Here is a 72,089-nt window from a genome sequence, read left to right on the forward strand (position 1 = left end):
CCAGAGTCTTCCACGGCTCTGCCAGGTTCTGCTCCGCCCCCAGAGTCTTCCACGGCTCTGCCGGGTTCTGCTCCGCCCTCAGAGTCTTCCACGGCTCTGCCAGCCCCTGCTCGCCCCTCAGAGCCCTCGCGGCCTCCGCCTCTCGAGTCTCCCAAGGCTCCTCCTCCCAAGCCTCCAGGGCTCCTCTCAAGCCTCCCAGGGCTCTTCCTCTCGAGCCTCCTAAGGCTCCTCCTCTCGAGCCTCCCAGAGCTCTACCTCCCAAGCCCCCCAGGGTTCTGCCTTTCAAGTCTCTCGAGCCTCCCAGAGCGCCGCCTCTCAGGGCTTCTCCTCCCGAGTCTTTCAAGGCTCCTCCTCCCAAGCCTCCCAGGGCTCCTCTTCTCGAGCCTTCCAAGGCTCCTCCTCCCAAGCCTCCCAGGGCTCCTCCTCTTGAGCCTCTCAGGGCTTCTCCTCTCGAGTCTTTCAGGGCTCCCCCTCCCAAGCCTCTCAGGGCTTCTCCTCTCGAGTCTTTCAGGGTTCCCCCTCCCAAGCCTCTCAGGGCTTCTCCTCTCAAGTCTCTCAGGGCTCCTCCCCCCCTCAAGCCTCTCAGGGCTTCCCCTCTCGAGTCTTTCAGGGCTCCTCCTCCCCTCGAGCCTCTCAGGGCTCCATCCCTCGAGTCTTTCATGGCTCCACCACTCAAGCCTCTCAGGGCTCCGTCCCTCGAGTCTTTCATGGCTCCACCCCTTAAGCCTCTCACGGCTTCGCCTCTCGAGTCTCTCAGGGCTCCTCCTCCCCTCGAGCCTCTCAGGGCTCCTTCCCTCGAGTCTTTCATGGCTCCACCCCTCAAGCCTCTCACGGCTTCGCCTCTCGAGTCTCTCAGGGCTCCTCCCCCTCTCAAGCCTCTCAGTGCTTCCCCTCTCGAGTCTCTCAGGGCTCCTCCTCCCCTCAAGCCTCTCAGGGCTTCTCCTCTCGAGTCTTTCAGGGCTCCACCCTCTTCCAAGCCTCTCAGGGCTTCGTCTCTCGAGTCTTCCAGGGCCCCACCTCTAGAGCCTCTCGAGTCTTCCACGACCTTTTTCCCCGAGCCTCTCACGGCTCTACTCCCAGAGACTCCAGAGCTTCCTAGGGCTCCGCCTCTCGAGCCTCCTACGGCTCCGCCTCCCGAGCCTCCTATGGCTCCGCCTCCCGAGCCTCCCACGGCTCCACCTCCCGAGCCCCTCACGGCTCTGCTCCCAAAGACTCCAAAGCTTTCTATGGCTCCGCCTCTCGGGCCTCCTACGGCTCTACCCCCCGAGACTACAGAGCCTGCCAGGTCGTCGCCTCGGGGACCTCCCACGGCGCCACCTCCATTGGCTCCACCTCCTGAGCCTTCCAGGCCTTCCCCCCTAAAGCCTCCGTCGGCTCCACCTCCAGAGCCTTTCAGGCCTTCGCCCCTAAAGCCTCCTTCGGCTCCACCTCCAGAGCCTTCCAGAACCCCACCTCCAGAGCCGCCTACAGTGCCGCCTCTGACGGCACCGCCTTTCACGGCTCAGCCCGGACTTCCTGACCCTCTCCCTGTCCTGTGGCCTCTTCCCTGGCCTCCGGACCCTATTCCTGTCCGGTGGTCACCTTCCAGACCCCGGACCCAGTCCCTGTCGTCCAGTCGCCTTCCAGACCCCTGACCCTGTCTCTGCCCTACGGCTGCCCCCTAGATATCCCGACCACCCGCCTGTCCGCTATGTTCCCCAGACCTTGCCTTGATACTGCCCATTGACCCCATGGACTGTCTCATTTCCCTCTGTGCCCCTTGGACTGCCCTCAATTTTGTTTGTGTGTTTTGTGGGTTGTCTGTTCAGGGTTTTTTGTTTGTTGGGTTCATCCAGCACCACTTCCTCGCAACCGAGCGCGGCCGTCAGGAGCCGTCCGCTTTAGAGGGGGAGTACTGTCACGAACCCGCTCCTCGCTCCGCCCCCTCGAGCTCCCACGCTCGTTCCGCCCCCTCGAGCTCGCACGCACTTTTTGCTCGCTCGAGCCCTCACGCCCACTTTGCTCCTACTCGCTCACATGCTCGTAGGCAATCTCCCTTCCTCGAGTTTCTCACGCGTTTCCAATCCCCCAGAACATTATGACCACCTGCACTCGCGTCATCTGCACTCCTGCACATTAGTTTCACCTGCACTCGTCTCATCACCTGTCATTGTTTACACCTGCACCTTCCCCTATAAATACCACAGCACATCCGTTTCACGGGTGTTGGTTATTGTATTTAGTTTCCCATGTCTTTGCCCCCACCCCCCCGCTAGTCTCGTCTAGTTTAGACCTCCTCTCGTTCACCTCTTAGCTTGCCAGCTCCCCTTGTTCCCCTGTCTTTTGCTCCCACTAGTCTCGTCATTTTCCTCTTGATTCCCCGGCTTTCGACCTCACGCTCCCTTTGACAACTCTCTCCCGGATTTGCCCCCTTGTTTATATCTTGATTCCCCGGCTTTCGACCTCACGCTCCCTTTGACTACTCTTCACTGGATTTGCCCTTTTTCTGTACTTTTGCCTGCCTGCACTAAAACGCAGTTTTTGACTTACATTGTGACTGTCTCTTCTTGTGCGGGTTACATAAATATAACACAAATAATGTACATCTGAAAAAAGTATTTATCGACAATGATGAAAATGATTATATACGCTTTTATCCAAAGCGACTTACAAAAGAGGAAAACATAAGCGAATCATCTTAAGGAGACATTTGTACGAAAAGTACCAAACTACAAAGTTTTACTTGCATCAGAATAGCATTTAAAACAGATTTCAGTGCAACAAGAAATTATTATTATTATTTTTTATTTTTTTTGTGACTGGTTAAGTGCTCTTGGAAAAGATGTGTTTTTAGCCGTTTTTGAAGACAGAGAGTGAGTTTGCTTCACGGATGGAGTTGGGAAGGTCATTCCACCAACATGGTATGATGAAGCTGAAAGTCCGGGAAAGTGTTTTGGTGCCTCTTTGTTTTGGTACGACAAGGTGAGAAATTTGAATTTAATTTTAAATTTGGGTTATTACTGCTACTGTCACACAAAATGGAAGAAACACAACACACCAACATCCTCTTTGGAAAAAAAAAATAGACTTTAATTAAACCAATTTACTTAAATGAACTGCATGAGGCACATTTTTAGGTTATTTAACAAATACATTTTTCAGTATACTGAGATGTGAAATAATCAAAACTTGAATAAATAGTATTTGAAGCAACTCGTCACAAACTGAAAATATTCTGTCATTAATATAGGAATATGTCATTTATACAAATACAAAAGATGTTTCATCATATGATCATTGTACTATAGTGCTGGTTTTACATGTTACATGTTTCTGTTCATGGAATAACACTGCAAAGCTCTTATTAACAGACATTGCAATGAGGATGTTGCAGTCTTCAAAAGAAAGGTGGAAATGGCTTTCAATGCAGAGTTTTCAAGTACATGCATTCAGTCTGTGCTGTATGGGCATGCCATGAAACGAGATATACCTGGATTGTTTTACCCCAAAATGATCCAAACAGGTGCCTCCGATGAGCTCACCAAATGAATGTGCATAACACAAATGACAGAGGAAACACAAAAGCCCAATGCTCACTTTCTTTCACCGAAAATGTGTGGCTCTCCCAAAAAGTGTCCAGTTTCACTCTCTCCTCGGGCATTTACGATTAATTCAATTCGCTTATCCACAGGTACATTTTCCTTTGATTCAGCCCAAAAAAAAAATACAAAATTATATTGTGCGGGACTTGCCTTACTGTGCAAGTTTTTTTTAATGTGTTTTCAAAAGCCACTGGTGTTAAAATGATCTCTTATTACCTAAAAAGCACTGTTAGTCATATTGGTAAGGGGGGGGTTATTGGGGATCACTGAATATGCAACCTCAGGGCTTGAAAGACAAATATCAAAGTCATACGATACGATGTGGCATTCGCTAATTTCTGCATCTGAAAACCGGATATTTGAGATAGTCCTTTTATGCACCTGTAATGACTGTGACATGGTCATAGATGGAGATAGGAGAGGGATGAATCTCAGGGAAAACAGAGAGGTTACGGCACTGAGTTATGGGTAAATTGACATGCGACATGACAAGTGTGTGCTAAATAGACCCTCGTTTGGCCTACAGGGTGTGATAGTCCCCTGGGATGAGGGGATGTGGAGACAGGGAACAAAGCGCTCAAGAACAGACAGAAGCCTCTATTGAATTCTGAGCGAGTGCCTTAGGATTTGTGCAACAGGACCAAGTGTGGGAAAGTCCACAGAGGAGATCCCTGGTTTCACAAAACTGATGGTACCATGCCACACAGTCTGCTATTTAAATGGGAGATTCTCCAAATATTTCTGAACAAATGTTGAAATACAAGCCTACTGATTATGGTGATGATGTTACTATGATGATCCATACTCCTTTAAAATGTTTAAACTTTTTCCCTTCATACATTGTATGTCACCTATTTGAACATTTGACTGTAATAGTGCCACCAAAGTTTCACCTAAAAGAGGCTTATGCGAGCATCGAATTGCAATGCTGTTATAGTAGAATAAAGCATGCTTGATTTGATACACATTCAAGAAGTAAACAGTACACACTCTCAGTCTGCTGACAGAGTATACAGTAGGTCAGACCTGACCCTAAAAAGATGGACGCTGCCCTCTAGTGGCAATACTGAATCTCTATATTCAGGATTCCCACCATTTTTGACCAATTAATTTCATGATGTTTCCATGATTTTCCAGATGTTTCTGATTTCTGGAAACCAATTTTTTTATTATCACTATGCAGAATGATTCGCTAATGAATCATTCAGACCGATTTGTGAAACATTTCGACCAATGAACTAAAAAAAACAACCTTCTCAAAAGAAAGCTCACAAATCAGACATCACTTTGGCTTGCGAGCAGGTTCTACACTGCACAAGGTGTAAACAAGCGCAATATTTAGACGATTATTTCAAAGCAGAGTTCTTGCTTGCTGTCAGCAATACCTGTCCTGTAGTCTGTTTGGCACTCACACAGCTGAGAATGAGTTGATAGTGTGACACTGTTGTACCCTCAACAATGGCCCACAAAACAACAGAGCACCAATCACATCACAAGCATGCTAAGCCTGAACTGGATGCTCATGGACAATTACTTATCAGCATATCTTTAAGGGCTTCAGTCCTGCCCAGCACAAGGAGCCTTTTCAGAGGTATCATGGTGATCATCAGCAGAATGGCGTGGAAGTGCACACCCTGAAAAGCCCAGACAGAGAGCCAGCATAGAGCTGGCGGTCTCTTCTGCATCACTGGCATCAGCTGGGAGGAAACACAAAAGCACCAATAATTGTCACATAAAGGAGATCAGAGTAAAACTGTCATAATGTCAAACAAGGTTGATGAACATCTAACAATCTAGTTCCCTAATCAAAATTAAAGGAATAGTTCATGCAAAAATGAAAATGTTCTCATCATTTACTCACCCTCATGCCATCACATATGTGTATGACTTTCTTTCTTCTGTAGAACTGTAGAAAAAACAAAGATTTTTAGAAGAATATTTCAGCTCTGAAGGTCCTCACGATGCAAGTTAGTGGTTACAAAAAAAGTTTAAGCTCCAAACACCACATAAAGGCAGCATAAAAGTAGTCCATAAGACTCCAGTGTTTTAATCCATATCTTTAGAAACTATCCATTCAGTTTTAGGTGAGAACAGATAAATATATAACTCCTTATTCACTATCAGCAGTCTCTAGGCACGATCATGTTTTCAGACTCGATTACACTTCCAAGCGCCATCTAGCGCGCAACCGTCGTGCACTAGGTAGTGTAAACGAGTTTGAAATCATGATAATGCCTAGAGACTGCAAATATACCAAAGTAATTAAAAGTAATCAATTTATTTGAAATTCAGTAACTGTAATCTGATTACAAGAATTTGAGTATGTAATGCACTATACTACTTTAACTTTTTTAGCACTAAAAAGTTTTTAGATTACAGTAATTCATTACTTTGCAATTAGATTACACCCATGACCAAAAGCACCTGTGAGAATATCTAACTCCTTTAGAAATCTGCTAACCAATGATGTCTTGAACTTTACCATTGCTAGAGAGTTCTCTGAGTGTTGGTGGTCTGTTGTGTCAAGCTTCTCTATGTTGCATTGTCTCTTATGGGTGAACCAGTGGAGCCTCTGACACACTTGCCCACAGTAGACCACCTGCAAACAAATAATAATGAGAATTTATGAAATTGAGATTGGCTGAGCCAATATTGCTTTATCAGACTGGTCGGGATGCTCATACAAACAGCAATGATTTCAAAGCAGTTAAGGTAATTAATCACTGAACATATATAAAAAAATTCATAGCAAACAATGATTCAGAACTGTGAAGAAATAATCAATGCATTGAGAGTACAACATAGAGTTTCTCAACTAAGTCACAGGTCTGTTCTGACTGGGTTGCACTATATACGCACTAAATATGCTTCGCATCTGAAAACGAGATGCAATTTATGCCTCGTTTTACCGTGAGTGTGTGGTGTGAGCATCACTGAACCACTTGTGCCATTTAAATTGATTGCTCCAACCTATTGTATCTCTGGAGTATGAGCCTCAATCAGGCTTTCCTTGATAATCCTCCCATGCAACGAATATTGTGTGACTGTGGCAACATTACTGCAAATAAAATGATGTGATTCATTACACATCTCAGGGCAGTTCCAAAGTGAAATGTTAACTGTGTGGCACTAAAAGCGAGTGAATGTTCTCCCGAACACATACATTTTTAAAGGTTAATGTTTTATCGAGATTTAAATCAACAAAACCGACCTCCCTACCCTAAACCTTAAACTAACTGATAGTGTCATAAAAAGCAAATGTGACATGAAAAACATAATTTCTGAAGCAACCACATAATGATGTGGTGCTTCTATTACACTTTTGGCTTTTCATCTTGCATGCTCTTCAGGACTCATACCCCAGTCCTTTGTATTGCAAATGCAACACTGTATCAGTTGAGCTACCGAGTACACACGAATAAGCTTGTAAATCTAGTTGGTCATGTGATGCAAATGTTAAAACTAGTCATACTATAGTAAAAGTGTTTATATGTAATAAGACATTATTTGTGGAACATGGCGATAAGTAAGTGTTTATGAACTGATAATCTGCTGTTTTACTTGTGATTTGAGTGAAAAGGGATCAAATTAATTGTTGTTTTAGCACCTCAAGTGTTCTTTCCTTCACCAGGAAACTTCTGTGTTATGTACAACAGGCCACATTAAAATAATTTAGCAGATTAGAGACAGTAAAAAGGTGACTTAAACCAATCGAATTTAACAACATCTTCTAACTTGATTTCATTCTAGCAAGGAAAAAAGTTACTTTTAATGTTTTTAATACTTAAGTACAATTTAATGTAAATACCTTTTTACTTTCACTCAAGAATGTTTTTTGCAAGATACTAGAACTTTTAATTTAGTCAAATTTTCACTCAGTATCCATATTTTCACTTAAGTATAATTCCTGAGTACTTTTTACACCCTTGGTCAAACCTCTCAAACAGTTGACAGCCCAACAGGACTGAGGAGGATCTATGAGGTGGACTCTATTGGACCTAATTTTTTTATTACAGCTGAGCATTTGTTTACATTTTTAAATGTGTTTATTTTTATAACCAAAAACAACTTACTGTATATAGTTGTATATATATATATATATATATATATATATATATATATATATATATATATATATATATATATAGAAATTAGAAAGACTAACTAAATTGACCTACCCACAGTAATGAGGAGCCATCCATGGTCTTACCTGTGCTTATATGACATTGTACTGTAAATATTAGGGCAAGTACATGGTCATGGCAAGTCTGGACCTCCAAGACTTATGGACAAATTATAGACAAAGTTTTACTCCTGTGTAATATATGTTCTGTGTGAATGATGTTTAATCAGTTTAATATAAACTGACAAATAAATATAATAAGCTCATATAAATACATTGGCTCATCGACTTTTAAAAGGGGGTAAAGAAATCTTTCTGTATCTTTTGACGATGACATCAAGAAAAGAAATAAGGACATGTGTGCCCTTAAACTTAAAAACCTTTAACAAACCTGTTTCTAAACCTATTCTCTTTTACGCAAGATAAAAGAAAATGCAACACCGGCTACATTAAATACAGGTTACGTTTTTACTTTGTTGGTCGCCACTTTATTTCCAATGTAAAATCTGGGTCCATAAGCAAAACCAGTTGGGAAGCACTGTTATAGTACATGATATCTCATGATAACATGGAAACACATGGTACCATTTTGCAGAAGGAGCACTTCTTGTCGGCACCCTTCTCCCCACATGTAGCACAGTACTCTGTGCCCATAAGCACCTTCTGGCCCGTCACTGCCTGGGTCAGAACTGAGAAGGCTGTTAGGTCGTTCCTCTGGAAATATGATAGAAACTGTGAGACATAATGTTGCATTGAACCATTTTGATTTTCCCTTTTTGATCATGTTATGTGCATCTAAACAAAGATTTCCCCAAGAGCAACTCACAAATACAACATTTTTACAATTATAAAATAAAAAAAATCTATATTATAAATTGTATTTATTTTATATCTTTAAAGCAACATTTTCTTTGATAGTTCATAAAGGATATACTCGGGGTAATTAAGTTTGTTAAAGACCATATGTGTGTCGTAGTCTCTGTATGTTAGCTTTGAGGTCATCTATATGCTAGTGCACTCTATATCTGCACTTTTTGCAGATGTACACATTTAAAATATACAGTTTTTTTTTCTGTTTTAGAAAACTCACAAAAATATTGATGACTCATCTAGCAATACACAGAATGTTGTCCAATGAAATGCTCTCTAGAATGAGTATGTCCTTCCTCTAATACCAGCTGCAACTGACCAGCAACAGCAAGTAGCAAGTCATGGCTCATGGCTGTAAGAAAAGCATATGGCTATTAAAAAATAAAAGAGATAGAGGACTCCTCGATATGTTCCACCCTAACTTCACATTTCAAAAATGAAATATGGAATATAAAAAACAAATATTTTTTAAAAACTGTGCTCATCTAGTGATTTCATGGCATCTTCCAAAAATAAAGCATGTTTTGTATTTATTAAAAGTGTACTAACAATCTACTAACAGGTGCTATGCTTCGGACTAGCTGTTGCAGCAGTGTTGCCTCACAATAAGGAAATTTCTCAGATGAAATTCTCCTGGTACTGAGGGAAGCCATCACCATATCTTCCTTTCAGAAGGCTTGGGAAGAGTAAACAAAATAAATGATTGTTTTAACTGCATTTGCAGGACCATATAAGAAGCCTAACAATGATGTCACCTCTTCATGAGGGCATCCAATTTGTCATCATGTTCCTGCAAGAAGGCCAGACACTTCTGCAGCACGCAACTGATATAGTGCATCTTAATGGCCAGAACTTCATTTATGTCCTGCTGTTTCACACACTGCTCACACAGCAGATCCATCACATGGTAGCATGACCTGGTACCTCTCCAGGGCAGCTATGTCTACCAGTAAAGGGTTCTCCTTAACCTGCATCACCATCTGAAAATACATAGAAGATGGAAAAAGGTCCCCGAAAATGGGAAGTTAATACAGCAGAGATACCAGCTTTCCTCACAATGCAAGTTTCACTGAGGAAACATGTTTGTTACACTGATTCTGTTAACAGAACCCTGCTGAGTGTGGAGTCAGACACCATACTCATCAGAAATCTGTGTATGTGAGACAGCCGATAGTGCACATAGATGCCATTCGGGATCTACCACAAAGCACACAAGCAAGTGTACCCAGTGGGTCTAAATATCATATTACTCTCTGCTCCCACATTCAGCTTTATTTATGTACTGCAGTGGTTACAGCGATACAGTTATAAACTGTATTAGGGAACAAAGATTGTTCATCAGGGATAAACAGTGGGGTCCACTATAGTGAAAATGCTTCTATTTTTAATTTCTGCTATTTAAGATTTTCTCACAAAAAATTACCCTACCAGCATAATCCTATATTTTCAAATGTGGTCTCAGACTTTATGACCTCACTGTCAGTGTAAGAGGTATGCAGAGGTATGAATTCCAGGGCTGTATTCATGGGATGTTACGGCTCTGTTCTGCAATATAACAAGGATATATTTAGATGGAATAAAAGCAGGACAAGTGTTGATTAGTGCAAACCGATTCTTACCCTAGTCATGTTACCTTGTATGGTATTCTTATGGGTCAGTGCTATAAAACCACAGACCACTGTATTCCAGTAACATTGTTAGGGTCCGTGTCAATCTGGCGATTTATTGATGCTCGAGTTGTTCCACAGTAACAAGAGTTATATAAACACACTTGTTTGTTCACTTGGAACATCCTACCTTGACAGGGTTGAGGTTAGTATTCATAATAATTTTATGTAAAGGTCCTGCTAGTTTAGGGGGTAGTTTGGGCTCTCTTTCTGAGCCCTGGGTTCTGGTACAGTATTCCAGCCTCGCAATAGAGAAGAAATTGTTAATCACTGTCACACAGTCATGCTGACCTGCATGGAGAGGAAAGAGAAGGAGAAACATTAAGTGTAAGTGTTCATTTATTAGAAAAGAAAGGGTGAGTATGTGAGTACAGTATGTATCTCTCACCCACAAAGGCAGCCATCTGAGCGGCAGTCCGTCCTACAGAGTTGACAAACTCGTTGCCTCCAGAGTTGTCCGTCTCTGCCCCATGAAAATTCTGTCATAATTACTTTCCAACATGGTGTTCCAAATCTGAAAGACTTGACATCTTGGAGAATGTCCAAGCTGTTGTTTTTTTCATTCATTGAATGTGACCACAGCTGTCCCCATTTTTATAAATATCTCCTTTTGTGTTCCTTTTGTTTCATTTTTTTGTGTGTGAACTGTTCTTATACACTTTAATTTAACATATGTAAATGCTAAATGTTTTTTGTTGTTGTTTTTGAACTGTATACTACAGATGTGCCCTTCTAATGTTCCCTTGAGTATGCTCTATAACATGCTGCCATCAAACTGCAGAAAGTTTCACACACATCTTATTTAATGCTGGTTGGCATAGGCACCATCAAATATGCCGATAGGTGTAGCAGAAGCAGTATCCCAGCTAACAATTTTATGTTCTAATGTGTGACCCAAGCTCAAATCATTTTGGTTGGCGCGTTTTCATGGCCAGGCAAATAATACAAAAAATATTGGTTTGTTGTCCAAATCTTGTAAATATTTGGTGTGAAAAGGCCTTAAAACTTACAAATATATGTTTATCAGAGCTGGTAGATTACTTAGGAATTGTAATCAAGTACTGATTATAATTACATGACTACCATTTCAATTAGTAACGTAATCTCTTGGATTACTGTTTTTAGTAATCTAATCGTATTATTTTTTTAATGACTTTTGGAATATTTCTGACCAAACTTTTGTTAATTTGATGCCACATGCATTTGAGTAGGATACAATTTTACCATTTTCACAAAATGTTGTTCAAATGCATATAACTTAATTAATGAATGAAAATATGATTTTTTGGGGGTATCACTCACTATTTGTCTGTTAATGAGTGAAATAAAAAAAATAAAAAAGTTAAAGGGGCATGAAATTCAAAAACCCATTTTAACTGATATGAATAATTCACCAACATACATATTTAGATGAAGAAAAACATGCATTTCTCATGGGAGAGTTTCTAGGATTATAGACAGGTTATCTAGGACTTGTTTAACAAATGTGGTCCTAATCCAGCAATTTCAGCATTACAAACACCATCCATGTAAAGTACCAACACAAATGTAATTTACTCTAATTGGAAGTACTTGATCATTTTAATATGATTACATAATGCAGACTACATTAAATCAGTTACTACACAGCACTGTGTGTAATTACCTATCTGTGCTATCTGATCTAAAATTTTCTTCCATTTACGCCCCGTCCCACCAAGAATTTACCTCATGCCAGGCCATCGTTGAAAATATATATTCATTCTTAAGTGACATTCCTAGTTAAATAAAGGCTGGATAAAATGAAACTTTCTCACATCACTATTTGCATGAGTAAGGTTACCTGAGAGGTTAGCAAACATGAGGGCAGTATAACCGTAATCATGCTTATTGTAGTTGACGTCAGCTCTGTGCTGCAGTAGAAGTCTGCACATGTCTTCTTCACACTTATAGGCAGCGTGCATGAGTGGGGTCATGACATACTGAGAAGACAGGGGAAAAAAATGTCTTTACAGCTGTATCACTCAAATAAATTACATCTACCCTTGTACAAATTTCTCACAAATTGTGGATATCCAGGAAATGTATCTCCAAAATGGTAATTTTGAAAAAACACTGGCTCTTGTTGAGTGTGACATGAGCTGGTGAGTCATAATCTTGACTATACTTCCTTGGCTGAAGTTGAAAGACTGCGTTGGTGGCACAACGAACAAACAGCACATCTGATTTTGACAGGCTGGATACACTTCTCAACTGCTGTTTCTAACATTCTAGCCCCAGATGACCTCAAGTAGTCTGTAGGTTACATCTAGTGGCAAGTCTCCATTATTACACCTCTTTAAGTACCATATCCACTACTTAAAAGCTTCTGCCATATGCCTGAATAACAATGAGAAACATATGGTGTTTTTGTCTTATTTTGTTCCAATTTGGTAAATCCCAATCAGCCGTAGCAGGAGATTAAATGGCCTGTAAATTACTGCACAGATTTGTCATCTTTATGTTCTTACCTCATCCAGACAGTTAACTTTCACATTTGAGTTTATTATTATTGTATTAGGCATTATGCACATCTCTTGATAATCCGCTAACCACAATTTTCTCTCAAAAGTCTCCTTGCAATCTATAACCGCACATTGTAAAATAAAACACTGTATGCACAGGCCACCTTTTTCATATTATGAGAGGATGTTGTACATTTCCTGGCAGAAAAGTGAATTTATGTGTTATGTGATCAAGGCAGATTTGTCAGGGTCCTGTCATGTCGGTTCCACCCTGGCCTTATGTGCCACCCTGGACTAAGCCATCCTCCTGGTTTCCCCCACCCACCCTTCCTGGTCTGTCATCTGCTACTCGGCTGGACCCATTCCATTTCCCCGGCCTCCCGACTCTGCCCCTTACTTGGAGCCATCCCCCTGATTTTTCCCACCTACCCTCCAACCATTGGTTGGTACCTTTTGTTCCTCTGGTCCTGCCCTGGTCTTTGCCTCCAGCCCCACCCTATGTTGTGTTTTTGTTATATTTTGTTTTCTGTTTGATTTTCCCCTTGTTGGGAGGACAGATGGCATGCCTTTGAGGGGGGTAGTGTCAGGGTCCTCTCTCTTTGTCAGTCATTTTTTAAGTGGTGACAGGATCCTGACACTCATGTTCTGTGTTTGTGTTTTCATGTTTGGAGTGTGGTGTCTGGGAAACGACTCAGCCTTGTTCGCCTTCAGGATCCGTACACTCATGCTCCTTGTCTCATCTTTTGTGAGCGCATGGCTTCGGGTATAGTCCTTTTGCCATGCGCTCTTCTGACAGTCTTGTGTATTGTGTGAGTGCACATGGCTGTGTTTGGTCCTTCATCACCATGTGCACCATGTGGGTTAATGAATTTCAAAAATCTGGGCAAAATTATTTATTGAGGAATTCTGAATGAAATGACTGTCTGTCATGTAAACACGGAAATACAAATAAAAAAAAACCATTGAACTCAAGTGTCATCATGAAACAAATAAAACAAACACTGCGCTTCAACATCAGCAACATCCAATCAAATCACTCCTTGTGACTTTTTTGAGCATGAAATTCGCGCCTTGCCGCCTACGTAATCTACTGCAGCTCTCTACGTTCTTTTACTGTCTTGCAATGAGCAGCCGACAGGAGCTGGCTGCAGGACGGCAATGAGCAATTTTTAATATTCTATCACACTATAACTACTCGAGAGTCTGCTCTTGAGACTTTGTTCTAATTTTCGGGACAATTAGGGCAGGATTCGGGATTCGGGACAACTGCTTGGATTTCGGGACTGTCCCGAATTTTTCGGGACGTCTGGTCACCCTAGCACACACACACGCAAGGTCTCTCACTCTCTCCCTCTCTGCCGTGCGCGCTACACGGTTTGGAGCACAGTCTAACCGCTCTTGCTCGCTCGCTCTTGATTCCGGGAGATTTTAACTAATTTGCGGGCATCAGGGAGCCGCTATCAATACGCGGGAGACTCCCGGAACTTCCGGGAGACTTGGGATGTCTGCATCTGTCTCTCTTCATATGCCAGTTCACCTTTCTTCGGAGGGGACATAGGCCTACTATGCGTCATCATGTTCATAACAATCATTTATTATTAATTATTTACGATATTTATTTAGAATATTTATAAGAAATGTGGTTCCTCAGAACAAAAGAGTACCTTGAGCGTTAACTGTAGTTGCAAGGAAATCTGACCAATTTATTACACTACTCAACATTTTGGTTGTTACCACTTGGAAATCAAAAGGCGGGAATGGGCAAGATGTGAAGGAGTTATGAATATGTACGAATTCAATCTTAACTTTTATTATTAATGCATTTTAAGTAAAAAAAATAAACTTAAAATGTTTCTTTAAAACAAACTTAATAGCAAGGTCCATTATTACCATCATTATCATGTTGCACGAATTACCCCTCTTAAAGATAGACTCGTCCAGTCTTATTTAAATTGGCTGTTCAACTGGTGGTGTGTCAGTTAGCCTACTGCACGCAGCTGTGTTCTGGCTGGTCACTGAGTGAATCACAGACAGGTAAATATAATCACATGACGGACTGTTAGGATGCACAGTTTACTTAATTTTAATAACATGGTTTGATTCGAGTCTCATCCGATTTTTTTTGTTTTGTTGTGGCACTGACAGCTGCGCTATTGTTTTGAAACATAAAGTGGTTTTGAGAACTTGTGAATGTTAATTAGTTTCATGCAAAAAAATTATATTGTAAGATTTTAGCTCGTGAAGCAGAAACACGACAGATTGCCGGGTTTCTGTAAAAGTGGACAGCACCCTTATGATTTTAAGAAGTTGACTGTCTTTATCATCAAATGCATGTCACCAACGTGTCCAGTGACATTTCTGTAATTTGCAATAATGTTGTAAAAAATTACAAACTTATATAGAAACAGGTTGAAAAAAGTGAATACATTTTGTTTTTGTTTTGCCTCGTCAATATTATTGAAAATATATACTGAAAGTGTACTGCATGCAATAAACATTTGCTTTTATTTTACATATTGTTTTATTTATATTGTATATCCAAATATAACAAATGTCTTTTGACGATGTTTTGCTTTGACAAAGTGTGCTTAAAATAAGTGGTACTTGGTTTGATATTTTGCTGTTATGTGTTATGATGTAATAATCTTATAATGAAAGTTACTGTAAAATGTTACTATTTATTTTAACAGATTTATTACTGTAATACGTTTATTAATATTTGAATAGTAATATTTATATCCTTTCAAAACTTTTCGCCCTGTGCAGTGTCCTTAGCCTTATTCTGGCTTTGAATCCAGGTTCTCTTCCTGGAATGCCACAGCTGGTGTGTTATTCTTGGCCCTGAAGCACTAATAAATTGGGACCAGCAACAGATAAAGAGTGTGTGTTATGAAACATAAACATTCAGCTATGTGGCAGCACACACAAGTCTCATCTGGTGGCCTAGAAAGACTATAATTTGTGATCGGCAGAGATTTTAGGTGATATTGGTTAGGGATGCACCGAAATGAAAATTCTGGGCCGAAACGAAACCGAAAATCCAGGATGCACTTGGCCGAAAACCGAAACTGAACCCGAAATTTTTACCCATTTAAAAAATTTTTTTTTTGTATAATTGTATTAATTTTATACTTTTTCGTTAATTACATGAATTTAATGAATCTGAATTGAAAAACTACAAACCAATAAAATAAAATCACACTTTTATTGAAAGTAACACACCAAAATTGGACAAAAAATATATTAAAACTATATTAAATATTATTCTTCTTTCAGTTCTGTAAAAATCTAATTTTACAGATTTTATTAACAATTATCCAAATAATGTAAATTTTTAGAAAACTATTATATGCAAAACAAGAGTCAAGTAATGAACTTAGCTAACATCTTTCAAAAAGTTTAAATATGCAACAGTAATTTTAATTGAAACAAAAAGGCAGAACACAGAATGGCAGAGGGCCTCTATTCCACTGATCTATATATAACTATAATATATAATTATGTATATAGATCAGTGCTCTATTCTGTTTATGTAAACGTATGTACACTTTAAGTGAAAATGATTGTACAAAACAACAGTGCAAAACAGCAGTAACTGAACTAAATCCAACCTCAACTGTAAACGACAGATGTATCCTCAGGTGAAGAACAAGTGTAATGTAACTGCTATACACATCATATTGGACCGCTTTCTATTTAAGTACAAGTGACAGGTTTCTCTTCAAGAACAAAAGTTGCTAAACTTTCTGACAGTCTCTCCTGTCAGAAAGCTCATCAAGAACATGAGATGCTGCACTGAACAGTCTCTCACTCTCTGTGCTGGTGCTTGGGCAGATAAATACCTGTGTGCAATCCGCACAAGCAAAGGAAAGTGGTCTTTGTTTATGCGACCGTAGTCAAGGGGATTGTCGCTTCTGGCAACGGGTAGTTCAGCTAGATACGTCTGAGTTGTGGTGTAGCTGCGCTAGTTGTGGCACTGCTGTGGATCGGGGCGCTTTCCTGAAGAATCTCTTGCTGTACTCTGTATCAGGGGCGAAAATTTCATCAAAATGTTGGGGGGGACAATAACCATAACAATTCTCAAGAGCAATTTTTAAAGGGGACACCAAGGGGTTTTTTGTTGTTGCCCCGTATGCATTTGTATTATTTTATTTCTTAAACAATTATTTTAAGAATATATCAATATATTATTTACAATACACATATTTTAATGATATTTTAGGGGGGGACAACCCTCAGATAGGGGGGTTGCTCAGATTTTCGCCTATGCTCTGTATATATATCTCTTGAAAGTTCTGCTGAACAAACACTGCAGATCACAAATGTGATGTCCTTATCAGAAACTTTGAAGAATTTGCACACCGCTGACATGATCGGCCTTTGTTTGGTAGCGCCGTGATAAGGGCTACATCGATCCAGATTGAAATCTGAGCACTGAGGGGCGGGGCGAGGAGGTATATATTTTCGGCCTTTTTTCTCTTTCGGCCAAAAACCGAAAGTGGCATTTTCGGCCGAAAATTTTCGGCGGCCGAAATTTCGGTGCATCCCTAATATTGGTCCATAGTTTAATTAGACCTTGTTTTATGACTGGGAATGTCACCTACACATTGGCAGCAAATGTAAGAATGGAGAGGTTAAAAATAACTTCAATGCATATTGTGAGCAAAGAGCTGAGTTGCATCAGTGGTGTAATGCATTAATTGGAGGGTGATTTAGAGTGTGAGAGGACAGAATGGCCAAGTTTGTAATGACGTACTACTATACTCTTACTATTTCTGCCATAGACAGACATGGCAGAAGTAGTAAGAGTAGTATGGGTAGTGCCATTTTGAACTCAACCAGTGAGTCTGATGTAAGCCCCTCTCACTCCATTGGGACTCCTGCCTGTTGTAATCTAATCTGACTTCCGACTCTCTCACTCTCTCCTCCAGAGTTTCTCACTGTGTTTCTAGTGACACTGGTACGAGCCGGTCCTGTCTGGACTTGTGCTCTGGACATCATCCTTGTGAACTGATCTAAGGACAGTGTTGCATAGTGTATTGGTTTAGTGTTGTGTGACATTCTGCTTCATCATCTCTTTTGTGGGCTGTTCCCTGGTGATTGTGGTTGTTGATATTATTTGTAATTCACATGGGACGTGCACATGAGTACATATTCTTCAAATCTGCAAGAAAGGATTCAGGGCTCTATTTTCATGACCACGCTAGGCACAGTGCAATGTAATCAGCTGTGCATAACGCCTTATTTGATTTTCGTGATAGCACTAATTCGTGCCAGGGCAAAGCGCAAGGGGGTAGCATATAAACATCTGTGAATGCATCACATAAACATTCAAAACGCAATCACATGAGTTCGGCTCACGAACATTTCAGCATTTTTTGAATGTGGAGCTTATTAAAAACTATTGCCAAATACACACAGGAATGCAAAGTTCTTCACTCCATGTTCTGCCAAAATAATAGTTTGATTCATCTGGATGCATGGAATTGAAAACATTATAACATAAATATGTTACTACAGTATAGAAAAATATACTATTCAATTTCGTGAAATAATCATTTGTATTGTTATTATTTTGCATGTTTTAAGCAATAACACACAAGCAAGAGTGACTGAATCAGCACGGTGTGCCATATAGCAACCTGGCTCGTGCCAAAGTTAATCACAAATTATTTCATCAATGCTTTTATATTTTATTTAAATTTATATTGTTCATCTGATGTGCAGCCCATTATTTGAGCAAAAATAACTGCAATCTTTTGTTGAAAATTAATGATTATATTTTCATTAGATTAAAGTTTGAGCAATTCACTTTATTAGACACAGTTTTGATTATTTCATTTAATTAAAAATTAAAACAGATTTTATGGGGCCCTAAATTAGGGAGAAGCTCTTAAAACCATATTAAGCACCTATAGCATAATATAAGAATTTGTAATAATTGTAATCCCTAGACATACTGTAATAGTGACACCAAATCAAAAATTATATATAGGGAGTTATATGGCTATATGTCTTCTAAAACTATTGTAGATGTCATTTTGCTAATTATTTTATTATTATTGTGCATGCACCTTTTGTGACATCATAATTCAGGAACTACAGGGGATATTTGTATGGAAAAATGTAGAGAAATACGTGGAAACGATTATTAGTCACACTGCTGGACCATTTCAAATAAAAATAAATAACTAAAATAAAACTCTCAAGGTAAAAAGGCTTATATAAATCTGTATATGTATACTGGATAATATAGAATAATATACAAGACATGGTTAGCGTTTCAGGTCCTAAGATATAGAGTTTCGCTTATACATTCATACAGTATACATTTGCACATTTTGACTATAAAAAGTCCATGGACATGTTATCCATCAACTATGCAGGTACAGTATGCCAATAATAGCCATCATGTGACATCTTTTAGTTTGCTGTTTATGCTGGGCTCAACTGCCTTTCTTGACCTGCACAACAACATTCTGAGGATCAGAGCCAGCTGATGGAAACTGTGTATTTGTATGTGTGTGAGTGTACTTTGCACATGTGCACACCTGCTTTGTGAGTCTGCATGTATCCATACACACAGAGGGCTCTAAGCTGTGATCAGACATGCCCTTGCTGTAATACGACACGTGTCCTGGGCTTGGGTGACTGAAGTTTACACAGTCATGGATGAGCCCCTCTATATTTAGCACAGGCCAGCGAATGGCTCGCCAGAGCACTCGCTTTCTGCTGGAGCACTCACTCTGTGCTGGAGAGGATCTCTCAGCTGATGAGCATTTAGATCACAAGCTTTTTCTCTTCTTAGTACGGTGCACGATTATCAATAAGGTGTGTGATTGGGGAGGGTGTTGTGCCGGTTGAAGAGCACAGATTACTGAGTCAGGAGTTGTAGGACTGTTCATAGCGTGTCTCTTTTAATGATGCGTCTGTTTCATGGCACACAAAAAGGGTCATATTTGTTCTTATTGGTTTGAATGTACTCTATGTTTGTGGATTTGCATTTGATTGCTAATTTTAAGGTGCCTTGTTTCTTGTTTCTTTGCATATGAAGGACTTTTATGAATACCGGTAAGCAACAGAAGCCAGTGCTTACAGGCCAGCGGTTTAAGACCAGGAAAAGGGGTGAGTCTCTTTTATCCCTAAATTAAACATTATATATCATTTATCAGTATAAACACATTGTCAGCATCACAAAGAATGGTTTAATTTACTTTAATTGTCTTGAATACTTGAATAAAAAAAGTTGTATATCTTAACATTAGTTAATGCATTATTAACTAACAGGGCTCCAGACTAACATTTGAGAGCGGTGGCACCTGTGCCACCAAGTTTTATAGTTGGTGTCACCAGCACCTCATTTGGTAGCACCGGTTGGAGTGTGGGTCTGTGGCCTTTCAAATGAAAAATGTAAAGACTTAAACTAATACCAATTATATTAATATTTTGCCCCACTGAAATGCTCATTGGCTGGTAAGGCTGATTTTGAGTTAGGATGCAGACGTGAATTTACTGGTATTAACCACAAGGTTATCTATAACATCGAAGTAAAAAAGTTAAAAGTTAACACCTAATTCAATAGGGCTAAATTATTCTGACAGTGTGACTAGATTGTGACTCCTTTCATCAGGTTTTTTGTTGATTCTTGGAAATTTGAAAGCAAACATACCAATTATATTTTCTACAATAAAGCATTTGAAGAGAACATATTTTTACACAGAAGGAAAACTAACCTTGTCCATAATTCTTTAAAGCCCTTGATTATATTTTGCATATACCATATAGTCGCAGTCTGGAGTCCTGACTAACATTAACTAAAAATGAAGAATTTTATTTTTATAATGTTACATTAACCAAGACTAATGCATTCTGTCATAAAATACCATTAATTTTTAGTTCATGATACCTATGCATTTACTAATGTTAACAAATAGAAACTTATTGTAAATTCTAACCAAAAATGCTTTCAATTCAACCTTTTTCATTGGTTAAAAAACACTCTGTTCTGTCTTACAGAACAATGTTGCTGAAGGTCAACTTTGTTGAAACAAACTTTGAGGAACATTTTGAGATAAATGTGCTGTAAACAATTTTTAATACCACATGTTTCATAAAATACATAATGATGTGACATGTGAGACATCAAACCTGTCTCTGACATTTCTAGGTGATAAAAACAACAACAAAAGCCCACCCTAATTTAGCAAATCAGAAAAGTTGGCTAAACTTATCAGAAATGTGCTCTGCCTGTCAATAATTCTGTGCATTCGGGTTTGTCTTTGATGGGCAGCGTTAAGGAGAGGGGGCATGTAGTTGAATTTAAATGTATCTGGGGATAGTTAGCAAAAAGGCTGAAATCAATTACAACAACTTTAACTTGCTAAGATCAACTTTTGGTTATAGTTTTAGCAGAGCATTGTTGCTGAAAGTTTTTCCAGGAGCCTTTGTTGTTAAAACAGACTCCTAATACACATACTGAAACACCTTTGGCATGCACCTACACACATGTGCTGCAGGCACTCACTCAGCACTCCAGGCTCAATCCTTGTTCCATTTATAGCCTGTTTGTGTACGCCTGTTTGCTTCATGTTTTACACAGTATTGGAACCAGTGCAGACCCTCTGCTGTTTCAATAGCTCTCTTCTAGTGGTCTTTAGATGCAAACTCAGAAATTAACAAATGACCTCAAAAGCAAAAATTCCAGTGTAAATTCAGATTTCAGTTCCATTTGACGTTTACAAAGTTTTTAGGTTAAACTCTTTGTTTATATGTATGTATATATGCAGTATATATACTGTATGTAATGTATTTTCCCCTATCATTGTGCAATTTGATTATGTACATAAATGCCCAAATATATGATGTATAGTTTCAGATGTTTATGGCAATAAAACAGATTTTGTTATTTGAAGGTATATGGAATATGCTTGATAGTATAGTATTAATAAGCATGCAATAGCTACTATAATATTTTGTATGCTCTTATGAACAGACTGTTTATTAAACCAAGTCAAATCAAAATCTCATCAAGTTTATGCGTTTTATAATCTTTTCACCTTATTTTCAGATCAATAGTTGTCTGCTCCTCGGTAAACACTGCAGGTACCATTATGGCACGGAGGTGTACCTTTTAAGAACAATTGTTCAGTAAAAACCAGTTCACTCACAGACAATTTCATGTTTAAGTCATTTCAAGAATATTTTGATTTCGGACATGACCAAAAGTGGTGTTGTCTGCGTGGTTTAGTTTTTGACTGTTATTAATCTGTTCAGTTCTATTGGTTTGCTCCATTTATAGCAATATGCGTGGTCCCATTTCAAACATGAGATGTGGGTATTATCACGTTGACAGAATGACAGCGTATTAAACCAATGAGAGCCAAGTGGGGACATTGCCTCATCTCATGTGACTTTTTGACTATATTTTGCTGTAACCCCCCTCAAACTCACACCATGCTTTAGAAGCTCAATGAGAACACAATGAGCTCAAGGAAGACGAGAGATGCTGCCTCCCTCTGAAACTTTATTAAAAAAATTACTTTGGATTTATGACTGCTTTACATACTATTTAAGCTTAAATATCGCATCCTGTTTTTTCATGTGCGGTCAATTATTTGTCTCATCTGAATTAAAAAAAAAATTAAAAAATTTGTATTCAACACTGTGTCCTTTCAAAACACACTTAACTGAATCTTCCATATCATGGTTTGATATAGGTGAAAGTTGAGAACCGTTTTTACATGATATGGAAGTGTTTCTTAATAGCTATAATAGCAAATGCGACTGCATTTTTTTCAACAAGGCATTATATTTCAGCTTAACTGGTTTGTGTGGTAGGAGCAACTTACTCTTCAAAATGTGAGTTCTCGGCAGGAAGACACTTAAAATACTCTTGAGTGTATGCTATAATCAGAATCCCTAGCTAGTAGCTAGTCCATGAAAATTATTTATATAATATTACAGTAGGTACGAGTGCAGCTGTATGCCGTTACATAGTTCTGTGTGTGACCGTACTCTCCACTATCAAGTACACTACACAGAATAATCCAAAAAAATGTTCAGTATTATATTGTGAGTGTGCTGTACTTTTAGAAGTACTAGTCCTGTGAAGTTCTATTGTGATGGATTGAAAGAAAGGAAACAATGACTGACCCTGGCTGTGATGTTAATCTTTGTGTTTTTCTCCTGCAGATGAAAAGGAGAAGTTTGAGCCTACGGTTTTCCGAGACACTATTGTTCAAGGCCTCAACGAAGCAGGTGGTGATCTTGATGCTGTAGCTAAGTTTTTGGATGTCACTGGGTCGAAACTAGACTACCGACGCTATGCCGACACCCTGTTTGACATCCTTATCGCTGGGAGCATGCTCGGTAAGATGGTTCAAAAGCTTCTCATCATTCATGTTATTTTACAGTTATTTAGTCTACTTTTGCTCTGCTAAGGAGTATTTGTCCTAACAAAGGTAGCTGGTCTTGAACGCTGCAAACAGGAAAGAGGTGAAGAAAGCTTCCCAGTGCTGTTATACTAAACGTGAGAACTCTTGGAACAACACTTATCCAATCTTATTAGAGGACTGAAACTCATTTTTGTATACCCAGCATCTGTATCTTGTGCACAATTTGGCTCTGTGATATTTGGCCCCCTTTGCCAAGGATTGGCTGAACCTACCTTTGTGACACCATCTCATGCAAGGGCAAAATGAGCACTGCACTGCTGTCTTAAATGGATTATCAGAATAAGAGGTAATTCGTTTACTCACCCGTGCCAACAGGCTGTTGTTCCAATATACTCCACACTTCTCTGGATCAAAGTGTTCAGTGCAGTACCTCTCGGCCATCATCTTAAAAACCCATTGATCATTAAAGATGAAGACACTGGTTTGGATTTGGTTCTCTGATACGGTATTGGGAACCCAGTGCAGAGACCAGAGAAAGGGCATATCTTATGAATTTTAGGATATTGAATATGTGTTGAGAAGCAGCTTTTTGCATCTTTGCAAGGAGTTCTTTAGCAGATATGCAGGCAAAATATTTATATGTATACTACAGTACTATACCATACCGTCCTATAATGTACTCTACCGTACAATACCATACCATACCTATATAATACCTTACCGTACCATAACATAACATACCATACTATAATATACTATACTACTGTATACTATGCTATACCATACCATGCTATGCTATGGTATACAAAACAATACCACACTGTACTATACCATACATTATATTAATGTGGCTAGAGGGCGTTGTTTGGCATGACATGAAGCAGAATGCCTTTTTGTTTTTTTAAACCGTTACTATTTTTATTAAAACATTAATTTTATTAAACAGATTCATGAATTGCCTTTTGCAGATATGCAAGGAAAATGTTTATCTACATACTATCATACCATACTATACTATACCATATCATGCTATACGTACCATACTATACTATACAATACTATACTGTGTTGTGCTGTACCTTACCATAACATACTATACCATACTATGCCATACCATACCATACTATACTACTTTATACTGTACTATACTAGACTGTACAATAGTATGCTATGCAATACAACACAGTACTGTACCGTACATTATATTAATGTGTCTTGAGGGTGTTGTTAGGCATGACACGAAGCAGAATGACTTATCACTTTATATAAACAAATACTATTTTCATTAAAACATTACTTTTATTAAACAGATTCACGAAATGCCATCTTTCCTATAGAAGATCTTATAAGTGACATGTAAACAAAAGTTAATAGTTGACCTCTATGTGTGCTGCATATGGTGAACAGGTGTTTCACATCAAAGGTGTTACTATAATGTGTTTTTATTATTTTAGCAGAGCTGGATTACCCAATCAGTATCCAAGACCAGGACTCAACAACTATACTATAAAACTCTAAATATACGTAGTCTTTGGCCATTCCCACACTTTTACATTTTCATTTAAAAATGCATGATGTTGCTATGTTTACTTGTCTTGTCCACACTAGAATGGCGTATTCCTCCACAGACAATTCTGATTTTCAAAAACGCTCTCCATAACCACATACATCGGAAAACGGATGTTACCAAAACATGAGGGGATTTATCCACGTGTGGATAAAAAAGGTTTTACTTTGGTGGGACTTGACAACTGCACTAATTTATTTATCAAATTTGTAATTGTACACCCAGGTTTCTGGTGACTTATGTTTTATATGGGGCAAGAGGACCTAGGTCGAGGTCAGCAGCATAATTTTCCTTAGGCCCAAATAAAATAATTTCTGTTTTATCGTCATTTAGGTTCAAGAAGTTATATGCAAGCCATAACTTAAACCCTTGTAATCAATCCAACAAGGGTTGTGAGGCTGATTTATCATTATGTTTTAGTGGAAGATACATCTGAGTGTCGTCAGCATATAAATGAAAAGAAACTCTGTATATATTAAAAATAAAAGAGAGAGGAAGCATAGTTATTTACTTTTAAATCTAGCCTTTAAATAAACTGTTTCTTGTATTAATTGTATTTTTCTTCATCAGTTTTTCTTTCTTAATGTAGCTCAACTTAGCTGTAGCTTGCCTTATGCTGACTTTTTTTAATTAGATAGGAGTATTCTCTTTAGGATTCATTTCACTGCATTGTAGTTCACATTTTCACTCACACGATTCACACTTTCTTTGTAATCTGTCTTGAATCTGTTCAGTTTCTGGCATTGGCAGAGATGTCTTTAGGATGGGTCTGTCTCTGTCAACCCAATTACAGTTAAAAGGTTTACGCTGGGTCTATATATAGGCGCAGCAGTGCTCTAATCAGAGCCAGCTCAAAGAGAGGAAGAAGAGCATCCTAGCCAAGCATCCAGTCAACAATCAGATTACTCCATCTACAGTTTTGAGCCCTGGTGTGCAGAAGACTTCCTTTATCTCAGTTAAAGTCCAAATCCTCTATTGTGGATCACTGGACTTCCTTAAGGTGACCTTATGATAAGGTCTTTAACAAAGACTGATTTCTCTAAACACTCTGTGAAATGGAGTGGTATATGTTACCTCTTTGATATTGTGATGCCACTTAAAGTCAATATTCATTTGAAAAGTACATTCCTAATACACTTCTCTGGGTGTACAAAATTTGGTGCATGTTATTCATCAAAATCACTTTCATTAAAGTGTAATAAGCCCATTTATTTTCAACCCCTCCCCTCCATCCACCTGACATTTAGAGACCTGATACAATCAATTCCTGATGCATATGAATACCATTTCGCAAAGGCAAATTAAAAGTGTTGTACCATATTGCATTTGGTGAAAGTGTTCAGTCATATAGCATATAACAGTAACAGAATATGTTATATGAATGCTAAACTGACAAAGAGAAAAGCATTGTTCCACTTTCATCTCATCTGAATACTTTGTTTCTCATTTCTGCCTGATAATCCAGTTGCTGTAGCTGAATTTACAATATGGTTAAATAGCAGATATTGCATTGGTCAATCCATGCATCACTGGCTCAACCCTGTAATCCTTAGCAGATCTCCAAAAGGTGATCTGAAGTCAACTATGTGTACAGTATGAACCCGGACACCTGTGGATTAGAGCATAAGGCAATATATTGTTATGTGTACAGGGCAGATTGAGAAGCCATACCTTATACTAGAATGGAAGCAAAGATATTTTGATAGTTGTGTATATTTATTTCACTGCAAAAATAATTATTTCTTTATTCTTTTTTTTTTTTGTACTATACAAATAAAAATAAATATCCTTAAAGCAAGATAATTCTTTTTTGAGAAGCATTATGTGTTAAGATAATAAGATAATATTCTGCCTTGATCGAAATTTATTAACATTTTAATTTCAAAATCTTATTGTTTTTCCTTTCAAGTAAATTGATCTTATTTTAATTATGGTTTTAGTTTTTTTTTATTTATTGGAAAACAAGACAAAAATATTGCTTTAAGATTTGTATTTATTTTTTACTGCTATAAATTAGTTGATTAAATGATTGTGAAATGAATCCATTCTGTAGCTTGATATAAATGCCCTTTTAACTCTTAACTAGATCTTAACTGCATCACTTCCTTTATAATCAACAATGCTGTCTATAGTGCAATTCAAATCTTGATTTAATACAGCAGGACACAGTGTGTACTGGTCACCTTGTTTTGTTGATGCATATCTGCAAAGAGTGTTACAGACTTTCGTAAACCTTAAATCTTAACCTTACTATGGGAAACCTTGTTGTCTGTTGTTGCATTGGCCTCTGTCCATCTCAATTATAAGTGTACAGTTGGCAGTGACATTTTCTCAGCAGGGGTTAACAATGACAACACTTTGCTCTCCAAGGATTTACTGCATTAACCTGTGACCTCACTTTCCCTCTCTCAGCTCCTGGGGGAACACGCATTGATGACGGGGACAAGACCAAGCTGACGGAGCACTGTGTGTTCAAGACAGACGAAAACCACACTGCTGTTCGCAGCTATGCTCAGGTGAATACCCCACTTTACCTTGTTCAGTGAGCTGGTTTATTCCATTCTTATATGAAAAATGAGCAGCTGATACCATGTGGCAGGACGATTGGGAAATCCTGTTTCAAAATTGCATAAGTGTACTTACTGTAGGCACCAAATCCCCTGGGTAGAGCCAGTATGTCACTCATACTGTGTCATTTCAAAATAATCCCTTGGATTACAGTGTCTCTCCATCACTAGTCACTGTGAATTTAAAAGTATGGTATCTGGTCTCTGGTTTGCCCAGATGTTATAAAGAGGTAAAAACATGAGGAATCGAATGTTCCTTGTTTTTTTTAATGAAAGAGTTAATTTTACTATGAAAACATACTTTAACTTTCAGAATTCAAAAAGAGCATTTATTGAAATTAAGTTACAAAAATGGCTTATTTAGAAATCCTTGAATTTCTAATGTCAGAAAACCACAATGTTGACACATAGCTGACAATTACATGTCTACAATACCATTTGGTGTTCTGAAGCTTGCAGCCTAATCTCATAAAAATTACAAGACCGTGGCAAACCAAATTCAGAACGAAATAACATGCATTAATACAAGTTTGGCACCAAAAGCGAGTGAAATTGTGTCATAATCAGATGAGATTTTTAAGGTGAATATTAGATGGTGGTTTTAATGAGTAAAACATACCTCCATAACCTAAAATGTTAACCTAAACCTAACCAATATTGATTTAAAATTAAATGAGAGGTAGACACAAAATAGACATTATTATCCTTACCCAAGCCTAAACCTAACCGATAGTGTCCAAAAACTAAATGAGAAATGAAAAGCACATTTTCTGAAGCAACCGCATCATCTCTTGATGTGTCAGCTCGTGTGCTTGGCTGGGCTCGAACCACGTATTTCAGAGTCCAGAGTCCAGAGTCCAACACTCAATGAGGTGAGCTACTGCAGAAGCTAATCGCATTGTAATAGGTTTGTAAATGTAGGTGAGTCTATAATACATGCATTATCGTTTTTCAAGCAATGCGTTATAGTAAAAGTGTTTTGATATCATAACTTACAGTAGCCGTGTGTGAGTAATAGTGCAAAAATGTGTGTTTACAAAGTCATAATCAGCCGTCATGATTTTGTGTGAAAGTGAATAAAACATTTGTTTGTTGTAGCACCTCGAGTTTTAATTTCAGCAAGAAACTGCAATGAAATGTAGAATTCGGCACATAAAAGTCAGTTTGTAAAAATGTTGTTATAGAAACTTTCACTCTATGAGACTAGGTTGCAAACTTGGGCTGCCCAGTTAGAAGACCAATTTGAGCTGATGCTGGCTGTAGAGGGTTTGACTGGGAGGCCCGTGAATTGGTTTGGCGTCTTTTCGGACCCATACTAATTAGTGTGCCAAATTTCACAACTTTCCACCAAATACTTTTTTGGGCTGCCATAGACTCCAATTGCAAGGAACAAAAACAATAGAGCTGACACACCAATGCAAATGTATGATATGACCCTTTTAAAGATGCGTTGATGCAGAGACTGATGGATAAATCTGTGTCTATATGCAGGTGTTCAATAAACTAATCAGAAGGTACAAATATCTGGAGAAAGCCTTTGAAGAGGAAATCAAAAAGGTAACTAATGTTCACATCATGTTCCTACTATTAATGGAATCACATCATTAAGAGATGTGCGCTACTGGAGGATGTGTTCTCTCACCCACATGTGCAGAATATACCTTTTCAGGACAAAAGAAAAAACAATTCTACCATGGTGTTTCCATTAATATTTATTAAATGGTAATCAGTGTCTCTGTGAGCCCAACAGACTAATATATTTCTGATCCATATTTCCCTGCGTAGTTGCTTCTCTTCCTGAAGGCCTTCACGGAGTCAGAGCAGACCAAACTGTCCATGCTAACAGGAATCCTGCTGGCCAATGGCACACTGCTGCCACCTATCCTTACCAGCCTCTTCAGTGATAACATTGTCAAAGAAGGTTGGTGTTTATTACTGGTCATGCCTTCATCTAAAAGAAAAGTAAGAAAAAGATTTGAAAATCAAACAATAGTCTCTCAATGTAGAGTAAAAGTCAAGTATTCAACCAGTTCAAACCTGCTCAGCTCCTTTTTAAAGTCAATGTTTATTGCACATTTGCTTTGTTTTGGTCTTCTCTTTTTCACAATTAAAGCCATTTACAAACTATGCTTTGGCCAACATTGTACTTTTGTATACCATTGTATATTAAAATGCGATGCATTTCAGTAGGGCATACTTATCTTTTTTTATTTTATTTTTTATAAAAGTGTTACCTATGCTTATTTAAATTAAATCAGTTATACTAGCTAGAAGTAGACGTATAGTTTCGTCTCTCTGAAACGCACAGCATAAGGTTCAGGTTATTTTTGTATACATTGGCCCAAATAAGTATTTGGACACTTCAGCCTCACTCATAATCAAATTTATGAATTCCGATGCATTTGATCAGATAACAAAACTTCAAACAAGTGGCACTTAGTTTAAAGAGAGAAAGCACAGGCTTTCAGGTTCAAGCTAATTTCCCAAAATGCTAGTTTGTTTCAAAGTTGTTGATTATTTGGTGCTTTTCCCTTTTGTCATTTTTTGTAGGAATATCTGCCTCCTTTGCAGTGAAAATGTTTAAAGCATGGATAGCAGAGAAGGATGCCAATGCAGTGACATCTGCTCTTAGGAAAGCCAACCTGGATAAGAAACTGTTGGTATGGTGAATGATCATGTATTGTGTGATGGCTTGCAATGCATTTCGATACTGAATTTATTAACCTCTGAAAATGATGAGGAAATTATGAGCTGTCATGCTGATGAGTTGTGTTTCCGTGGAGACGTTCATCACCTGGCAGTATGGTGGGGGCCGATGCCATTTCCACGTGTCAATCAGAACATTTTCCCAATAATTATCAATCTACTCATTGTATAATAGTTTCATACATATTTCTCAACACAACTTCGGTAAAGTGTGAATGGCAGAATAACTTAAAGGGGGTTGCATACGTGGTTGACACATGATGTGTGTTCTAAAATTATGCTGCGCAAAATTCTGTAGCTCCACTGAGTTCAACTTGCATAGTTTTTCATTAAAGTTAACCTAAATCATAATCAGAGGACCTGTAGTAGATTATTTATTCTAGCCATCACTGGAGGATATATTGTGTACATGTATTTTTCAAATAGCCTTCACAATGTATTTTAAATTACAAGTATGTCTTTTTGTGGTTTGAAAGCTTGAATGAAACCTATTTTAGGCTACATAAAGAGAAATTGCATAATAAACGTCTGCATTTCTAATCATTCAGTTGTGTATTTACACCAGTTTCATCACTAACCTACAAACTCATTAACCTAACTTTGCGTGACCAGTTTCAGTGTTAAGTATAGTAAATGACATATCACCCCCTTGTGGTCTCCCAAATTACAGCAAATGGAAGGCCAACTGATAGTGAATTGAAAAGAACACAAATTAGTTGTTTAAATGCTTGCTAATGTTAAATTATTGAGGCCTTAAAAACATTTCAAGACAATAACTTGTCGATTAATAATCAATGTTTCAATATTTTTTCAGGAGGCCTGTTTATTGTTGCAGTGGCATTTGGTGTCACTAGTGACATAAATTATAATTTTACTTTTGTGTGTTTATTTATATATTTATTTTAATAATTCAAGAAATTCAATATCGTATATATTAAATATCTTTCAAGGCATATTTGGATAATCAGAATCTGTTGATGGTGATATGGTGTTGATATAAATTATTACCATTATGTCGTTTTTGCATGTTTTTTTTTTTATATTGAGACTCTCAAGAGTTCCCAAAAGTCTCCCAAAAGAACTGATGTGAACTCTGTAAAATCTTTAGCTTACTAAGAATTGTGTAATCTGCTCTTATTTCAGGAACTCTTCCCTGCCAATAAGCAGAATGTAGAGCACTTCACAAAGTACTTCACTGAGGCAGGACTGAAAGAGCTGTCAGACTTCCTGCGTACACAACAGTCTCTGGGCACACGCAAGGAACTCCAGAAAGAGCTGCAAGAGCGCCTGTCCCAGCAGTGTCCCATTAGAGAGGTGAATCCTACTGCTCACACACACACAAGAAACATATTTTCATCTCATTCCTTGTAGTGCTTGTGTAAAATGTTTTACTACTGTCTCCCCTTATGTTCTGAAAAACAATATAGGGGTATACTTATTTAGAGAGAGTGTAATGCATACAGTATGTTGCATAACTAAAACTGTTTGGCCCAATTCAGGGTGGCAACGCTTCAATCGACAGTTCACATGGTGTTACACTGACTGTATACTATACTAGTATACTACCCCCGACTCAAACTTTGTAATTACAGCAAAATACCACATTGTTTTTTTTATTCAGTACAGTTGTATGTAATGTAGCAATATTTACAGATAGCAGTGGTATTCGTCTGAACTCAGTGAAGCGGCTCAGACTATGAGCACAGGCTAGGGGCTGTTCAAATAGAAGGAACAGCCTTTTTTAGCACAAGAATTGTTTTGTGGTGCGATCTCTAATTTATAGAAATTGCAGAATACTGTATGGAATTAACTGCTCACCCATTTCTGAGATCAATATGCAGTACCAATTTTGATTAGTTTATTTCAAAGCTGTATACCCCTTAAGGATGTGCATTTACTTTTAAATAGTAAAATAATTAGATTGTTTATCATGTTCAAAAGCGAGATGATGCCTTACCTCAGGCAAGAAGATAAACTTTTCCCAGCTGTCATCCGATTATTATAAAATGCATAAAATACATCTGATAGCATTATTAAAAATGGAGTTTTGTCATTTAAAGTACTAACTCAAATAACTATTTTCACAATTAAGTTAAAAAATGATATATAACAAAATATATAACAGAATACCAATCAATGAGATTCAAGTGAGAACAAAAAACTTCTTTGAAATACCATGAAGGCATAACAGCAAATTAGATAATCGGTAGTAAAAGCTCTACGCATCAAAATAAAATAAAACATTTAAACGTAACTGTTTGGACCTGCATATGCTGTTTAAAGTCGTCCTGCACTTATGTCATGCAGTTGAATTAAGGTTTTGGAAGTTAAAGGGTACACCCAAAAATGCAAATTATCCCAAAAAGATCTTACAAAAACGCATCGCTTCACTTAAGAAGTCCTTACTTAACCCCCTGGAGCTGTATGGATTACTTTTTGGGGATTCAATATCTAAGGTGTCATTCACTCCCATTACAAAGCTTATCCTTACAAAGGATCAAAGCAAGAATTACATCTTGTCTGCTCATTGTTCATTGATTTTTATTGTTAGTGTCAATTTCTGCACAAAATAATTTAACAATTTATATGAGCAATTTTCATTTATGATAATATTTTGAGAATAAAGTATAGGCTCACATTCAAGTGAAGCAAAATATAATTGGAACTGCTGTGAATTATGTAAGTCCATATCAAGATATTGTATCAGTTACAGTATTGTTAAGAAAGGGAAAACCCAATAACAATGCAGAGCTGGACTGCTCTAATCTGACTGGTTCTTCTGAATAAATAAAATTTCCTACATAACTGCTGCAGTGTCCGGATACTAATTGTTACGTTGGCAGGAGGAGGCAGACGAGGAGTGAGGATCTACACGCGGGTTTTATTGAACAGAGTGAAAACACAGAATAAAACAAAATGCTGGGAACAAACAAAAAATCCACGAGGGGATAACAAAAATGTAAACACTAGAAACCACCACGGCGGGCACACAGTCAAAGACACCATAACATTCAACGATCGACAATGACTGGGGAACAAACAGGGTTTAAATACACAGACATGATGATAACAAAACGACAATCAGGTGAGAACAATGACAGAGTGATGAGGGCCGGGAATCATGGGAATTGTAGTTTTTAAGACAGTTGACAAGTGAAACACTGAGCAGACAACGGGGAATCGTGACACTAATAACTCTGTGTTGATGCGCCAAAATGGATTTCTTTATTGCTAAATCCTATTCTAAAGTATGATTTAACTACATCCTCCACATCCATCTCTTGCATTAACAAAGCTGCTGGCTCAGCGTCGTTATAATGATGCTTTTGTTTTGCCTAATATTGTGAATATATATATATTTTTTTATTTTTTTTTTTCACTAAAATTTCTTCTTTATTCACACAATATTCTATTTTATTCTCACAATGCTAAGACTTTATTCTTTATTCTTTCGGGTCGCTGGCCCTAGGCTGTGGAACAGCCTTCCGATTTACATCAGAGCGACTCAATCGCTAACTGTTTTTAAATCCTCTCTTAAAACTTATTTTTTTTGTCTAGCATTTAAAACACTGAGTTTTTTTTTTTTTTTTTTTTGTCATGAATGTGTGGTTTGTCCTTGCTCCTTACTTTGTGTACTGTTCAGCACTTTGGTCAGCCTTGTTTGCTGTTTTTAAATGTGCTATATAAATAAAAACAAACTTGAAAAACTTGAAACTTATGCTAAATTTAATCTCATAATGCTACAAATTGCTTCTCGTAATTTTTTATTTATTTGTAAATTATTGCATTTTTATCATCAATCTTATATGCTTTTATTTAACATGGCAATAAAACTTCATCGTGGGATCACCGAGTAAAGTAAAAAAAAAAACTTTAACTTTTATAAAATGCATCTCGAAATACCTGCATTGGGTTTCATGATTCCAGGTTGTTTTTAACAATGCAAAGTTTCAACGCTTGATAAAAGGTAAGAATGTTTTTTTTCTCCTTTTGCTCTGGTATGCAGACTTGAGTACAATAATTTGACACATTTCAATGTAATTAGATTTTTAAACCATTTGAAAATCAAGGCACCACAAAGATATATAACCCCAGTGAGCAAGCTGAAAGCGACTGTGGCAAGGAACACAAAACTCCATAAGATGTTGGTTAATGGAGAAAAATTCAGTGCAATTCATGGTTTAAAATTTGTAAACTAAGTAAGTGTTAAGGTCCATTGTTAAAAAAGTGTTTTATATGGACTTTAAGATTAATGAGTAATGTCTTTGAAGTTCATCCTGGATTAACTGCAGAAGTTCACATTGATGCAATTGTCCTTGTTAATTGGCTGATGATTAAATTATAGTCTATATATTCCATTTCAAGAGTGAAGTCCATCATTAGACAAAGGTGATGCAGGCAGAGATTAATGAGATGCATCACAGTTCAACCGGCAGGTCATTTCGATGAGGTTTGGTGGGTTCCATCCTAAGTCCAAGGTTCAGGCAATGGCATATGTAGTATTGCATGTCTTACAGTTGGAGTTGGCATCAGTTCATCCTCTGAAGTCCATCGTAAAAGACCGAAGTGATGTCTAGCTAGCGCCATCTGTAGTTTGTCGTCATCTCTCAGCGACACGTAGCAGTGGAGTCCGACACCAAGCAGGGACAGAGCTGGATCCAGCCGGCTCTGGTAACCTCGTGAAAATATGAATCCCAAGGTTGAGATAGGGAAACAAATAAAATAATATAAGCATAGATGCCATTCAATTTATTGCAATAATAGATCATGATAGATGTTTCTGGTTCTGGCAGACTAAACTAAAGCAGCCTAATTGTGAGCTGAAGGATAAATTTGGTGTATGACTGACTAAATAGATGAGTCTTTAGTCTAGACTTAAACTGAGTGAGTGTGTCTGCATCCCAAACACTGTTAGAGAGACTATTCCATAGTTTAGGAGACAAATATGAAAAGGATCTGGCTCCTTTTGTGGATTTTGGTATTCTAAGAACTAGAATGAATGAGATTTTATCATTTTAAGACCTATGTATTGTGCTACTGAGACTTGTAACTCACTATGCTACTATTTTTATTCTTTCCTGCGTACCGACTCCCGAGTAAACCCAAATAACCAAAAAAGATGACTGGTGCATGCATTAAAACCTCCTTGGTGTGTGGATTGTTAAAAAACATTAAGATTAGAAATGAGGCTAAAATATAATATATTTAGATACAAGGCTTGCATAATAAAACCTCAGTGCCTCTGATACAGAAATTGTCAAACTGTGAACTGTCAATTAATGCAAGCTAGGCTCACTGATCAGAATTAATTTACATTTGAAGCCAGAATTGAAGCCTGCCTTGTTGCTTTTGTACCCTGATGTAATGAACATTAAGCTTTATTTCTTATCACGAAAAAAAAAAATAAACATTTGGGGCTATTATCAAAAGATCAGGTGCCTATCAGCCAGGGTCTAGCTACACCGCTGGTTGAACGATATTGATTTTTCAATGGCCAATACGAAATCTAGAGCACAGGGTGACCAATAGCCTGTACCAGAAATTATACATAATAATAAGGTAAATTAAGTGTACTCAAAATTGCTGGAATTGCATATTTTTAAACATATTGTACACAATATTTACTCAACACTTAAGTAAGTTTGAACATTACATAAGGGGTAACCACCAAACGTTTGTTCGGCCAAGTAGGCAGATCAGTAATCAGCCAATGCTGATGATCTCTGATTATATTATCTGATTAATTGGCTTGGCCAAAATATCAGTCTGTCAGTACTATGGACTAGAGTATAAAAAACAATAAGTTTCTTTGTAACCTAGGCAGTACTACTAAGACTTATACTACTATTTAACAGGCTTGTGAATTATGTTCAGATCGTGTTGTATGTGAAAGAAGAGATGAAGAAGAATGATCTGCAGGAGCATGCTGTGATTGGCTTACTGTGGACCTGCCTCATGAATGCTGTTGAGTGGAATAAAAAGGAAGAACTGGTCACCGAGCAGGCCCTCAAACATCTGAAGGTACTGTATCAGCACCCATCACTCCACAGCCACACACCTCATTTCTTAATGCTATTTATATTATAATTTGTTATGCTGACTTAATAACAATAACTATCAACAGTTATAACCAGGGTGGTTTAAAGCTGTTAATGCATTTATTCAGTCTGACATAACTGATTCATTCTGTTCTGTGAAAAGCATAAAAAATTATACAATTATCATATCACCTATGACATAAACACACCATAATTTGTACAAACATGCATAAAAAAAGGGAATGAGCAAACTGCAGCGGTCAGTGGCAAAACTGAATGTAATATTGTGTCCATAAAGCGTGGAAAAATATTTATATTTAATGAAATAATACAGATTTGCATTGTTTTTAATGCATTGTCTGTGAGTGTATATATATATATATAACCAATAATAACACATATATTTTATTTTATTTTATTAAAAGAGAGCTGAGTGTGGCAACATGTTAAATCCAAAATAAACTTAGATAAAGTAAATATATTAATATTTTTACAGTCCTATAGTTACAATAGAACAGCTTATCTATAGAGCAACTAATTCTAAATTAAAATAATTCAGTTGTCTTTATGGCTGTGCTCTATGTCCTTAGTGATTCATTAATTCCCAGCTTCAACATTGGTGCTGGTTTTTTGATGAATAACAATGCTGTGCTTTCCCCAGAACTATGCACCTCTCCTGGCTGCGTTCAGTACTCAGGGTCAATCAGAGCTGGTCTTGCTGCTCAAGATTCAAGAATACTGCTACGACAACATCCACTTCATGAAATCCTTCTGCAAAATAGTGGTGCTTTTCTACAAAGGTACCTATTGACAGCATCCCACAGTAACTTATATAGTATTTATATTAGTATTTTACTAATATAATGTACAGTAGACATGACAGGTAAGTTATGTTTCTCTCTCATTCCACAGCTGATGTCCTTGGTGAAGAAGCTATTTTAAAATGGTACAAAGACGCCCATGCTGCCAAAGGGAAAAGTGTTTTTCTGGTGCAAATGAAGAAATTTGTGGAGTGGCTTCAGAATGCAGAGGAGGGTGAGGAACTCTACTATATACATATAACAGCCTCTACCACACAACCTGTAAATCTCAACCACACTATTTTTTTAATTCTCACCTACAGAGTCTGAGTCAGAGGGGGAAGAAGACTAAAGATCATGTGGATCCTGAAGATTGTAGGGTTTTACACTTTCAACTCTCTGTGGCCAGCTTTTTAGTGCACATATACTGTAGGGTCCATGTCATTATATTTGTGCCCAGAGAGACGAGTCATAGACACAGAAGCACAATCCAGGGAAAAGCTTCTAAGCTCTATGTAAAGAATGCAAGGGACTACATATAGTCAGCATTTAATAGCAATCACTTTAACATGGATTTTACATGAAGTCTCTTCAGGTACTGTGTTAAAAGACGTCAGTGTCCTAAATTTGTTTTTATTTGACAAATGTGTATATGTCATGGGACTGCTTTTAATCTTTTTTTGAATAAAAGGTGTTTTTATGTGCCTCTTTCATTTGTCGGACAACATCCATGAAACTCAGGTGCCCTCAGAATTGGTGAATCGAGACTTTGGTTGCGTCTGAAATCTCATACTGTCAGACTATCTACTGCGTTAAAGGAAGGACGCACTTCTCGACTGGTAAAAAGTGTGTTCTTTAGGTACGCTGGTGAGCAATATTATATATACATCTTGGAACATTGATATTGTCCCATGACCTGAATGTATAGATGTTATAACAACCATGGAAAATAATCTACTCTGGTTTTGTTAAGCATGTACAATTTAAGCCCAAATGTTTTTTTAATGATGTTCCTGAAAAACATAAAATATGTATATGTATTGAAATATGTAAGGTATATTTCACCCAAAAATGAAAATTCTCTCATTTTCTAATCAATTGCATCACTTCTGAAGACATGGATTTAACCACTCGAGTAATATGGATTACTTTTATGCTGCCTTTCTCTGCTTTCTGAAACTAAAAAGTTCAGTCACCATTCACTTTCACTGTATGGACCTGCAGAGCTGAGATATTCTTCTAAAACTCTTTTCTTATGTTCTGCAGAAGAAACAAAGTCATACACATCTGGGATGGCATTAGGGTGAGTAAATTATGAGAGAATTTTAGTTTCTGGGTGAACAAACCCTTTAACTTACCAGCTTAAAGGAATAGTTCACCCAAAAAAAAAATTCCTGATAATTGACTCACCCTTAGGCCATCCAAGATGTATATAACCTTCTTTCTTCATCAGAACAGGATTTAAGATTTTTAGGAAAGTATCACAGGTTTTTAGCTTCATCCAATGCAAGTGAAAGGATGCCAATTTTTGATGGTCCAAAAAGCACACTTCGTCAGTATCAAAGTAATCCACACGACTCCCACCAATCAAGTAATGTCTTCTGAAGTGAATCGAAATTTTTATGTGAAAAACTAATTAAAATATGAATAACTTTAAAAAATTGCTTCTGGTAAACACTGAATGCTTCCCGTCGCTGTCACGTGACGTCATCACGTTCACAGGAAAATTCAGAAGTTCCGCTCTGTTTACCACAGGGGAATGTACTTCACGTGAAAGTTAGGTCAATTCAAACCGCTAGCGGTTCGTTTTTCACACAAACGTATCGATTCACTTCCCAAGACATTTCTTAATTGACTGGACTTGTGTGGATTACTTTGATGCTGATTATGTGCAACTTTTGGACTGTCAAAAATTGGTGTCCATTCACTTGCATTGGATGAAGCTAAAAACCTGGGATACTTTCCTAAAGATCTTAAATCCTGTTCTAATGAAGAAAGAAGGTCATATACATCTAGGAGTAAATTATCATCAATTTTTTTTTTTTTTTTTTGGGTGAACGATTCCTTTAATTTGGTCCAAACAAGCAATGTAGACACATTGTGTCAATAGAGGGCAGTATGCTTTTCTTAGTGCGGAAACATCCTCTGCTGAAGAAGCTGCTCTTCTTCTCCTCGCCGTTCATTGGTGGCGCGTGCTCTGCTGTGTCTGAGTTGGCGCGAACGTGCACGCCGGCGCGAGACAAAGAACATCCTGCTGCGCTCCCGTGAAACTTCACCGGTATCCCGCTATCGGTTCAGTATACGTGGGAGAGCTGTTCGTTGAGGTGTTATGGCTGATAAAGAAGGTTAGTAAGGTTTCTTGCCAGTCATTTAACTTTCTATTAGCGGCAGCGGGTAATATGAAGCCGATAGCGGCTGCTGAGGTGTTTGTTGCTGAATTAATTGTGTTCATTCAGCGCAGGCCGAATCCCGCCATAACGACACTACATTGCTACATCGTTTAGGTTTTACACTGCATCGCTTATTAACCCCTAAACAACTGGTTATTCGGCACAAATTACTTTTAATCATTCTTTATATGATGGGAACGTGATCGGACGTAATCTATGAAGCTATGTGGCAGAATTTGCGCCAAATTAGATCCAGCTAGTCTGTTTGCCTTTTAAAGTTGAAGTGTGTTCGGTAGTTGTATCACTATGTACCTGGAAGCTTTCGTTGTTGTTTTGAATCAGTGTGTCGAGATATGTGCATACTATTGTGCTATGTGCTTAAGTAGTTTTTCACAGTTCGTGACAGATTGTACAACCTCTAGTGAAGATGCATGTAGATTCGATGAAACTCTTTTATTGTCGAACATCTGTTGAAAAAAAAAAAAAAAAGAGACCTAAAGAACTTGTATATTCAACTTGAGCTTCTTTAATGTTGCCCCCTTAACGCCGTTTGACAGATCTCTTGTCGTTCTCCCGCCCCCTTGTGTTACAGCTGCATTCGATGACGCGGTAGAGGAGAGGGTGATAAATGAAGAATACAAAATATGGAAGAAAAACACCCCTTTTCTGTACGATCTTGTGATGACCCATGCACTGGAGTGGCCAAGTCTTACTGCTCAGTGGTTGCCCGATGTCACCAGGTACCCCATTCACACCTACTGGTATTAGGCTTGATACATCTAATACTTCTGTGATTACTATATAGATAGTGGCAAAATTATCTTTTGGACTTTTTTTGTTAGACTCTTTTTGACATGTTAGACCTTTTGTGATATGTTGTGTTTGTCTTTGTTAAGCATAGTGCTTAAAGGTAGCTTGTAGTTGATATTGATCCCTTGGTGGTCCTGTTTTATTACTGTTATGCATGATAAAAGTGTTGATCCTTTCATTGTTTATTTTACAGACCTGAAGGGAAGGATTTTAGTGTGCATCGTCTGGTTCTTGGCACACATACCTCTGATGAGCAGAACCATCTGGTTATTGCCAGTGTCCAGCTGCCCAATGATGATGCCCAGTTTGATGCCTCACATTATGACAGTGAAAAAGGAGGTGAGGGTCTTTAATATGGATGTCCTGATATCATTTTTTTTTTCTTTTCTAGTTTCTTTTAATTTAATAATGAAAATACTGTCTAAATAAACTAATTCATTCAAGTTCTAATCAAATGAAAATAGAACAATCAATTTTCAACAGTATTGTATTATTTCATGAAATGAACTGCTTTTATACAGAACCTCACAGCACAAAATACAAAATTGTAGTTAGTTTTGTCAAATAAAATGCTGCAAAAAGGAGCATCACAGAGGTGTGATATTACTTCAATATAATACAATTAGTGAAAGTAGTAGTATTAAATTGAATATTACATAAATGTACAGTAGTCATCTATTTCTTTTGTGCTTTTTTCCATTTGATTTGAGCATTTATTTTGTATTGAAGCCCTTTCTGTTTCTTTTGACCCACTGTCAACTAAAAGCAGGTCGCCACGTCACCCAATGTGAATATTAAACTGTAAAAGGCAGCAATTTGATTAAATATGTAGTCTGTATGTGCATCTCTCCACTAATGCACTTGTCAATGTCATGTCATCACATCCATTTCTCTCTGTTTACAGAATTTGGGGGTTTTGGCTCTGTGAGTGGCAAAATAGAGATTGAAATTAAGATTAATCACGAGGGAGAGGTGAATAGGGCTCGCTACATGCCACAGAACCCCTGCATCATTGCCACCAAGACCCCCACAAGTGATGTGCTGGTCTTTGACTACACCAAGCACCCCTCCAAACCTGGTATGGGCACTTTTGGAAACATTGTTATGGTCTGGGGTTCTTTGATAACCATATTCTCTCTTCTTTTCTTTTTTTTGTCTCTTCATAATATGTTAGACAAGATGATTATGGGATCTTGAGGTAAATTATTGATATCTGTATTGATTTGTGCTTAAATTTGTATACTTGTACATTCATAAACTCTCTTCCTCTGGAGACCCCTCCGGAGAGTGCACTCCTGACCTGCGTCTTAGGGGGCATCAGAAGGAGGGTTATGGTCTGTCCTGGAACCCCAACCTGAGTGGCTGCCTGCTGAGTGCATCTGATGATCATGTAAGACACTTTCGTACAATCTCTTTAACTTGCTTAAATGGTGATCTGCAGGAAAACCTAATGTTTCAGGTGTTTCTGCTATTATGGTTTATATATTAACTGTAGATAGCATGCCTTGTGTCCATGTTTCTATGAGTTCTTCTTTTTCTCTGCAGACTATCTGTTTGTGGGACATCAGCACAGTACCTAAGGAAGGAAAGATAGTAGACGCCAAGACCATTTTCACTGGGCACACTGCTGTGGTGGAGGATGTGTCATGGCACCTGCTACACGAGTCGCTCTTTGGGTCTGTGGCTGATGACCAGAAGCTTATGATGCAAGTTCTTCCTCTGTTTCTCATAATGAATCTCTATGCGTTCAGTACAAAACAGTATAATAGTGTCAAATCTGTAACAGTAGTGTGCTATTAGTATCCGTTTAATAAATCTGACATCTCTTCTTTCTTCAGCTGGGACACGCGCTCCAATAACACATCCAAGCCCAGTCATGCAGTGGATGCCCACACTGCAGAGGTCAACTGCTTGTCCTTCAACCCTTACAGCGAGTTCATTCTGGCAACTGGTTCTGCTGACAAAGTGAGAACTATATTCTGCCCTCAAGTTCTGTTGCCCCTGTGAGCATTCATTAAATGTGGTTCTTTATGTGGGCCTCTGGCTGAAAGTGATATTACTTTTTCTCTGTCACAGACTGTTGCATTGTGGGATCTGCGAAACCTCAAGCTGAAACTTCACTCATTTGAGTCACACAAAGATGAAATCTTCCAGGTATTGACACCTACCTTACCATGAGTGCAAATGACATGTTTGACCTGTTGATTGCATGACTCTGAATGACTCTGAGTGCGCCCACAGGTTCAGTGGTCGCCCCATAATGAGACCATCCTGGCCTCCAGTGGAACAGACAGGAGACTCAATGTGTGGGACCTCAGGTGGGTTTTCTCATTTTTACACACTACTTGTAACACTAAATTGCATCATAGTAGGTTTGTAATTTCTTTTATCAGTGTTGATTATTTACTTTTTTTTTTTCTTTTTTTTCCCTGCAGTAAAATCGGTGAGGAACAGTCACCTGAAGATGCAGAGGATGGACCTCCTGAGCTACTGGTGAGTACTGATGCTCTATAGGGTTATGTTTTTCAGTTGCATATGCTGATATATATATATATATATATATAATCACACACACAGTATGTACAGTATATACATATACGCACACAAGTACAGGTTGCATAAATATTATGAGCTATTAAAAGAATGTGCTCAGTATGAACTTAAATATTTAATGCAATCTTACACTTGTTTTCATGAAAAGCAAACACAGCAGCAAAATTTCATTACCCTCTTATTATTGATCATCTTTTATTATTATTTGTCTTTTTTTTAGTTTATTCATGGAGGCCATACCGCTAAGATTTCAGACTTCTCCTGGAATCCAAATGAACCATGGGTTATTTGTTCAGTATCTGAGGACAACATCATGCAAGTCTGGCAGATGGTGAGAATGTTATCTGCTTTTAGTTTTTTAGTCTGCAACCTATTCCCTCTGATAGTGTATGCCATCTGCAAATGTGTTTGGATTTTAGAGGAGAACTTTTATCTGTCTAAAATAATTAAATTCCTCATATTTGTTGCACAAAGTCATGTTTTATGTATTTTATTTATTCAGGCAGAGAACATCTACAATGATGAGGACCCAGAGGGGGCAGCAGATACTGAGGTCCAGGGATAAAAAAACAAAAACACAACAGCTCTCAATCTTCACACCAACCCACTCTCAGCATAAGATGTCTTTTTCAAAACTCTGTCACATCTACACAGTAGTGAAGATCAAGTGCTCGACCCTACTTGATACAATAGGAACTGTTGATTATAACTTCATCAAACACTTTTATACTATGTTAATAGAATATTTTTCTAAGATATGTCAGTTGATTGATCATCGGCACTGACAAGAATGTGAGATAAATAACCCTTCTCACCCTATTCAACCCGGTTTCTCATTGGGATTTTAAGTATGCTTTAAAAGTATTACTTCAAATATAAAATGTATACAGATATGTAGCATATTGTTTTGACATGCGTGCAGTGGTTCATTGGTAATGTCCAGTAGATTTTTTTAAGTTGAAAATCAATTTTTTCAAGCATCCATTTAAGTACATGACTAGGTATGTTGATAACTTAAGCTCTTGTGTACTCTTTTGAGCTTCACGTAATGTTAAGGTGGTATGTTGTTTAATGTCTTTTTAATATTGTGACTTTTTTCAGTGACTTTGACCATTCTGTTGTACAGAACATTATGAATAAACTTTTTGTTGATACAGTTCAGTTGGATTCATGCAGTTTTGAATGTAAAATAAGTGTTTTGCTTTAGAAAATGCCATGTAAAATATTCCTACTACCAGGTGGCTGTTATTGAATTCGGTGTCTTGATAACACTTGCTTTAGGCTGAAATATGTACAAATATCAACATAAGTGAGTTTGGGGCATCCAAACAATGAAAACCCAAGAGTGGGGAATGTATGCTTGGTGTTACAGCATTAATACGCAAAACAGATAATGACAAGACAAAAAATAATAATAAAACAGTAAAAAAATAACAATATGAATAGAATTAATATAAAGTGCCAGATAATTAATAAAATAAAAACTATAATATTATACAGTACAATATAAAATAAGCATTTAACAGGACATTATGAACATAAACAAATACTGTGACCGAAGTACATTAAGGCAGTGATTGGTTTCTGAGGGTGTACACTTCAAAAATGCATGGTGGTCCTCCCCCAGTAACACCAGCATCTGATCTGTTTCTGCCAAACTGGGAAACTGGCATGAGGTTTGAGAGTTTGTGGAGGAGAAAGTGTGTCTCTGTCTCGACCTCACCAGTGTCACAGTGAGCACATACTCGTTCTTCCTTTGGAAGCCATGTTTGTCTGTGTCTGCCTTTTTATATGGCCAGATTGTGATCACTGAGCCATATGAGAGAACATATGAGAGATATTCTGCCAGATTATACTTTCTGTTTAGGGTCCGATAACATTCCAATTTGCTTTGGTTTTTAACTTTCATTTTCCCAATGTTCCAAATATGAATTTGTGCTTTCTTTTATGATTTGGTTTATTGTGATTTGGTTTTGTTCAGTAGTGCTGGTCTGAAACTGGTGTTTGTTAGTTATTAGTGAGTTTCAGAGCCAGCTGATGAAGGGGACTGGTTTTAGGCATCAACTCCTGGGTTTTAAGGGCTTCACGTTGCAGTGTGTTAGGGGGACTGGAATTTAGATGTGTCCATAATTGTAGGGATCGTTTATCAATTTGTATGATTAGGGGGTATTTGTCTAGTTTGGTCTGTCATGCATTAGTAGGTGTTCTTCTCTGAACTCTTAGAATGTTTCAACAGAATTCTGCATGCAGGGATTCTATGGATTGTTTGTCCCATCTAGAGTAATCTGCCAGACAGAGTGGACCCCAAACCTCACATCCATACAGAGCAATAGGCATTATAATACTATCAAAGATTTTACACCAAAACGTTACAGGAATGTCTATTTGGGTAAATTTGCCCTTAATAGCATAGACTGCTCTTCTAGCTTTCTCTTTTAATGCATTCACTGCCAGACCAAAAGCCCCTGAAAGCACTCATTTTTAGACTGAGGTAGTCGTAGTGTCGGGTGTGTTATATTGCAGTGTTCCCCAGAGTGAATGTGTATCTGTGTCCTGTAATCTGGCTTTTTTCTGGAAGATCATATTTTCATTTTTTTCAAATTGATTGTCAGGGCCCAGTTTTGACAGTAGTTCTCCAGCAGGTCCAGGTGCTGCTGTAGCCCTTGTGCAGTATCTGATAGCAGCACCAGATCATCTGCATAGACAATAATTATTTAGAGTAAGACCGGGTGTTGCAGATTGTTCCAGTAGCACTAACTCCGTAATGTAAAAGTTTAACTCAGTTGGACTCAGACTGCAGGCCTGTCTCAGTCCACACCCTTGAGTGAAGAATTCTGTTCTTTTATTGCCAATTTTAACTCTGTACCTGTTGTCCAAATACATAAATTTGATTGTGTTGTACATTTTACCCCCAATGCCGGATTGTAGAATTTTATAATATAGACCATCATGCCAAATGGAATCAAAGGCTTTTTTAAAATAAAATAAAAAAGTGTGAATTTTGCCTTTGCTTTTTGGATGAACGTGCTGGTTGAAAATCGTGTGTAGCATGTGAATGTGGTCGGCGGTGCGGTGGTTTGGAAGGAATCCAATCTGAATCTTACTCAAGACATTGTGTTTGGTAATGAAGGCCTGTATCTGGGCATTCAGGATACAACAGAAAGTCTTCCCCCGATTACTGTTCACACAAATGCCTCTGTAGTCATTAGGGTCAAATTTGTCTCCACTCTTTTATAATGGATGTATTAAGCCCATACTCAAGGTACAAGGAAAGTAGCCAGTTTGCAGTACCAGATTTTAACAAGGCCTCCTGCATTATTGCACGACTGTGCTTCAGCATTTCTGTTCTAATGTTGTCTAAACCACATACATTTCTGAGTTTTAGTTTCTTAAGTGCATCTGTCAATTCTTCTCTGATAGTCTAAAGGTTTGGTTATTTTTTATTGTAGAGTCTCAATTGTGAGATTTGAACAAGTTTTTTAAATTAATTTTGTCTGGTTTCAGCATTGTATGGCTCTCTGAGTTGTTGGTTGAAGAGCTGTCTGAGTCATTTTCTTTTAATCTTACATTCTTTATCAAACCAAATTTCATCCCCAGTTTTTAGTTTAGTTTTCTTGTTTGTACTGAGTAGGTTTGCTTTGATTGAGCACCTTTGATAAATATAATTGATTTGTTGTACTGTAGAATTTACGTCAATCTTGTTAGCCATAAACTGTGTTATTTGAAATCTGTTGATTAGGTTGGACATTTCTTTGGAGCTAATTGCACTAAGGAATTTGGACTCACATTTTGGGGACCATTTGTATTTTGGGTTTAGTTTGAACAGGTTGCTGGACACTTGGTCTGTTCTATGGTATTGAATATTCTATAGGAACATATTTATTTGACAGTGGTCTGATAAGGAAGGCTGTGGTCTGACAGTGAATGCACGTATGTAGGAGGGGTCAATTTCTGTAATGGCATAGTCGTCTACACTAGCCCCAAGATCTGAGCAGTACGTGAATCGACCTAAAGAGTTCCCTCGGATCCTACCATTAAGCAAATTCAGACACAGGCCTCGACAGAGACACGCAAACTCCTTACCATTTTTGCTGACTGTACTGTCTGGATTGTTCCGTGTTTTAGTGGTGGGGGTTAGATGTGTGTTGGCTTTCATCATGTGGTTATTCCCATGGGTATCTATAATGTCCGATTCTGAACCTGTCCTTGCATTTAGGTTCCCACATAACATCACATTCCCCCTGAGCCTGGAATTGGCTTGTTCCATTTGAAGCTGATCAAAATGATTGTCCTTGTAGCACGGAGACTCTGATGGAGGTATGTAGACTGCACAGATGTAAAGGTCCTCATCACAGCCTACGATGCCTTTTTGAGCTTAAGCCAAACATGTGTTGAGTCTTTTTTCATGGTTGATAGGTTGTTTTTTAAAATCTCTTTGTAGCAAATGATGACCCCTCCAGAGTCTCTTCTTGAACGTTTCACTTTACAGTTTTTAAGTGATGGCACTTGAGTTTTTACTTTCCAAACTTGAGGATTTCGAGAGTGCTTTGGGGTGTGATGAGGGGTTTGACGGTTTTGTGTTTGAGGAGGACTGCGCTGAGCTGCCTTTGTGACAGTGTTGTCGCTGGTCTCCTGACTGTTCTCTGTAGCAGGTTGCTCATTGTCTGTCTGTGAATCTGTGGAGGAGCATCTGAAATGCATTTTATCAGTGTTTCTGCTTTTCCAGTTTTCATTAATGCCATGTATAAGAGTGTCTTTTTCTATTAGGTCTTTTCTCAGTTCAGACACTTTTTCATTGTAATTATTGTTGTCTTTTAGGAGATTTTTTATTTTCATCTCTAGCAGTCCTATTGTGATGCTGTATTCGTCTATAAAAGCCTTTAACTCACTTAAATGTTTGAGAGGTGTCAGTTTCTTTCTTTGAATTCAGCGATTTCCATTTCCAGTTGGGAAAGGCACTCCTGAATGTGCTGGTTAGAAACTGTTGATCTAGGTGTGCGTGGGGAGAGAGGGGCAGTTTGTGTTTGTGAAGGTGAAGTTGTGACTTCTGCTGCTGTTGCTGAGGGAAGAGAAGACTTATCTTTCTCAGCTAGGACTTTTATTTCAGCAAACTCTCTCTCAAATTGCTCAAGCCTGTCCTCTGAGCCCTGGACCATTACAATGCCATTGTGATACAGGTTGATGTTGAACTTTGGTGTAGTGTCCAGATACAGTTCTCTCATGGCTCTATTTCCACCCATTTTTAAGTCTTTAAAATGGGAGCAGAGCGCTGAGTGCCAGGTTTTGGGTAATCTGTATAAAAGAGCAGGTCTGTCTTTACTCTTCTATCATTTATTTCCATGAAATATGCTCTGAGAATTTCCAGGAATTCTTTGTTGAAAATTTTTCTTTTTTGCTGTCTCGCTGGTTACATCGTCAGGATATGTGATGTACAGGGTGTTGAGGTCCCAACCCTCTGATGAGGCACATACTTTTGGCCAGTCCCTGTCCCCTTTACGAAGGTCGCAGAGGCAGCCATTTACCCACTAAAGGAAGTGGGCATCCACATTCTCAACTGTCTCGACGACTGGCTCATCCTAGCCCACTGTGGAGAGTTACTGTTCACCCACAGAGACCAGGTGCTCAGGCACCTCAGCCGTCTAGGGCTTCAGGTCAACTGGGAAAAGAGCAAGCTCGCCCCGGTTCAGAGCATCTCTTTTCTTGGCATGGAGTAAGACTCAGTCTCACTAATGAGTGTGCGCAGTCGGTGCTGAAATGCCTCACCCTGTTCAAACTAGACACAGTGGGCCCTCTAAAACATTTCCAGAGGCTCCTGGGGCATATAGAATCCTCCACAGAGGTCGCGCTGCTGGGGTTGATGAATATGAGACCGCTTCAGCACTCGCTTCGGAATCGAGTCCCGAGATGGGCATGGCGCCACGACACATACCGGGGAGGCTGTCCCCCTCCACCTTAAAGTTTTATGTAGCAGCTATTTCGGCTCACCACGATGCAGTGGACGGTAAGTCCTTAGGGAAGCACAACCTGATCATCAGATTCCTTTGAGGCGCCCGGAGGCTGAACCCTCCCAGGCCATGCCTGTTCCCCTCATGGGACAGACACCTTTTCGAGCCACTAGAATAAGTCAAGCACAGCCCTCTCCTTGATGACGGCCCTCCTGATCACTCTCACTTCCATCAAGAGGGTTGGGGACCTGCAAGTGTCAGCAACACTTGCCAGGAGTTTGGTCCGGCAGATGCCCATGTCATCCTAAGACCTCGACCGGGCTACGTACCCAAGGTTCCTACTAACCCCTTCAGGGACCAGGTAGTGAACCTGCAAGCGCTGCCCTGGGAGGAGGCAGACCCAGCCTTTTCGTTGCTGTGTCCGATGAGTGCTTTGCGTACCTATATGGACCTCACGCAGAGCTTTAGATGTTCTGAGCAGATCTTTGTCTGCTTTAGTGGACAGCAGAAAAGGAACGCTGTCTCCAAACAGAGGCTAGCCCACTGGGTCGTCGACACCATCTCTTTGGCCTATCAGACCCAGGCCATGCCCGTCCCCTTGCGGGTTTGAGCACACTTGATGAGAAGCGTAGCATCCTCGTGGGCACTGGCTAACTGCACCTCCCTAGCAGGCATCTGCAGAGTGGCGGGCTGGACCACACCCAATACCTTTACGAGATTCTACAATCTCAGGGTTAATCTGTTTCGTCTCATATTCTCTCAGGTCCGAGCATGTAGAACTCGGTAATACGGAACGACTGACCAGGTGTTCCGTTTGCACATAGCACCCTTCCTCCTCTGAGGCGATCAAGTGCGCTCTTTCACCCAGGAGAGTCCACTAAACTCACGCTCCCTGGATGTCCCTCTGGTCTGCGAATTCAGTGGAGGAATTTGCGACCAGACCCACTATGGGTACTAACTACTCTGTACTGGAATATGTGCTCCACAGGGTTTGGCCATCACGGATTAATCCCCCTATGTGTATTTTCCATCTTTGCAGACCCAGTAGTAAAACAACAGTGTTTAAACATCTGAACAGTTTAAAAGGCAGCTTATTTCATCTTACCTTCATCCATCCTTAGACAGCCTCTGTAGGCAACATTTTCCAGTTTTCGGGTGCAGACTGTGTCTTCAGGTTACAACTGGGCTTGTGAGCCATGCATGCAGTGCTCCATGTTATCTGCAGCCAGAGAGATGAGGCGGCAAAAAAGCGCTCTTTAACCACGTTGCAAATGCTGAACTCAGCAGACAACATGATAAAAATGCACTATTCATCAACACAATCTTTAACAATAAAGGCTTTTAGCACTACTTCCCTAATGTAAACCAGATTTAATGATGGTTTAGTGTACAAAACATTTAAATTACCCACTCTTGATTAACATCTTATTATTTATATCTGTCATCCTAGGAAAAAGTTGATGTAGTCAACCAGAATTCACTTTATTTTCTTTATAGTCACACAGTACAGATGCGATGAAAACTCAAATCATGTCTCTCCATGAAGTTAAACACATACACACATGTACAAATTAGTTTATGTTTTTTCTGTTAAGGGAATTTTAAAATTAGTGCAGTCCTCTGAGTAGCAGGCTATCAGCTAGTTGTTTACTATTGGTGGCTGTGGAGCTCCTCTCCTTTCTCAATGCAAGGTTTGTCCAATCACAGACTGCAGCACCTCCCACAGTTCCTATATGCCCCAAAAGTCTCTACCCCGGAGTAGGACTAAAAATGTCCCATAAAACAGCTTCACTATAGTTCCTTAGGTGTGAATGCAAAGAAAAGCACTAGACCAGGGGAAATGTACCTTCTATTAATCTGCCTTGAAGTTTGTGGAATACATCAACATGCATGTCTGTACATTAAATATATTGTGATTATTGTTGATTATAAACGATAATACGGACAGCTTGGATTTATCAATGAAAACTATTTATCAAAAGCATTTTTAGCAACTTTTAAGATCAATAACGCAAATATTTGATTATTAGATTTGTTCCACCACCAGAGTCTTCTCTTGCTTGCAGAGGCCCTTTACACTCTCTCTGTAAAACAATAAGGGTGTAAATTATAGATATGCCATCTAACACCATTTCCAAACAAGTGAAAAGAGACAAGGTTCTCTGCACTCATGCAGTAAGAAATTCATCCACATTACCAAAAATGTTTTGCGACGCAACAGTCAGCCAATCAAAACATATTTGATGTTTAATAGAGCGCAACAGTTACATCCACTTTTTCAGCCATCTGAATATTTGAATAGGCTTTTCACAAAATCCTCTATAAAAAAGTTGTTAGCCATGAACCAAAGCAGCCAGCTCCGAGATGATTCACAACATTACAAACTTTGTTTTGAGGCAAAAAAATAACTTCTGACAAAGGTACAAGACTGTGTAATTACCGCCTTTCATGAGGGTATGAAATACAGTCCCATGAAGCATAGCAAATTATGTCATTGAATAAAAAACTATGAGAATATATAAAACTATTGATTTTAGGTGGTTAATTCTAAGTATAGAAACAATATTTATTGCTGAATATTCTGATATGTACAATTAGATGAGTAGTTTAAGGGTGAAGGGAGACCGACTCGTTTGCACCATTCACAGTGTCAATGAAGTGGGAGGTTGCTCCTGGGCTACTTTCACAGGCTTTGTTGGCTGCGGTTCTCTGATTGGTGGACCATGGGTAATGTAGTTGTTCAGCAGGAATTTTGCTACCAAACATGATTTTTAAACAGTGAAGTTGAAATAATGCAGACTGATGGCTTTAACGAAAGAATACGCCATCTCGAGCACAAGGTAGGTCTGTCTTGAAATGTTTATAAGTTATCTTTGAAAATCAATTAGTCTATGGAAAAAATAAATGGGATTTTCTCTTATATTGCTTTACAGAATGCAATGAGTAAAAATCATTTGCAAAGTACTTGCCTGTAGAGAAGCAGCTCTTTGGACATGCTGTTTTTCACCATTTCCAATTCTTTTGTTTTCTTCATCTGGATCTGAAGCTCAGTTTTTATTTCACAGCTGTTCTTCTCAAGAAGGTCAACTGTTTCCTGCATAAAAGACCTGAAACTTTCAATTCTATGCAAACTATACACATATGTAATGCAACTTAAAAATAGTAGAAGCTCAGCAAAAATCCCAACTTTAACTCCAATACACACCTGATATTGTTCCACATTTTCCATCCTCTGCTCCTCCATTAGTCTGATCCTCTCCTCTAGAAAAGTCCTGTGCAGTCTCAGCTGTTGCTCTTTTTCTCTCAGTGGCCCTAGCTGGGCCTTCAGCTCCTGGCACTGCTCTTTAGCCATACTGAGGGCATCCACTGTGGCATCTCGTCTCTTCAGTAGGGACAGTAACCGAGGCTCGTAAAACTCCTCCAGAGCTTTGATCCCTCCTTGCAGGTATTGCTGTAGGTCACAAGAGGCCCTTCGTCCTTGTGTCACGTAAGAGTGGGTTTTCTTTTTGCTGGACTCTTGAGTGATGTTACTCTGCTGCTTTTTCAGGGCCAGCAGGTCATTTTGGTGATCTGCATGAAGTTTGGTGATCTCCTCAGTCAGCTTAACAACAAAGGCGTTTAGATCCTCCTGAGTCAAAGATTTGTTGAATATAATTAAAGTTGATTGGACACTCATTTTTCATAATAGAAATAACAGTGCCCTTTTTCAGCCATCTTGGTTCCGGAAGTGTTTTTCCAATCATTTTTTTCCCATAAGGATTTCATAAAGTACTTCATGAAAGAGTTCCATGCCATGATCCAAATCAACCAGCCCCATGGTGAATCACAAGATCACAAGCTTGATTTGAAGCAAATGTGTATTTGAAAAACAGACAAAAATAAGAAACTGTACAAAATTATAAACTATGGTACTTCTGAAACCCAGCTGTTGCACTCTATTTAAGTGACATTATTATTGACAGGAACTTAGTTACACTTAAAGATAAAGAAGAATTGAAAGATAAAGAGGGATTTAAATTATATTAAATAAGATGTCTAATTTCTTGTACCCTACTGTTACAAAGATCTAAACTACTTTAGTAAAAACTCCTCCTTGTACTGCTTACAAAGATTCAGTTGAACTTAACAAACCTTGAGCAGAATCTTAAATCTTTTCTAGAGAAGTTTAAAAATACAGTATCAATAATCATGCACCAATCTGCATGAAATCTTGACCTCCCAAACCCACCCTATGGTTCATTCAACACTACCTGAGCTTGGTTGAGCTGCTCCACCTCTTTCTGTTGTATTTCAAGCTCTACTTGTTTCTGTGTACAGTCTCGGACAGCTATGAACAGGCGTCTCTTTGTCATTTTAGTCTCCTCTTGCAGGCTCTGTTTTTGTAGTCTGACTTTGGACAGGAGGCCTTGTTCCTTCCCCAAAGCTTCTCTCACAGTCTGCAGCTCCTGGGCCATGGGCTCCTCAAGCTCTAGCAGCTCCTGTACCAACTCATCCCTTCTGCGCTCCAACTGGCCCACCTCATCAATACAGCTCTCAAATGCTGCTCGCAGATTTTTTATTTCCATGGTAGTACACAAATCGGGCCATGCCTCAAATGGAAAGCTCAGAGCTTCATCTTTAAACAAATACACAGTTTTCTCTTTCTCTGGAATGCACGTCTCTCCGAACGTGATAGTTTTTGTGATTCCATTTGTGTTCTTTTTCTCTGTTTCTGAAATTAAAGGCAGTGGTGTAGATGTGTTTGAATGGGTTGTGTCAAAAATATCTAACTGTGCCAACATCTGTTGCATAAGTCCATTAAACTCAGCTTGTAAAGCTTCTCTGCAGCGTTGTGAGTAAGGCAAGGACTCTATAGGCAGAGCTAGGGCAGCCTCTTCCAAGCAATCTTCAAAGTAGTCTTCGTCTTCCTCATCAATAAATAAGGGCTCATAGTTTCCCTCTGTCTCTGATAGAGACCCGTAAGTTTCCTCAAAGTCAACCTCCTGGTCCTCCATTGTATATCTTGCCCTACCAGGACCAAATGTAATATTGGGTGAATGGTTTTTGAATACCAGTTAAATCTAGATCAGACAAAGACATGGAGAGTTCTGAATTGCTCGAAAGACTTGATACATTGGTCAGATTATTAACATTCTTGTGGTTTCAAGAAAGTTCATTTTAGACATCTGTAAACAAACGTATGCACAATGGATGTGTACATATGTGATTTGTAAATTTCAATATTTTAGCAAATAAAGCTATTGAAGCTTCAACAGGTGACTAAGGCAAATACCTGTTTGGAATACCATGCAGCGTCATTGGACAAAGAAAACGCTTGAGTCACACAGATTTTGGCTTTCCAGTAAGATGATACAATATACTTGTGTGAACCAATATAAATGTAATATAAACAACCTAACATCCATGTACTGTATATATTGTTTTATAATACATCCAAGTGTATTATAACTAAAAAAATTATTTTTACATTTAAAATTAATATATTTCTCCAGACTTGTAACCTGTAAGTAAAATGACTGTTGCTTTTTAATATAAATAATAAATGTGGTTTGGTTATTTTACAGTCTGCAAATTCTCAACCATTACATGACCTATGTTATAAAAATAGATGTAACGGTCACTTTGCTCTCATGCAAATCCCATAGAAAGCACACCTGATGTAAATTAGGCTTTTGTTTATTTTATTTTAGCATTTATTTTAGCCAAACCATGTTAGTACTCTGATGATTTGCAATGAATGGTGGGTAAATTTCCCTCTCCATCTATGTACACTTATTTCCTATGTTGCGTAGAGTGCTGTTCCAACTTAACATTTATGCTCCCTTTGGACTGGAATCTCACTTAAGATGGCTGAATACCATGTGATGTCCACTTCGCAGGACACTATCGGCCTATTGGAACATAATTTAGGAGTCTATGGGAATTTCATGAGCATAATATACATTAGATATGCATCAGATAGCCTTTTGGACACTGCACTTTCAATCAGTGTATTTTTGTCCTGCCTGGAAGTCCGGCTTCTCTATGATTGGTCGCGCTCTCAAATTGGCAGGACAAACGGAAAATAATTGAAATGGCGTTTGACAGCGCATGGCATGTTAAAACACTTCTGTCAATCACAGAGTCTTGTTGGGCAGTTTAGAGATACACACAGTTATATCTGATGCTTCATATTTATTTCAGATTTCATAATCTGATATTTTTTTACAAAAGCAGTTTTGAACTTAGTTAACTATTTTTGAGCAATGTCACTACATGAGGAGAAGTTTGAGCATCTTTGAGGAGCAACACTGCAGATACCAAAAATAATAGTGTGTGCTTCCCCACTTTTAAAAAAAGCACCTGCTGCCCCAGCAATTATGGTGAGGGGAAATCTGAAGCCCAGCTGACTGATAATGAAACACACTTATACACTGTGTGACCATATGAAGATCTTAGATTGACATGTGAAAATGGACCTCTGATCAGTGATGAAGAACATGTACATGCATGATCTTTCATCTGCAAACTTATGATATAACTAGGAAGTGAATAAAATGTCAACCTACACATAACTTCAACAAAATACTGTCAATCACTAGCAGTATACTTCTGAAAAACATTGAACTTTCTCATCTTGATAGATATTCATGCATCTCGATAGACAGGGCTGGCATTTCTTATGCCAGTCTTGGTGGGTCACAAAGAGCAGCTGCTGACAGCATGAACATGAACTCATGAACAGAGCACATTCCACCAGTGCCTCAAAATTCCAGAACAACTGCTCATCATGTTTACACATGCGCAGTATACAATATACAATTTTCTTTGCCTTCAACTGTTGCTTGTTTTTTTTTTGTCTTTTCGTTTTTGTGCGTTTTTTACTTGAACGTGTTGTTTTGAGGCGACTTAATGAAAGAACTGTTATCAATGCACAAAGTAGATGTACAAGTAACCTTCAGCTTTGTATATTTTTGAGTGTGAAAGAAACACCATGAGGACACTGTGCAGTGAATAGGCAGAGATATAGGATCGCTCAAGAGATAGAGGTAGAAATAGAAATAGAGTTAGGATAGTGTGCCAATGCAAAGCTGTTGAACAGTAGCCTGTTATGAATGTATAAACTCACCTAGACTCAAATAACAAAGTTCCAGGACAATAACCATGAAGCGGACCCAAAGTTCAGAGCTGGTAGCCAACTGAACAAGAAAATAGGACAGCCTGGCCTCTCTGTCGGAGCTAAAACATATGCTGCAGGTCTCCAAGGCAACTTTTAATCTGTTTACATTTATTAATAAACACTAGGAGCAAGAAACTTGAGCTTGTACAACCCAGGCTCCAACTTGAGCTTATCAGTAACCATTGGGTCCTCTGGGAGGTGACCTGCTCTCAAGAACCAATAAGAAACTAAGGGGGAAAATGTACGCAAAAAAAAAAAAAAAAGATCAGTACATTATCAGTGCAGGGTCTGCATGTGGACATGCGCAAAAAAATTATTCAAGAAGGGTGGCTACACAAGTGAGACAATTGTCCAAAAGGGACCGATCTGTGAAAACTGACATCACTTTAGTGGTTTCCAAAACAGCACTGACCTACATTCACTCTGATCTGAAAGACTGGCTATCATTAAGCATGGAGAGGACTGAAATCAACTGGGAACAGAAAGCTCCAAGAGAGTCATTTTAGACAAAAAGTGAGGTATCAAGGATTGAGCAATTGTTTAGAAGAGCTAACGGTGCCAAATTCCTTCCATGCCTGCTGATTACCCCATCTGCTTTTAATAGTATCCAATCTAAATAGATGTCAGTAAAGTCTTACTTATAGGCTTGTTTGACAAGATAGATATTTTGAATCTGCCCATGAACATAGAGCCGAAGCAAACATTACGTTAGTATTAGTGAGAACATGGCTAGCGCTATAGATAAACATGTGTGTAACAGCGTGTCGTTTCTATTGCAAATTCAAAACAAATTGGTCATCAAACAACATAGTCCTGACAAGTTGACAAATATAAATAGTTTGGGAATCAAAAGACAAGTGTAGGTGACAAGACATTGTATTTATTGTATGCTGAAAAACGTTATACACTGTATATGTTAAAAAGCTTTGGCTCTTTTTGCTCTTGATTTAGATTTTCCACACATCAACATTCCAAAGTTATGTGTTCTTATTTAAAATATTAGAATCAACAGTGTATTCAACGCGTGCCGCCTTGTGGTGGAATAATGCAAGGACATCACATATTGTGTCATCATGTTTGTTGTTTGAACAATGAGTTGTGCTACTGAATTTTAGTATAATAGTTCAGCACTGTAGGTCCTCACAATGCAAGTGAATAGGTTCAAAACCAACATTTTGAAGCTCCAAAAATCACATAAAGGCAGCATAAAAGTAATCCATAAAATTGTGGTTAAATCCATATCTTCAGAAGCGATATGATAGGTCTAATTTTTTATTATACATTTTTTCCCCTGAATATTCCCCCTAAATATGTATCTGTTTCTCAGCCACACCTATCATATCCCTTTTGAAGGTATGGTTTTAACCACTGGAGTCATATGATTACTTTGATGGATATGGATAGCTTTTATGTGCTTTTTGGAGCTTCACAAATCAATCAATCAATCAATCAATCAATCAATCAATCTATCTTAGCTATCTATTTATCTATCTGTCTATGTAAAGAGGAGAAATTACTATTTTTGATGGACTTTACACACTTGAAATTGTCCCAGTGTCATTCAAAATGTTTTTTAACACAGGGATAAACAATTAGTATGAAAATCCACTGCTAGATTTAAATAAGAGATCTTGGAGTGGTGGAAATGATTTATGTGGTGAATGGTCCACTACAGAGAGGACATTCATATTTATATTTCAATGGGATGCAGTCATTGTGGGTCAACATTTTTAGGGGTTTTCCTGTAATTGCACTCCTGCCTCAGCTATCTAACTATCTCAGAGTTCTTCTCAGAACCACTTGGTGGTGCTGTACAACCACTTTAGCTATGGTAAATTTGTCTTGAAAAATTTGTGTGATATGCGTTTTATCGAATTATAGTAATGTGATGGCTAAAATAAAAACAGTTATTAAAACAAGATAGGTTGACAGGATGCAAACCTTGAAAAAAACATGCCAGTGAACTTGTAATAAACTTGACATCCTGCAAACTTCCCCAAGTGTCTGAGGCTGAGCTGTCATCTAGCCTACAACTAAATCTCAATCCTGTTCTTTTGTCCATCTCCTGGTGCAGCATACATGGGTGTATTCCCATTTTCTTTATGAATGTATCTCGTCTAAATTAGGCTTGTGTAGACCACATGTAGGGACCCAAAATAAACTTTTCCAAAGATTTTATCAAGGCTACTCAAGCCTAACAAGTACAAGAATATTAAATATTTTCTCCCTTTTTCTAACTGTTTTGATCAGCCCAAGTATCTGTCTTATAATCTTCGCTGTGGAATGCCGAGCAGCTTGAGCTGCATTATAAACCTGTGATGAGTGATGACTGTGCAAACTGAACTTAGTAATGACCATTTTAAGCACAGTATGTAAAAGCCTCATTTACTCCGATTAGATAAGCTTGTTAAATGTATTTAGACACATTCTTGTTCTGCTCCTCCAACAATGAACCACAGCCCTTTTTCTTTTTGGAAAAGGTAATTTCCTCCATCTTTTGCTTTAAGAAAAATTGACAGATTGCTTCTGTCTCATCACAAATCACAGTTTTAATCGTTTTGTGTGTGTGTGTGTGTGTGTGTGTGTGTGTGTGTGTGTGTGTGTGTGTGTGTGTGTGTGTGTGTGTGTGTGTGCCTGCGACGCTCAATGATTTAGCAAAAAATATCCAATCACATTGGCTTTTTAATAAGGTATCCAGGTTTTATATGTCTCTTGTATGAATTAGGGCTGGGCGATACATCAAATATCCACGATATATTTTAGACGATTTTGTTGATGATGTAAAATTCAACAATATGGTAGGATATCCCAATGATTTTAAAGGGCCTTTTATTTCAACATTAAGTTTCATAGTGCATCGGTAGACTAATTTCAAGATCCATCAGGGCTGTATAATTAATTAAAATAACATCAAAATGGAGATATGATCATATGTGATTATTTAACTGCCAAAGGCTGCAATTAAAAACATCAACATGGTCTGTGTGTGCTTTAGAATGAACCGGCGACGGGCTGATCTGTGTGCACGCGCGAGGGCGGCGGGGCTCGTGGTCTTAGGTTTGTAGCCCGGTTCACCTGCATTATGAAGTGCTGCAGGTTCAAGAATTCACGCAATTGTATAAAACTATAAAGTTTTTATATAAATCTACAAACGCAGAACAGTAAGCAGAGTTTGACAGCGGTTCACAAAATGCGAAACTCGTATCTGTCAAACAAACATTGCACTTAGTGTTTCCTATTACTTTCAATGAAAAGTAGCTTCTAAAAGTCGCTACATGATGTCATGCGTTAATTAGCATATTTATGCCTTGTGTCAGCCCTTTATATCTGTTTACTTCTCTCCTACTTTCTGTGCTCACATACTGTATTTTAATCCATTCCCAATAAAGCTGTTCTCATGTACATATTTGTTCCGTTTCTTTTGTCAGACAAAGAAACGAGTACGAAATTGTGACTGAACAGAGTAGACACAAAGAGAGAGGTGTGCCTGTGGCGGGAAATCAAGAACTCGCGCTCGCACGGCAGTAGGCCTACTGGCGACTCTTCTTCAGAAAGTAGCAAAGATTTGTCCAATAAGTCGCTAGATTTGTCGCTAGGTGCTTTTTTTTTTCGGAAAAAGTTGCTAAAGAGGTCTGTAAAGTCGCTAAATCTTTCCGTTTCATAATAAAAGCTTCTGGTGAAGGTGAAATAAACACTTTGCAGCGTCAAAATAAAAACCCCAGTTTAAGGTGAAGTAAATAGATCAGAAATATAATTTATCTTTTAAAAATAATAATAATTCAGTATTATATTATAATAATAATCTGACTGGGTTCCACAGTAATAATTTAGTACAATGCAATATTCATGAAGGTAAGCCAAGACCTCAGAAAAAAATTAGAACATCCACAAGTCTGGTTCATCCTTGGGAGCAATTTCCAAAGGCCTGAAGGTACCACGTTCATCTGTACAAACAATAGTATGCAGGTATAAACACCATGGGAACACGCAGCCATCATACCACTCAAGAAGGAGACACATTCTGTCAAGAGCAATTGTCCTTGTAAAGATGCTGGAGGAAACAGGTAGACAAGTATCTATATTCACAGTAAAACGAGTCCTATAACAACATAACATAAAAGGCTGCTCAGCTAGGAAGAAGCCACTGCTCCAAAACCACCATAAAAAGCCAGACTACAGTTTGCAAGTGCACATATATGTCAGGACAAAGATTTTACTTTTTGGAGAAAGGTCCTCTAGTCTGATGAATCAAAAATTGAACTGTTTGGCCATAATGACCATTGTTATGTATGAAGGAAAAAGGATGAGGATTGCAAGCCGAAGAACACCATCCCAACCGTGAAGCATATACCTGAGGGTGGCACCAAAGCGAATAAATGAATAACTGTCTGTGCTGCTCAAGTGAGAGGAAATATGATGAATTTAAATGAAAATAGTAGTTTATATTAACAATTATATTTAAATATAGTAATTTGTCTTTTCACTCTTCTGTTAGGTAAGCACTGCTTACCTTGCTTATATGGATGGCATGTCCCTGTTTAACACCAATTGCAAAGGGCAATTTGCACCCTGCAACTCTTCAGCCAGGTCGATCACTTCAATGATCCAGTGAGAAAGTCTTTGCTTGGAGACGGACATTTCTATCGTGCATTTCTTTCGTTTTCTGGGTTTGACAGTGGCTTTTGAAAGACCTGGACCAAATTCCAAACATGAATTGTCGACTGACAGTGCTCGCAAATCGCCAACCCATTTTACTGAGGCCAGAGCCAGCCTTAATGCGGACTTAAGAGAAAGCACACGCAATTCAATTGATTCCAGAGGCTCGAAGGGGGGGCCCCGCAAGCACATTTAGGACCAAGTTAGGTCCCAAGTCAGAACTGTAGCCGGGCGAGGGTGGTTCAGTTGCCTCACTGCCCAAAGGAACTTTATGATTAAATCATGTTTGTCTATAGAGATGCCAGCTTCGGTGCATGATATGCAGTATAGTCACCACATAAACTTTGAGCATTGACGGAGTGAGCCCTGCGTCCAATCGCTCTTGAAGAAATGTGAGAATTTCAGATACGGGGCAGTTGGCTGGGTCTTTGCCATGTGAAAAGCACCAATTAGTGAACACATTCCATTTCAGTGTGTAAAGGCATCTTGTAGATAGCGCTCTTGCCTGTAAAATGGTGTAACCGATCGAGACAGTCTTGGCATGTTTAGCATGCTCTGTTCAGGGTCACACATGCAGGTTCCACAGCTTAGGCTGGTGATGCCAGATTGTGCGCTGCGCTTGAGAGAGGGGATACCATGTATTTCCCATGGAGGGCTATCCAGAATCTCTATAATTTCTGGAAACCAGAACTGGTTGGGCCACTTCAGTGCAACCAAATTAATTGTTTCTTTGTCCTCTATGACAGAGTGAAGGGAGCACACCAGGGGAAACGCATACTTGCATTTCGCAGGCTATTTGTGGGCTTTTGCGTCGACTCCTAGCGGAGCTTGAGACTTGGAGTACCAGAGGGAGGCAAATAGATCGATCTCAGCTTGCCGAATATTTCACAAATTCTCAAGACAGTCTGAGGATGAAGTCTCCATTAGCCCAGCCTCGATCCTTGGCATGCCAATAGGTCCACACTGTAAATCAGACAGTCTGGGACATATGTCGCCCACAGGGAGAGGAGATGATGCACACTCCACAGGAGGATGCGAGGCATCAGTCTCAACATTGTTAGGGAACAAATTCCACCTTGGCGGTTTATGTTCGCTACAACTATCGTGTTGTCTGAGCAAGTCAGAACATGATAATTCGCTATTTCAGACTAAAAATCCTTTAAGGCTAGGAAAAAAACCGACAGCTACAGGCGGTTGATGTGCCACACCCTCTTCGCACCTGTCCAGGTGCCGAAAGCTGGGCTTCCATTGCACACCACCCCCCAACCTGTGTTGGGGTTACCATGGCTACTGCAAAAGACATTGAACTGATTACCATTATATCATTTCTTATAGTGCACACACTTACAAAGCGAGTGAAAGACTAGACTAGAGATGGACTCCACCTTGGATTTCCCCAAACTGTATGCTTTTGATCCTATTGTATAGAGGAACAGGCTTGGAACTCCTCACCTGTTTTCCATTTCCTTCTCTTTCTCTCAAACCGGATAGGACAGCCATAAGCTTGCAGGCTGCAATGGAAAATGTAATATTTTGGTAAAGCGCTCCATGTCCAGTGTTAAACTAAAAGGTCACAGTCTGAGAGATCAGAAGATACAGTCTCTCTCTACTGAATGATGGGAAGTGCACCAGTGCCCAATAAAAGGCAAAAAGCCCATAATAATAATAATAAACATTACTTGGCCATAGTTTTTAGTACATACCAGGTGAATACAGCACAATTATACTGAAATAATCATCCATGATTTATTTTGCTTTTATAACCCAAACATTCCGTGCATGCAGTCTGAGTTGTGTTTGCGATATCTGTTTTTTTGTACAAAGCTGTACTGTGATGAAAATATTTGGGGAACTAAAACTTTTGAGAAATATTTGCCTTTGAAGCAAGACTAGCGTTTTGATCTTTTATTGATAGCTAGCTGTAAATTTCTTCTAGTAACATATGGGCTTCCATTAACAACACATGCAAAGAGAATGATATATCTGCTTATTGCAAAGAACATCTTAAGTTTGATTGACATATTTTCCTATTGTGTGGTAAAACATATTTTCACAAGCAGATTATCATTCTGCGGCTCTTCAAAAAGGTAAATGTTGAGGCATGAATGTCACATGAGAAGCAACTGTGGCAGTGATAAGGAGCCTTTATTGTCTGAAAATAACAATATGAACTACCATTACCTCATTCTCAAACATCTGATAACTCTCTCATGATTTAGTTTGTGTGGGATACGACTGAAACATAGAGGAGGTGAACCATATCAACTTGCCAAGTAAATGGCACTCCCTAGTTTAAAATGGAATCTTCTAAGCTTTATCTACAAAATAAAGAAACAAAGCATGATCAAAAAGTATGTGCTGGGATTTTATCAAAGCCTTTTTAGTGCCATAATAAAATATCTCATGACAAGCTATGCCTTCTTTGCCATGATGATTGTGTAAGAGGAAATTCTTTTTTGCCAGATCATCTCCCTGGCACCTGAATCAGAAAGAGGAATAGAAGATAAGATTGAAGATTTAAACTAAGAAGGAAGAGAGATTAGAGTTGATGGAATATTTCTGAACAGCAGACACTTAACATTTCATATATTAAGAATAATGTTGACAACAGTTTGTTTTTGAATGGAATGTACTTGAAGAGGAGTGTGTAACACATATCACGGTATGTGTAAATGTGAGTTAAAGCCTTTATACTGTAAGTGCTTAAGGGAGGTAAGCTCCACAATTTTAAAGAATTTGAGACAATATTGTATACACAGCTGTGCATGAGTGAGCACACTCATATCACTGGCTCAAATGGAACTTAAGGTCAAACAAACAGTAGGCAACCCCTGACTGTGATGATGGCAAAATATAGGTAAAAAAAATCAACTGAATAAATAAAAGCTCAGTAGCTGGTTGCTTCCCTGATGCTAAAGATCAGACACACAATCCTTGTGTCAAATCCATAATTTACCTACCCTCATGATATCCCAGGTGACGTTCTTTCTTCACCAGAACACATATGAAGAACAATAGAAAAATATCTCAGCTCAGTAGGTCCTTAAAATGCAAGTGGATGGTGATCAGACTTTTGAAGCTCCAAAAATCAAAGGAGATCACATGGTCTCTTATGTGAAGTATTTGGGTTGCCATGTTATAGATGTTATCTCATGTTCTCCTCTTGGTTGAGACATCCAGGATGAGCACACAAATGCACCATTGTGAGTAAAGAAACAGATAAATACAGATCTAAACCAAAACCAACAAAGTTTCTGAACAGCTTTCCTCCTTCTCACTTGTATACAGCACTCCTCTTCTGGCTGTGAAGCATGTGCTTCAGTTCTCGCGTGTCTCATGTACCAACACGATTACGTCACACACGCAGAACACTGCTGACCAGAAGCAATGATTTAGAGTTAAAAAAAGTACTTCAATATTGATCTCGATCGTATGTCAATCATGTCGCTTTAGAAGACATTAATTTAACCGCTAGAGACATAAGGATGACATTTATGCTTACTGTCTGTGATTTTTGGAGGTTCAAAAGTAGGATCACCATCCACTTGCAGTTTAAGGACTTACTGAGCTAAGATATTTGTCTAATTTTCTTAAAATGTGTTCTGGTGAAGAAAGAAAGTATTATACACCTGGGATATCATGAGGATGAGTAAATGATGAGAGAGTCATTTTGGCAGCTTGGTTTCAACAAATGCTCTTTTTGCAGTGAGGAGAAAGTTTTAAGTTCCGAAACTTACAGTATGTTTTTATATTAAATATAAGACTTGTAAGGCAAACGTTTGAACCTTTGTACCAGATGCATCAGTAGACTACACATTTCTGCAAACCACCCAAACTGCCAGAGACCATATTTACACCATCCTGAGCTAAGCAAACAAACAGTCATGTTTTAAAGGCCACCCACCAGACTCCTGCCAGTATAACACTCAAAGATTGGACAACTGTCTAACAAATCAGCTCTCTGATAGCAGAGAACAGCATATAAAACCTAAATCTGATGTTCTTTTATGTCTATAAATTCTCTTTTGTAAAATTGTTCTAAAAATATGATATGGTCCATTAACGTTATATGCCCAGTTCCCAGTGAAAATCATGGGAAGATGTTTGGTAAACAGCATCAAAGTATGGATTCATTTATGGAGAAATTAATAACAGAATGGAAAGAGTGACAAACAAAACAGTGTCCATGAGTTTATTGGGATGCACAACCACATAATACCCTGAGGAGCTATACTGAAAAGCCAAAGCCTGGGAATATTATGTCCATAAACCCACTTTCTTCCCAGATCTTGCACATCTGGATTATGTACTTCACAGAACCATCTCCAATGAGAGTTTCAATTGCTGTGTTTCCATCCAAAATGATTAAAAATTTTAGGCGCATTTGTAAAAATTCAATTGTATATGAGTTGTTGCTTGTTTCCATCCACTACATAATGTGCATTATCATGAGGGATCCACCTTGTCATGATGGAGCAGCTGAATGACCTCTCCCTGCTTTGGAGACAGTTTTATTTGCAAGATTGGAGCATGTATCTCATTTTATTAAATGCATCCACGTGACACCACAGAATAAGTGTAATATCTGATATAATGGGGCTGAAATAGCTGCAATGCCCACACACCAACAGTCTCCGCATACCTGGGAGCACCCACTCTCAAAACTGTTCTGGTGGATTGTGAGGACCCACTTTATCGACCAGCTGTGGGTTAAACACTTCTGAATGACAAGCGCTATGTTTAAATAATTGTGTTCCAAGGTCGGACCTTTCAGTGGGCTAGTCACTCAAGCTATCACACACTCATAACACATGCACAAATGGTGAAAACACATAATCATTTTGGGAATAAATCGCTTACCTTAATGCGCATTTTAACTAATGTGAAATTCTAGAAAATCCACCTCCTCCTAGCGCGTAAAAGTTTAAGTGAATTTAGAAAGTTTATTCGCATATGAAGCGTTTCTAGTCAGGATTTCTTATGTGCAATTTCAAAATGTGCATTAGAATAGTTGGATGGAACCGCAACTAGTGACCTCCAGTGTCTGAACCTATTGTGTGTTCAAGATTTTTAAGTGAAGTGTTTCTCAACTGGTTTTGCTTCTGGACCAAGAGTGATGACCCAACATAATTCAGAGATTTTTACTCACACAAGTAAACAAAGTCCTTATAATCAAGGAGGATTGGTAGGGGCCTCGAAGTAGGATTTTGCAATATTCTCAAAAACGGCCCTGGGTTAGTTGCATTTTGTTATTTGTATTTAGCACAGTTTTTTCCCTGCAGTGGTAACCCCATCAGAACAGATATGTGACTCATTTTTGAGGCACGACCCACCAGTTGAGAACCACTGCATTTGTGTAGCCCGTAATTAAACCTTCCATAAACAGAAAACTGAACTCCAGAGCTATTTTTAGGCATGTGATGGAAAACTGACATACAAACAATGAGTTTTATCTTTTCCTGCTGTTATATGTGGTGGAAATGGAGCGAAGACCAGGAATTTCAGAACATTTGGCCTCTCAGTCTCAAATGGAGTGAGGAAAGTGAGAGAGAGAGAGAGAGAGAGAGAGAGAGAGAGTGGGAGAGAGACCAAACATCATGCCTGGACCTGTGAACAGTGTCAACAAGAGGAAGTAATAATTAACTTAATTTTACATTTTCTGAAGTAAATGTGAGTAGTGCTTGCCCATACGAAAGTGATTATGGTGTTGCTATGTTGTTGCTAGAGTGTTATAGCTGGTTACTTGGGCTGGTTGCTTTAATAATTAGGGTGTGGTTCGTTCAAATCCTTAACCCTAAATATAACCAATACACAGTAAAAATGTGGTAACTTGCAGTTGTTACCTTAAAGAGCTATTTCAACCTGATCTCATCCTTAATATTTGTTTTGTTGGGGTAACCTAATGTTTTCAGATTGAGTATGTGATTGTGGCAGCAGGGGCGTGGTCCAACCCCCATCCGGAGAGAGAGAAAGCAGTAAGGATGCTTACACCTGAGCTAAATTATGCCTAACACCTGTTTCTAATTCCAGAGAGCATGGGGAGAGCAGCATAAAAGCAGCCACACAACCAGCAGACAAGAGAGAGAGCCTGGGTCCAGAACGTTTATTATTGTGAAGCTGAAGAGATTATTATTGTGAAGAGATTATTATTGTGAAGCTGAAGAAATTATTGTGTGATGCTGTGAGCACTGAAGTGTGGACATTAAAATCCTTACCTGTGAGTGGTGCAACCTGCCTCCCATGTCCTCCTCACCGACCACCCTCACAGTGATGTTAATCAATATTTTTGAGTCAACTAATATTTTTTACTTAAAACCATTTTATTAAGATGTTACCACATGTAGTAATAGTGATGCTTGCCATAATAATAGGGTGACCAGACATCCAGTTTTTTCAGGGACAGTCCCGTATTTAAGCACTTTTTCTAGTGTCCAGACTTATTCTGAAATAATCGTGTTTTGTCCCATATTTCTCCTCTTCTAAAATTTCTCTATTGCCTTTGCGGCTTTCTCAGTCATGTGAGTAGGTATTCGTATCAAAGGTAGCCATGGTTATGGCTTGTAAAGCCAGTAAAATCACACCATGTTATTTGAAGTAAATAATTAGGTTAAACTATCCAATCACAATCCCCTATCAATAGATGTCCAGTTAGTGAAGTGATTGAAGTTTCAGTTTGAAAGAGCACACGTGGCTGAAAAAATGTCAAGGAAGATCTTCAAAACGAGTTTAAATTTTGAAAAAAGGACTCACAGACAGAGCCTAGTAATGTGAGGTGTGAGATTTGTGGAGCTCGATTTTCCATCGCCCATGGAGGCCATTCCAACATTGTGTAGCATGTTCATACAAAAAAGTATGTGGGCTACACCAAATGTTAGAGATTTTTAATTTTTTTTTTAAGCAAAGTTCAGAATCTGACAAGGTGCCCACAAGTGAAGGACATTTTGCTCACGAATATAGCTTTGCACATTCATGATCTGAGAAAAGTCTTGCAGGCCAGGATGGAGGAATCATTCATACCCTCTGACATTAAAAACAGTTGGATGCCCTGGTTAAAGCTGGTGACATGTGCGCAGATTATTTATTTTGTACAGTAAGAAACTTTTGTTCAGCATCGGTGGATTACCTCCAAAATTAGAGCCACTCATTGGAGAACACAGAAAAACTTGAGTGAGCCCTAATGAGAGACATCCCAGAGTGGAAAGCCATTCAGAGCAGCCTTGAACACTTCTACTCCAGAATCCCTGCTCTCAGTTTGATTGACAAAGCCACAGTCTTTGATGTGTGGGCTTGCATGAAAAACATTGTTACTCCTCACATCACTGAGTGGAACACGATCAAGACATCTGTGTCTGAGAGATGGACAGATGTTTTTGTGAGCTGGAGAGCAAGACCATCAACTTCGTAGTCTTAGCCAAGGTCATGGAGTTTGTTTTATGCCTGCCTGGGTCATCTACATCTGTGGAGCATGTGTTCTCATTAATGAACGCATCATGGACACCGGATAATTCTTGACTAAGTGTAACAGTCATGAAAGCAATTCATACTTTTGTGGATTTTCTCCCATTTTTCTCCCAATTTGGAATGTCCAGTTCCCAATTTGCTCTAAGTCCTCTTGGTGGCATAGTGTCACCTCAATCCGGGTGGTGGAGAACGAATTCCAGCTGCCTCCACATCTGAGACCGTCAACCCGCGCATCTTATCACGTGGCTCGTTGAGCGTGTTACTACAGAGACATAGCGCATGTGGAGGCCCATGCCAAACAAACCACATTATAGAGATTACAAGGAGGTTACCCCATGTGACTCTACCCTCCCTAGCTAAAGGGCCAATTTGGTTGCTTAGGAGAGCTGGCTGGAGTCACTCAGCACACCCTGGGATTCAAACTTGCAAACTCCAGGGATGGTTGCTAGGGTCAATACTCGCTGAGCCACTCAGGCCCCAAAATGCTACCACTGAGCTACCCAGGCCCCACTTTTCATACTGGACTTTTTTTTGGACTGGACTGCTATGCTTTTTATGATAAACTCTTGAAATACAAGTGCACACTGAGAATAATTGCAGCTAGTGAAAAGTACAAAGTGACAACATTTACAGATGCGTGTGCACCCTCTACTTTGCATCGATCTGTGCCTAGGTAAGGATACGTCAATTAAATTTTAGCTAGGAGGGGCTGTCCCGTTTTCCACAAGCAGGAATCTGGTCACCCTACTTAATAAACACCAATAGCTAGCTTGCTATCTGTCTGATAGAGTAACCAGACATCCCTGTTTTCCAGGGACAGTCCCGGTTTTTATTGGTCTGTCCCTGACTGGAGCTATCCCCGGAAATGTCCCTGTTTTTCCTGAGCATCTAGTAATATCATACACTGACTAAAGAAAGCGCCTTCTCACATATTTACTCGTTTGTTGTTTTTACATATACCAAAAATAAATTTTAAAAAGAATATGACATTAAAATGAAAAAATAATTAAAAAGTATTATAAAATATCTTAAAACCTTGTAAAAGAAATTTACAGTTAGTCAGTACGTCACAGCATAGATTAATGTGGCAGGGCAGAGGGCGGGGCAGGTCGTGATCATACACACCTGGTCCCGTATTAGGCTAATCAAACCTCAGAGGCTTGATTAGCCTAATACTGGACCGGGTGTGTATGATCACGACCCGGCCCCGCCCTCCGCTCTGCCACAATTACATTGCGCATTGCAGGGAAACAAGTGACTAAAAGGATGCACCATAATGCATAAGACTTGATCAAAATGAAAGGTGGTAATTAAAGAAAAACAGGTCCATATGAGATATGCAAACAGTTTGATAAAACAGTACTATAATAATAATAATTTTTATTATTAGACCACTAAAATGATCAACTTTACCTCCGTGTTTGAGTTTCATTGAGACGAAGGTTACAGTGTTCACTAGAGCATGATACACCACACCGTAAAAAATATTTCCATGATTTTTTAACTTGACTTTTTTTGCCATTTCAAGTCAAGTCACGTCAATTTTAGATGTATACCGCCTTTCACAACACACATTGTTTCAAAGCAGCTTTACAGAAGATCAGGCATTAACAGACGATAAAACTGTCTATAATGTCGTTGAATCATCACTGTGTAATTATATAAAATACGATTGTTAATCGTGTTTAAAAATAAGTAATTCAATAATAATTGTATTAATAACCCCAGTGAGCAAGCTGAAAGCGACTGTGGCAAGGAACACAAAACTCCATAAGATGTTGATTAATGGAGAAAAATAACCTTGGGAGAAACCAGACTCACTGTGGTGGCCAGTTTCTCTGGCTAACATCATGAATATAATGTAAATATTACTTATGTATAGTGCAAGTCATGGTTTAAAATTATTCAACTAAGTAAGTGTTAAGGGTCAGTGTTTAAACATCGATTTTGTTTGAACTGTAAGATTAATGACCAATGTCTATGAAGTCCATCCTGGATTATCTGCAGAAGTTCACATAGATGCAGTTGTCCTTGTTAATTGTTAGTCTATGAATTCCATTTCAAGATCGTAGTCCATCAATAGACCGAGGTGATGCAGGCAGAGATCAGGGATGTGAAACGCAGTTCAACCTGGCCGGTAATTTCTGTGAGGTTCAGTGTGGCCCATCCTAAATCCAAGGTTCAGACAATGGCATATGAAGTATCCCATGTCTTATGGTTGGAGTTGGCATCAGTTCATCCTCTAAAGTCCATCATAATAGACTGAAGTGATGTTTGGCTGGCACCGGCTGCATTTAGTCATCATCATTCAGGGACACGTAGCAGTGGAGTCCAACATGAAGCAGGAATGGGGCTGGATCCAGCCGGTTCTGGTGACCTCAGAATAGGAGTCCCGAGGTTGAGATAGGGCAACAAATAAATTAATATAAGCATAGATGCCATTCAATTTATTGCAGAGTTATAAATCATGATCAATGTTTCTGGTTCCGGCAGACCCAACTAAAGCAGCCTAATTGTGGGTTGGAGGATAAATTAGGTGTATGCCTGGCTAAATAGATGAGTCTTTAGTCTAGACTTAAACTAAGGGAATGTGTCTGAGTCCCAAACAGTGTTAGGGAGACTATTCCATAGTTTAGGAGCCAAATATGAAAAGGATCTGGCTCCTTTTGTGGATTTTGATATTCTAGGAACTATTAACAGGCCAAAATTTGGCGATCGTAATGAGCATGATGGAATATAGCATGGTAGAAGGTCACTTAAGTACTGCAGAGCTAGACCATTCAAAGCTTTGTATGTAGTTAACAGAATTTTTAAATGAATACGGAATTTAACAGGTAGCCAATGTAACGATGATAAAATGGGGCTAATATGATCATATTTCTTGGTTCTCGTTAGCACTCTGGCTGCTGCATTTTGAACCAATTGAAGTTTATTTATTGATCTTGCTGGACATCCTCCCAGTAATGCATTACAATAATCTAGTCTTGAGGTCATGAACACATTCATTCGTTTTTCGGCATCAGCAACAGAGTGCCTTAATTTAACAGTGCCTTAATTTAGCAATATTTCTTAGGTGGAAGAATGCTGTTCTACAAACATTGGTAATTTGATTTTCAAAGGACAGATTGGTATCAAATATAACACCTAAGTTCTTCGCTGTTGAAGATGATGTAACATTACATCCATCGAGAGTCAAATTATATTGTAGTGGCTTATTTTTAGAGATTTTTGGTCCAATAATTAGTACGCTCTGTTTTGTCAGAATTTAGTAGAAGGAAATTTCTGGCCATCCAATCTTTTATTTCATTGATACACGCTGCTAATTTAGAGAACTGTGAAATCTCATCAGGTTTTGAAGAAATATAAAGTTGTGTATCGTCGGCATAGCAGTGGAAACTTATTCCACGATTCCTGATAATATCTCCCAGGGGAAGCATATACATGGAGAAAAGCATAGGCCCTAAAACTGATCCCTGTGGCACTCCATATTTTACTTTTGTTTGGTTTGACAATTCCTCATTTACATAGACAAAGTAGTAGCGGTCTGCTAAATATGACCTAAACCATGCTAATGCAACTCCACAAATGCCAAAATAATTAGCTAGCCTATTCAAGAGAATGTCGTGATCTATCGTGTCAAATGCAGCACTAAGATCTAAAAGCACTAGAAGAGAAATGCAGCCGCGATCAGATGATAAGAGCAAGTCATTTGTATCTCTGATAAGTGCAGTCTCTGTACTGTGATGAGGCCTAAATCCTGACTGAAATTCTTCGTATATACTATTTCTCTGTAGAAATGAACATATTTGGGAGGATACTCCCTTTTCTAGTATTTTTGACATAAACGGGAGATTTGAAATCGGTCTATAATTAGCCAGTTTCCAGGATCAAGTTGTGCCTCCTTAATAAGCGGTTCGATATCTGCCATTTTAAAGTTCCTTGGAACATGTCCTAAGCATAGCGAGGAGTTAATAATATTAAGAAGAGGTTCTGAAATGACAGGAGATACCTCTTTTAAGAGCTTCGTTGGTATAGGGTCATAGAAACATGTTGTGGCTTTTGATGTTTCCATAAGTTTTGTTAGCTCTTCATGATCTATGACAGAGAAGGATTGATGTTGCACGTGAGGAAAATTATTAGACACTGTTTTCTGAGGTGCTATGACAGATGATTGCATAATTCCAAATTTATTTCTGATTATTTCCATTTTATCTGTAAAGAAATTAATGAAGTCATTACTATTGTGCTGCGACGTTTCAACTTAGATTCACTAATAATAATAATATATAATAATTATAATATAATTATTTAATATACAT

At 38.6% G+C, this 72,089-nt stretch overlaps 3 protein-coding genes and 1 pseudogene across 4 annotated transcripts; 2 read left to right on the top strand and 2 right to left on the bottom strand.

Moving 5' to 3' along the window:
* Positions 1-5,138: 5,138 nt before the first annotated feature.
* On the bottom strand, positions 5,139-12,784 carry LOC127650109 (ankyrin repeat and MYND domain-containing protein 2-like; annotated as a pseudogene).
* A 1,923-nt stretch (positions 12,785-14,707) lies between these two features.
* LOC127650668 (eIF5-mimic protein 1) lies at positions 14,708-37,498 on the top strand. 2 transcript variants are annotated; one of them, XM_052136250.1, is made up of 12 exons: positions 14,708-14,758; positions 19,779-19,849; positions 22,916-23,092; positions 27,098-27,201; positions 28,744-28,809; positions 29,038-29,173; positions 29,803-29,912; positions 31,102-31,272; positions 35,833-35,979; positions 36,658-36,796; positions 36,909-37,031; positions 37,120-37,498. In XM_052136250.1, the coding sequence occupies exons 2-12, from the start codon at positions 19,786-19,788 to the stop codon at positions 37,146-37,148; spliced, it is 1,266 nt and encodes a 421-aa protein (XP_051992210.1). In that variant the 5' UTR covers positions 14,708-14,758; positions 19,779-19,785; the 3' UTR covers positions 37,149-37,498. The 2 variants fall into 2 exon arrangements, with proteins under 2 accessions (XP_051992210.1, XP_051992209.1); XM_052136249.1 differs by lacking the exon at positions 14,708-14,758 and adding an exon at positions 19,427-19,555.
* Positions 37,499-38,864: 1,366 nt separating this feature from the next.
* LOC127650450 (histone-binding protein RBBP4) lies at positions 38,865-45,620 on the top strand. The gene is made up of 12 exons (XM_052135892.1): positions 38,865-39,141; positions 39,779-39,926; positions 40,190-40,335; positions 40,901-41,074; positions 41,271-41,386; positions 41,542-41,702; positions 41,835-41,961; positions 42,073-42,150; positions 42,238-42,314; positions 42,432-42,489; positions 42,770-42,880; positions 43,052-45,620. Exons 1-12 carry the CDS (start codon positions 39,126-39,128, stop codon positions 43,112-43,114), a joined length of 1,275 nt encoding a protein of 424 aa, XP_051991852.1. The 5' UTR covers positions 38,865-39,125; the 3' UTR covers positions 43,115-45,620.
* A 4,343-nt stretch (positions 45,621-49,963) lies between these two features.
* Positions 49,964-55,799, bottom strand: LOC127650855 (syncoilin-like). The gene is made up of 5 exons (XM_052136488.1): positions 55,603-55,799; positions 52,745-53,501; positions 51,700-52,122; positions 51,464-51,588; positions 49,964-50,578 (listed from the first exon to the last, which is right to left on the bottom strand). The coding sequence occupies exons 2-5, from the start codon at positions 53,486-53,488 to the stop codon at positions 50,521-50,523; spliced, it is 1,350 nt and encodes a 449-aa protein (XP_051992448.1). The 5' UTR covers positions 53,489-53,501; positions 55,603-55,799; the 3' UTR covers positions 49,964-50,520.
* Positions 55,800-72,089: the final 16,290 nt, after the last annotated feature.

The sequence above is a fragment of the Xyrauchen texanus genome, chromosome 10, assembly GCF_025860055.1.
Source record: "Xyrauchen texanus isolate HMW12.3.18 chromosome 10, RBS_HiC_50CHRs, whole genome shotgun sequence".
NCBI lineage: Eukaryota > Metazoa > Chordata > Actinopteri > Cypriniformes > Catostomidae > Xyrauchen > Xyrauchen texanus.

Coding starts and splice junctions, on each gene's coding strand:
- LOC127650450 (XM_052135892.1), top strand. Junction 39,927..40,189: donor TGGTTGCCCGATGTCACCAG/GTACCCCATTCA, acceptor TTTATTTTACAG/ACCTGAAGGGAAGGATTTTA. Junction 41,387..41,541: donor TGAGTGCATCTGATGATCAT/GTAAGACACTTT, acceptor TTTTCTCTGCAG/ACTATCTGTTTGTGGGACAT.
- LOC127650855 (XM_052136488.1), bottom strand. CDS start 53,488: ATGGAGGACCAGGAGGTTGACTTTGAGGAAACTTACGGGTCTCTATCA. Junction 52,123..52,744: donor AGCAGCTCAACCAAGCTCAG/GTAGTGTTGAAT, acceptor TCTTTGACTCAG/GAGGATCTAAACGCCTTTGT. Junction 51,589..51,699: donor AAAATGTGGAACAATATCAG/GTGTGTATTGGA, acceptor TCTTTTATGCAG/GAAACAGTTGACCTTCTTGA.
- LOC127650668 (XM_052136250.1), top strand. CDS start 19,786: ATGAATACCGGTAAGCAACAGAAGCCAGTGCTTACAGGCCAGCGGTTT. Junction 29,174..29,802: donor TGATAACATTGTCAAAGAAG/GTTGGTGTTTAT, acceptor CATTTTTTGTAG/GAATATCTGCCTCCTTTGCA. Junction 36,797..36,908: donor AGTGGTGCTTTTCTACAAAG/GTACCTATTGAC, acceptor CTCATTCCACAG/CTGATGTCCTTGGTGAAGAA.